The 70,158-nt window shown below is 37.4% G+C and overlaps 1 protein-coding gene and 1 long non-coding RNA gene across 2 annotated transcripts; one reads left to right on the plus strand and one right to left on the minus strand.

Moving 5' to 3' along the window:
• Positions 1-16,976: 16,976 nt before the first annotated feature.
• Positions 16,977-18,320, minus strand: LOC149793098 (protein CFDP2-like). The gene has a single exon (XM_089968949.1). The coding sequence runs from the start codon at positions 18,318-18,320 to the stop codon at positions 16,977-16,979; it is 1,344 nt and encodes a 447-aa protein (XP_089825075.1).
• Positions 18,321-24,763: 6,443 nt separating this feature from the next.
• LOC149793099 (uncharacterized) lies at positions 24,764-46,513 on the plus strand. Its single transcript, XR_016422535.1, has 3 exons — positions 24,764-24,897; positions 44,650-44,721; positions 46,031-46,513. It is a non-coding gene; the product is annotated as an uncharacterized LOC149793099 (long non-coding RNA).
• Positions 46,514-70,158: the final 23,645 nt, after the last annotated feature.

Genomic DNA, 70,158 nt, shown 5'->3' on the forward strand with positions numbered 1-70,158 from the left:
GAGAATACAAATATTTCGACCTAATTCCACGCTGTGAAGAAAGAGCGGACATCATGCGTGGCGAAAAATCATCACCATCTAAAAAAATGTACAAAAGAAATTATATCCTAGTAGAGTTATACATGAAAGTATTAAAAAAATATGAAAGAGGATGGTGTGATGGGAAAATAAGCAAGATTTATAATATAAATAATAATAATAATAATAATAATATTATTATTATTATTATTATTATTATTAATGTAAACAGTTATATTTATATGGACTTCTGATAAACCGATGATTGCACTGGTCAACAGTGAAATCATTACTGACTTGAAAAGGCCCTAATCTGTAGTATTTTGGTGTGCCGAACACGAATATAACCGTGAAAAATTTGTATTGGCTCTCGTTTTGAAGATATTCATATACCTCATTTTCTATGTTTCACTGTGTAAATTTCTCCAGTAGGACTGCAGCAACATCCGGAATAATGATGTAACATTGCATAATACCATCATGCTCACATCATCCACAGTTGATTGCATCATTTTCTGATGCAATGCAATACTAATGCCATGCGGCTGCTGAAGTAAGTTGACGTCAGCAGTGTACTATACATGTGTAGGCCTATTATACTAATGCCAGGCGGCTGCTGAAGCTGACGTAAGCAGTGTACTATATAAAGCCCAATCAGATAGGTTCAGCATTTAAAATATTTTAGACGTTGTGCGAGACAGTTCAAGCTACTGTTACATAAAACTTATTATTTTATCCATTTACGTACAATAAAGAACAGTAATGCCTCGAAAGTGTGTTAATACCGCGGACAATTTTTGCTATATTTGTGGGGAAGTGACGTTTGCCAACCAGAAGAAAAGTATCAATTCTCAAGTGAAGAAGGCATATCATCTTTACTTCGGATGCAAGGTTGGTGACCAAGACAAGCCTTGGGCTCCGCATATATGCTGTGCTACATGTACAACACAGCTTTCACAGTGGTTGAATTGCAAAAGGTCATCAATGCCGTTTGCAGTCCCAATGGTGTGGAGAGAGCCAAGCAACCACCTAAATGACTGTTACTTCTGCTTGGTTCCTCCTCTTTCCGGCGGAATAACGAAGCGAAAGAAGTCGAGAATAGTCTACCCAAACATTCCGTCTGCATTGAGACCAGTTCCACATGGTGAGGGACTTCCTATTCCAGAACCTCCAGCAGAATATTCTCTTGATTCATCTGACGAAGACAAAGGTGAGTCGACCTGTTCTTCTCCTGGTCCATCAGCATGCAGTGATCCAGATTTTCACTGTGGTGCATCATCAACCCCACACAGAATAACACAGGAAGAACTAAATGACCTGATTCGTGATTTGGACTTATCAAAGAACAAGGCAGAATTGCTAGGATCAAGACTCCAACAATGGAATCTTCTAGAAGAAGATGTCACAATTACTGCATATCGAAAGCGCCACCAGCAATTGGAGCCTTTCTTCAGAAAGGAAAGTAATCTGATATTCTGTTCCGATATTGAGGGCCTCATGAATGCTTTAAAAATCACTCATGACCCACAAGAATGGAGACTATTTGTGGACTCTTCGAAACTGAGTCTCAAGGCTGTGCTTTTGCACAATGGAAACATTCTTCCATCTATTCCAGTAGCGTATGCTGTCCACATGAAAGAGACATACGATAACTTAAGGCAGCTACTGAATTCCATTGAGTATAACAAGTACAGCTGGCACCTCTGTGGTGATTTGAAGGTAGTTGCCCTTTTAATGGGACTGCAGCAAGGATATACAAAATGCATGTGTTTCTTATGCGAGTGGGATAGCCGAGCAAGGGAAATGCACTACATGAGGAAGGAATGGACTCACAGGCAGAATGTAGCCATTGGAGAGAAGAATATCCAACACCCAGCTCTGGTTGAGGCTCAGAAAATCTTGCTACCACCCCTTCACATCAAACTAGGTTTGATGAAGAACTTCGTGAAAGCCATTGACCGGACTTTGCCAGCATTCCGATACCTGCATGAAAAATTTCCTCGACTCAGCGAAGCAAAGATTAAAGAGGGAGTTTTTGTGGGTCCTCAGATTCGAGAGCTTTTCAAAGATGACCGGTTCAACAACTTGCTGGAAGGTGACGCGAAACAAGCATGGAATGCTTTTCGCCTAGTTTCTACAAACTTCCTCGGAAATGTTAGGGCAGAAAACTATAAGGAACTAGTAGAAGACATGTTGATGAAGTATAAGAAACTTGGCTGCAATATGTCTCTAAAGATTCACTTCCTTCATTCCCATTTGGATTTCTTTCCTAGCAACTGTGGTATTGTTAGTGATGAACACGGCGAACGTTTTCATCAAGATATCGCAACAATAGAACAAAGATACCAGGGAAAATGGTCCACTACAATGCTGGCTGACTACTGCTGGACACTCCTCAGAGATGCTCCCGAACAGCTGTACAAGAGACAGGCGAAGAAATCTAAGATGTAGTCAATGACTTGATTTTTTATAGGTAGGCTATTACAGTTGACCTTTTACTATTGGAATGCATTTCGTTATGTAAACATTAATTTCTTGCAGATTACAAAAAAACTAGAGCCAATTTTGCAATTTGACTGTCATATTCGTGTTCAGCACATAAAAATTGATAAGAATTGACTAATTTTATTTCAGTAACATGACTTTTGTAAAAATTTGTTGTCCAGTGTTGGCAATAGTTTTGATAGACTGCATTTTGAAGATTATAGCTTTTCATTTAGGCCGAATTCCTCCTGTGATTTCATTTAGGCCAACTCCCCGTGAGATTTTATTTCGGCCAAACTCCCTATAAGATTTTATTTAGGCCACACACCCCATCAGATTTTCACTCTAGCAACCCGTATCGTTCCTTACTTATGGATTCTATATCAGTCCACACAAAGTTAGATCCAATCTGAAGCAACGTAGGGAATGAATGCCTAGTTTTTCATTGATTTTCTTGCAAATGTTTCCTTTGTGGTTATTCATTCGTTTTCTGAAATAAACGGTTTGTCCAACATATTAATATCAATAAGGCCACTATTAGAAGCGCCATTGGTATCGTTTCCTTGACTAAAATTGAATAACTTCAGTAATTTTTGTCCATGACCTGGATCTATGTCTTTCAGAAGAGCTTTTACATTTTCCTCAAATTTCTGTTTAAATATCGTATATTACTCTTGTAATGATCGCTGATCCACCGGTTGAGATAGAACCAAATGGTCACCACCAAATACCTCCATAGATGATTTAAACCGAGACAGAGATTATGACGAGGACAGAGCTTAACTCCAGTATAACCATGGAACCTTTTGAGATGACTGCTCTTGAGTCCTTTGAGGTGTCCGAAAAGAAAGAGAAAATCAGAACTTCATTTAAAGAAAGGATCTCTCCAAAGAAATATTATCACCGGCTGAGGCTAAATTTGTCACTTGGATCAAGACTTTGACTAACTTTTATCTCATACATTTTATGGAAAAATTGTGCGAAGTTTATGAAATTATCATCTATAACTCATTTATATCTATATCAAATTGACAGCAATGGATTGATAATGGTTTTGTTTAATCTTTAAATTGATTAATGTAATTTAAGCATTTAGTCAAATGGTATTATTGCTGCCATAAATGCAGCCAAGTGTTAATTGATCGATGTATGCTATGCCATCTGGACAAGGTCAGATTGTTTCATGTGCATTTCAAATGCTAGTACTCAGTCATCATCATTCATTATGGAGAGCCAGAAACACATATATCCTAAGTTTTTGCCACTTAAGGTACGATAAACACCATGTTGATTACAACCCAGTGTAATTCAGTAAGTTGTGACATAATTATCACCGCCCAAAATATTGTCTGCATTTGGTCCACATTTAATATTAATCTTCTTTATAATTAAATTGATTAGTCAATAAAACTTCAAAAGTTTTGGGATACGTAAGAAACTACTGTCTCATGCTTATCTTTTGAGAGGAGTGGGACATAGCTCAGATGTCTGAAGGATAAAATATATGATTCATACACAAAATTTAAAAGGGTTTAAAGTTATAAAGAAATAAGTAAAATCCACAATAAACTCAGTTTTGACTCAAAACACGTTGTCTGAATCATATATATATATATATATATATATATATATATATATATATATATATATATATATATATATATATATATATATATATATATATATATATATATATATATTAGTGTGCGTGTTTATGTGTGTGTGTGTGTTTGCGTTTAATGTAGTTTCTATGTTTGGAACCAAAGGATACAGACCATGGGCAAGGAAAGCTTCCGGTACTTGACATAGACGTCATAGTCAGAGTCTGTCGTTTTGTTGATCCTTGGGTCATTGATCGCATTTGTCAGATAGACATAGTTCCATGTAGATATGTTTATGAACAATAGCTCCTGGTATTGCATATGCAAAGGAATGGCCTTAAAATTCCATCTAGTTTTCGAACAATAGCTCGTGATATTGATTCAGTACTGGAATGGCCTTAAAGGCCCATGTAGATAAAATAATGAACAATATCTCATGTTATTGCATATGCAAGGAAATGGACTTAAATATACGTGTGGATATGTTTATGAACAATGGTATAACATTTGCCAGGAAATTGCCTTTAAGATCTATATAGACATGTTTATGAACAATAATTTCTGTTATTGTATATGCAAAGAAATTGTCTTAAAGCTCCATGTATATATACTTATGAACAATACCTACTGTTATTGAATATGTAAGGAAATGACCTTAAAAATATATGTAGATATGTTTATGAACAAATCTTCTGGTATTGCTTATGTACTGGAATGGCCTTGAAAATGCATGTATATATTTTTTTATTAACAATAGCTTCTGGTATTGTATATGCAAAGGAATGTCCTTAAAGATCTATGTAGACATTTTTATGAACAATAGCTTTTTAGTGATGCAAATGCAAAGGAAGTGCCCTTAAAATGCATGTGGATATGTTTATGAACAATAGCTCCTGGTATTGCATGTGCAAGGAAATAACCTTAAAGTTCCACGTAGATATGTTTATAAACAATTGCTTCTGGTATTGCATATGCAAAGGAATGGCCTTGAAAATTAAACGTCAATACAGCATAAAGAGAATGTACATACCTATGGCAAATTCCTTTTTATGTTGAGAAAATAATTACACTATAATGCTATTTATTATATTGTATATGCACCATAAGACTAAGAAAAGAAAGGAGAAAGAAAAGAAAAGTATACGGCAATATTCATTTTCTCATCATTGAATGACACTGTCGATATTTCTTCATACTTTTTCCTCCCTTTTCCTCCCATCCTTCTCCCTACTTCAACATCTGATGCTAAGGTAGTAAGTGTTTAGTTACACTCTTTACCTTTTACAGCACAATGTTCCAGATTAAAGTTAAAGTTTGGCTATTTCATTCTTCTTTGTCTTCTTTTGAATTAATTTTTCTAAATATGTAGACTATCCATTGGTACATCGTAAAGAAATGAAATCATCGAATATGATATAATCATATACCTGAAGGCAAACTGATAACCTACATTATAAGAATATGACCCTTTTCCAGCTAGAATCAGAACATCCTCTTGGCAAAAGAGGTCTTACCCATCTTTGATGCCGTGACCTTTTTCAGCAAGGATTTACCCTAATGATGTGAACAGATACAACATTTATTCGGCCTGCAATTGAAAGCAAGCATGACACATTGTTAATTTTACCTCATGACTCACAAAAGTAAGACCGCTCTGGTGGCCTAGTGGTTAGAGCGTTCATCTCGGATGAGAGAGGTCGTGGGTTCGATCCCCAGCCAAGTCATACCAAAGACTTATAAAATGGTACTAACACCTGCCTCGCTTGGTGCTCAGCATTAAGAGGTTAGTGTTAGGACTGGTCGGCCTTGTGTCAGGATAATGTGACTGGGTGAAACATCATGCTACATGTCTGCAGCATGATGCCACAGTGCTAGACATCACTATAAACTGCCACACTGCAGACATCGTAGCGATATGATTGAAAAATTGGTCATTTACGTGACTGAAAGATAGATACACTTATACTTTCTTGGTTCCGCAATGTTTTGGTAGACATTTCAGATAACCATTCTACTCATATAAAACCCTTCATATATGCACAGAATACCTTGAGTTTGGGAAACTGTCGTTCGGTGTTAACAGCAAACCAAACGCGATAACCATCCAGGAAAGGGAATTAGTTTTCAGCAATTTGAATAGTTACTTTTATTTATGTTAACTCTCGTACAGTTATGTCACGTATTGAATCATCACGTGCTTTGTTAAATCGAACTTAGTTTTCCATAAATCCAGTCCCTCTTTTAATTGCATTATTGTAGATAGACCTTGTAAATTTTCCAGATCTTCGAACTTGTACTCACATCAAATACATCAGGTATTACTTCTCTGTATGATATTATTTCAACTATTTACAGACTTATGTTTCTTATAACTATTTTCTAATTATTACATGCAAAAATGTAATGCTGGATTTTAAAACAAACAAGAACATGGTCCTTTTTTATGTCCTAATTATACAAATAACAGTTTTATACTTTTAAAGGTTATTAGGTAACACAACAATATTTTGAATACCATTAATTCAATTTAAACTTATAGACAAATACACCTTATGTCTTCGTGGAGAAATTGTTGCTTGCAAATTAAACTTATCTCTGAAAACTATTGAATTCAATACAATATAGCCTTGTACCATTATTTTTTTTACAAGTTTACTACCTCAGCAACTGTGAATAATTGATAAACCCAGGGGCTGGATTTAATGATTGCTAGTGCGATCATTGTGATTTTTATTTAGAAAAGATTTTAGTTATACAATTTTACAAGTATGCTGTATTTGGCTAGATTTGCCAACTGTTAGCGTCATAACATCGAATGTAACATCTACATATATCATATTCAAAGCAAGGCCTTAAGCATGTAGCCTATCGTGTTTTGTTTACATCGATTAGCTGCTGATTCCACTGTATCCATAAAACCCTAATCAAGTCGTTTACTTCGTTTAATTCCTGATCGCGCTGTATCCATAAAACCTAATCAAGTCGCTTACAAAGTTTAATTGCTGATCGTGCACATAAAGCCCGACCATGTGCAGCTGAACGTGTCAGATCTATCAATATTTATTTTGACTGACGTCCATTAAAAGCCTGATTAACTACTGCTGGATTTTCAGATTTATCGCTCTTTATTTGATAGATTTTGAAAACTTCTTCAAAGGGTTCAGGCAAATAAATCGCTTTTTTGTAATCTTTACAGCAAATTGTAATGGACGATGTGACAGTTTTCTTGATAGATGCATGTGTTGACTGTTGTGATCGAGAGAGAGAGAGAGAGAGAGAGAGAGAGAGAGAGACTGGTCTGAACTGATTGATAAATTTGGCTGTCAGTCAGGGGTTATCAATTCTCAGAGTGCACAATGTCTGCATAAATGTATTGAGATAAAAGTTTATGGCCCCAGGACTTCTCAACACAAATCAGATTCTAACATACTTATATATGATCTTATGGTTTGAACTCATACATCAAATCATGATTAAGTGTGAACTTTGATTTTATTTTTTATTTATACATATCGTTATCACGAAACCTCTTATATAAAGGAAAAGTTCAATCGTTATTTACTATTTTTGTAAACACTTATGCAAACCAATTTTAGTCCCCGCTCCATATTATTCAATGCCCAGTCAGTAGGACCACCGGAAAAGCGCACAGAAATAGTTAATTTTATCAACGACCAAAATGTTGACATATTTTTCCTGACAGAAACATAGCTAAAAACATCAGGCGATTTGCCCAAGTGTGCGGATCTAACACCCACTGGTTACTCCATCAAGTCGTTCCCCCGTAATTCACGCGGAGGTGGAATTGCTGTCATCACAAAGAACTCCATGATAAAACGTCTTAACTACACCACAACATTCAGTTTCGACCACACATCGTATGAACTATTCCAAACCACACTCACGCTGGAGCAAAGGTCAGTCCTTTTTTTCTGCCTATACCGCCCTTCTCCTAGTAGAAAAAACAAGCTGGCTGACTCTCTTTTTGAAGCAGTTTCCGAATCTCGATAGGTGGCAACCTGATTATTCTTGGAGATTTCAACTTTCACTTTGACTGTCCCGGAAACTCAAATACATCAAAACTCATAGATTCCATTAATGTTTTCAACCTCAAACAGTCAGTTAACCAAACCACCCAAAAACATGGTCACATTTTAGACTGGATTCTTCATAAACCTGATGATAACATTCTACGGTCCTCCCTGGTATCCCATGACCTTGCATCAGATCACATCTGCATTATATGCCATCTTGACGTATCAGTCCCTAACCCTCCACCTTTATCTGCTACTAAGAGAAACCTCTGTATGATAAATAGAACCAAACTAATGCACGACATCCAAGCTAACCTAACAACTTGCTTACCTCCTACCGCAGAACAAATCGATAACTGTCTGCGTTCATTGCTTGACAAACATGCCCCAGCTACCAAGTGCAGAGTATCAATTCAAACGTGTTCTCCATGGTATAGCAGTGTTAGGGACTAGCTTCGCACTGCTAAAAGAGACCGCCGTAAAGCTGAGAGGCTCTGGCTTTCCACCAGACTCACTATTCATAAGCAAATCTATGAAGTCGCTAAGAAGAATGTCACAAATATAGTCCATGCATCGAAATCAGCCCACTACACTACTAAGATCATGGAAAGTTCCAGTTGCAAAGAGCTCTTTGAGATTACTAACAAGCTAATGTCAAGGAACAAATCAACACCACTTCCAACTACCTTCTCTCCAGTCGACCTTCCGGACATGTTTGCAAATTTCTTCCGTGACAAAGTACAAACCATTAGAGATAAGCTTGACACCACAATTTCAATTGACTCATCGTCACCATACAGTTGGGATACAGAATTTGAGCGGCAACCATTAGCAGCATTTGAACCTCTCTCTCTATGGATTTCGTACGTACAATCCTGATGAAGAGTGCACCAAAGTCATGTGAACTTGATCCAATTCCAACATCACTGCTGCTTGAGTGCTTAGATCCAGTATTGCCTTCACTAACTGATGTTATTAATACCTCTCTCTCATCAGGGGAATTCCCATCATTTTTCAAAACTGCCATTGTAAAGCCTCTGCTGAAGAAACCAACACTAGACCATAACGATTTAAAGACCTACCGCCCAGTTTTTAATCTCCCATTCATATCAAAAATCTTAGAAAAGGTTGTTCTATCCCAGCTTGTATCTCATCTAAATTCAAACAGTCTTTTTAGCAATGTACAATCTGCATATCGCCCTTGCCACAGTACTGAAACTACTCTTCTAAAAGTAGTTAATGACATTCTCTCTGCGTTGGATAGCGGAAAGATTACAGTCCTCACCCTCCTTGATTTGTCTGCAGCATTTGACACAATAGATCATGATATATTACTTCACCGTCTCCAGCATGTATTTGGCATTCATGATACAGCCTTAATGTGGTTCAAGTCCTACTTGGTCAACAGGACACAAATTGTATCTGCAAATGGAATTCACTCCAACCCAGTTGATCTATGTTGTGGTGTTCAACAGGGGTCTGTTCTTGGACCTGTTCTCTTCATTCTGTATACTCAGTCGCTCTCAAGTGTCATAGATCATCATCCAGTGTCTCACCAATTGTATGCTGATGACACCCAAATATACAAATCTAGCCACCTAACTGAAGTTGATGCTACCATCCAAGGTGTAGAGAGGTGCATTTCTGATGTGAAATCATGGATGACATGTAACAAGCTGCAAATGAATGATGATAAAACTGAGGCCATTCTGATCACAACACAAAGACTTTCTCATTCACATCCTTTACCTCAAACAATAATATCGGCAACGCCAACATTAAATTCACACAATTAGTACTCTCACATTGCACCAACATGTCATGAACATATGCAAGGCTACATATCTTGAGCTGAGACGCATCATCTCAATTCGCAAATATCTTTCAGTTGATGCCACTAAAACACTTGTGTGTTCATTAATACTTTCAAGACTGGACTACTGTAACTCAATTCTGTCTGGTTCATCTCAATATCTACTCCAGAAACTTCAATAAGCTGCTCGGATCATACTTAGAGTACCACGATCAGAGCACACCTCCCCGCTGATCTGTACCCTACACTGGCTATCCATTCGATCCAGAATCAAACACAACATTTGTTCTCTGTGCTACTATTCACTGTCTGACTCTAGTCCAACATACCTATCCGATCTCACCCACGTGTACACACCAGCAAGATACTTACGTTCCTCTTCTGACAATCGTATACTCATTATTCCCACTATGAAAACAAAGTCATATGGACAGCGTTCTTTTGCATACCAGGGCCCAGCAACGTGGAATGAATTGCCCACTGAACTTAGACACAAAGACACAGTGATCACATTCAAGAGGGCTCTCAAAACTCACTTATTTCGACTGCAAAAACAAACTTAAAGACCAAATAATGTTTCCTACCTGAAATATTCTCAGCATGTTTTTATTTTTAAATGTTTTTCTAATTTCATGGTGTTTGTTTTTGTAATAATATTATTATATGTTTTTTATCTTATAGGTGTTGTCTAATGTTGTAAAGTGATTAGAGCTTCTAAAGATTAAGCGCTATACAAAGTTCTCATCATTATTATTATTATATTTTGGTTGATCGAAAGCGAATTCATCTCCCTATATCTTCTTTACACGGTGGCATTCTAGCGTATCACCCCTTTACTCAGTGCATTCTAGCGTATCACCCCTTTACTCAGTGCATTCCAGCGTATCACCCCTTTCCTCAGTGTATTCTAGAGTTTTCTGAATTATGGCAGAAATTTGTATACCGTACCTGGTGCGTTCGTTTGCAACTCTAGCATCATCAGTCACAGGTCAAATAATTTTATAATAAGCATTGTTTAGCATAGAGTTTTCATGTCAGTCTTAGAGCGTGATAACATAATGAATTCTCAATTTTAACTTCGAAACGTCAGTTTATCATAGATTTTTCTTGTTTCAGTTTGATTTTCTACATTAGAAACAGCGTCCACGTGAATTTTTTGGTAAGTTGGCATGATCAGTGATAAGTCTCTCTCATATTTACAAAAAACTTACTGAACTCTGACCAAAAAAAATCACAAAAGATCAGTCTCAAAAATTAAATTCTATTGTTCAAAAATCTTCATTATTTTTCCTACGAAAAGAAAAATATTAAGCTGGAATACGTATTAACTTTTATTAGAATGTTACTTAAAATCCGTATCATCAAGCAACAATGAAGAAATATACAAAAAGGACATGCACCTAAATGACTCCAGGTATCACAACGCAGTTCCTCCCACGTAGAGATATGAGTTTATTTACTCATAATTCTTCAGTTTTTCGGTGTTAAAACAAGCCTTCAGCTTTTTAAACTTCTGTTTTATGAGCATAGGTGTATGCGTTATATCATATACATAATTAGTTATCATTTTGTTTTGACATTAATCCATTAATCATTAGGTTTAGATTGAAACTTTACTGTAAACAAATTGGTTTTTATGTTATTTTTGTAAACCCATCTATATATTTCATGTTGTTATTCTGTGTGATAATTCGTTTGGTTTTATAGTGTTTGTGAGACATTTGCAGATATCATAGATGTCTGTATGCAAAATGTTCTTATGCCCAAAGTTGTTAAAAGCTCCAGATCCAGAAAGATATGTATAAATTTACCATTAATGTGAACATTGTGGTACAGGATATGCTTTAAATCGAAATCCTGAATATTTGTAAGTAATATATATAGACAGGGGCGTCGCTAGGTGGGTGCAGGGGGTGCGGACCACACCGGGTGACACCATCAGAGGGGATGACACCAAAATGACATTACTAAGGATTCTGTATGGTCTGTTACGGAAGGATGTCAGTCGGGGTGACACCATGAGTTACCGTACTGGCTGACACCAACCCTTGTGACGCCACTGAATTCAGGAGCTCTACTTGGCGGAAGTAGTCGGGGTGATAAATGTTTTTATATATAGTGTGGACAAAGTCATATAATAAGACTGAATTAATGCTCAAGTCACAGTCATAAGATGTTTTTGATACTCGACATGTATATTCTAAAGTGTGTAACTTGAGTTGCGTTCTACAATCATTATGTATTTCTGAGCTAGGGGCCGGCATTTTTTTAAGTTGACTGGGCAGAGTGCTTCTGTGCTACTTCATGTGCTGTGGTTAACATTCTCGGCCAACGTGAGCATGCGATAATGTTTGCCAGTGTCTTCTCGTGGGTTGATGGTTCTGGGTTTTCCCATTTCCTTCTCCCACCAGACATTCTGTGCGTGATGTACAGCTTATCCTGTGTTGAAAATGGCGTTAAATAAACAGTGAAGTATAAACAGTAAAATAAAACAGTTATCGGTTCTTTTTGCCAATTAATTTAAACGTCTTGGAAAAGAAATCGATAAGCAAGAGATAGCAGTCTTTTAAGAGGTACACATCTGAAGTAAGGCCAAGCTGTATACTCTATAACCCAAATTACTCCCATCAATCATACACCAAAATAAAGGGTATAATTTTTTTTTAACAATACCTAAGATATAGAATGTCTCGTTTAAACAACCATAATAACCAGTGAGAAAAACCTAGAAAATTAAAGAAAAATCAAACCCTGTGCAAAATACAAAACTATAGAGCGGAAGCTTAAAACAAATAAGACCATTTGTGCAATTGGGTTTTCTCCTTTTCATACCAGCATGTATGATCTCAATAAACGTGTACATTAACAATCATGATGTGCATGCAAATGATTCAGTTACACTTGTTTTTCTCTTGTTTATACACAGTGGCATCACTGAGCGGATGCGGGGGGTGCTGACCGCACCGAGTGACACCATCAGAGGGGGTGACACCAAAATGACTGTCTATCAAATGTTTGAATTTTTGTCCAGGAAGGAGGTTCATGAGGGTGACACCATGAGTTACCGCACATGACATTCTATGAAATTTCTGAATTTTCGTGAAGGAAGGAGGTTCAAGGGGGTGACACCATGAGTTACCGCACATGACTGTCTATACATTTTTTGAATTTTTGTGTAAGGAGGTCCATGGGAGTGACACCATGAGTTACCACACATCACTATCTATAACAGTTTTGAAATGTTGTGCAGGAAGGAGGTTCGTGGGGGTGACACAGTCAGTTAACACACTGGGTGACACCAACTCCAGTGACGCCACTGTTTATACATAATGCCTTGTGCTAGTAGTGTCTGTGAAATGAACTTAATTATGGGGAAATTAAAGTTTTAGAACACACTTATACACTCAAATTTAATACCGTTGGATTAAGTGAAGTAAAATATAGCAAAATGTGTTTTTGTATTTATTTGTAATCAAATTAAGGAAAAATGATGACAAAGCACATTCGCTTGCTTCAGTGTGCTATTGTTAGAAGAAATAACAAACAATTTACCCTTTGACCCGATTATTTCTTACCATGTACAAACTGTAAAATTTATCAGTGACATGCCATGAATAAGTGTGTCAAGATTCATGTCTTTTAGTGTAACACTGGTTTGAATGTTGAGAAAATGCAAATAACATTTTTTGAATAGCTCACTTTTCATTATGAGGGTGGGGGTTTACTGGACTTTTGCAGGACTCTTCTACTATTGAATACTGTTCTGTGGAAAACTACATCATAATTATTCTGAAGGACTATTTATCAAACAAAAGTTTAGAAATATATTGAAAAGAAGAGGTCTTATGGGCCGCTATGAGGCATCCATAAGAAAAACAGTAGGGTTGCTGGAGACGCTATGGGAAATTCTATGTTAAAATCGTCCATAGGTTTAACGTTGGAAGTACATTGTAGCGTTGCTAGAAGTGGCTGACCTATAATGGGGCTGTTGACCTCAGTATGAGTCACGATGGATTCGTACGGGAAATCTTAAGCTAAAATTGTCTGCAGGTTAACACGCAGGAGTTACTTGGGGTCACAATAGGAAATCCTTCCTGAAGTTGAATTTCCGTTGTGCGCTATGCATTTGTCAACTCTTGAGGTCAATGGGAAATTAACATTACGCCATGCGTTAGCATGCTGGAGGCTATTAGGGGTGGGAATGAGTGCACAATTTGAATGGTAATGTTAAAATGTTTAGATACAATCCAACATGCAGCATTTACTCTCCACCAGCCGTTTCTGGATTACAGTCCAAACAAATTATATATACTGTCCAGCAACTGCGTCTTGATTACAATCGGAAAACGAACTCTACTATCCAACACTAAGTTTTATTTAATAATCAGCACACCACATAAACTATTCAGCAACCGCTGTTTGATTACAATCATATCACACACTCCTACTATCTGACGAAAAGGGGAGGATTTTGTACTCTATCTCTCTTTCTCTCTCTCCTTACATATAAACAAACACTTTCACACAAGTGTAGAAAGTGCTGATAGACGCACTCTATACTAAAATTATAGTGAACTGTCACACAAAGGTACGAGAGTTTATCTACATGTTATGCTCTCATACTACTATAAATCAGCAGCTTTTTAATTACAACACAAACATACCATTCAACGAAAAGAGTAAAGTGTTTATACACATGCTATCCTTACGCACACACAATGTAATGTTAAAATTGATTGATACTATAACACACCAACGTTTTGATAAAGCATCGAAACAAACCTACGATCCAGAGCTCGCTTTTTTATTACTATCCATGCATATAACCTACCACACAGCAACATATTTATGTTATTACAATCCCACATATACCCTACCATACTAACCGCTTTTTAAATACAATACGATATACAGTATACTGTCCAGCACCAGAATTTTGGTTACTATCCCACATATGCAACATACTATCCAATGTGAAGGGTAGACGCTTCTACAGACGCACTGTACTTACATGCAATCCTTCTGTTCCACGAAAAGGGTAGACGTGTTTGTACACACGCTATACTTACATACCTACAAATAAGCGTCCACGGGAAATATACTATTAAATGTTGTAGACACTATCTAACACACTCCCTACTATCCATCACTGCGCTCTTATTAAAATCCAGCAATATCATCTACCATCCAACACCTAGATCTTGATTACAATATAAAACACACACCATACTATCCTGTACATTTTGATTACCAGCCAAACACTCACCCTATAAACCAGCACACCATTCTATCAAACGAAAAGTTTGGGTGATTAATAGAATTCATATACTAACATACATGCAAACATGTTATCAAACGACAACGAAGGGAGTGTTTATGTACATACTATACTTAAATACAAACATAATATAGCGGAAGGGTAGAGTGTTTTCTACTTAGATACATACGAACACACATACTATAGCACATAGTTGATAGATAGGATTAAAAGAATATGGATGAAATATACACATATACACTATCACACAAATAAGCAAAGCCAAAGGTAGAAGTGTTTATACAGACATGATGTTAATCCATTGGTGTCGATGAGGATCATTAAATGACTTTGATTCACTGGAAGTGGGTCCGGAGATGGCTGATCGGGCCGATCCAGGACCGGAAGAGTCTGTTGCAGTGGGGACATGGATGTGCAGGTTGATGACTGTGAGTTGTGGAACTGCTGTTACTGGATTTACGCAGATCACGTTTCTCAGCTGCATCCACCAGTCTTTTCTGCTCAAAGGCTGCGGCACCGGCATTGATTTGACTGCGCCAAGCAGATCGATTAGCAGCAACACTCTCCCAGCTGTCAGAATCAATGCCTAAGTTCTCCAGCGAGGCCTTGAGAGTGTCCTTGTACCTCTTTATTGACCACCGTGAGATCCCTTGCCTTGCTGTAGCTCTCCATAGAAGACCTTCTTAGGTAGGCGTTCTACCGGCATGCGGATAACACGGCCAGTCCATCGGAGTTGTACCTTGCACAGCATGGTGTGGATGCTTGTCATGCCGGCCTGAGGGAGCACCTCTAATTTCGGTACATTGTCCTGCCATCTGAATCTCAGTAGATTTTTCAGGGAGCTCATATGGAAGTGGTTGAGTTTTTTTTAACATGGTGGCTATACACAGTCCAGGTCTCGCAAGAATAGAGGAGGGTGGAGAGAACAACCACTGCGTAGACTTTGAGTTTGGTGGCAAGCTTGATGCCTCTCCTATCCCAAACATTGAGAGGAGTCTGTCAAATACTACGCTGCCTTTGGTAGTCCTGGTGTTGACCTCATCGTCTATGCGGACTGCTTGTGAGAGGGTGATGCAGAGGTATGTGAACCTGTTTACATTTTTGAGCTTTTGCCCATTGACAGTGACGGATGGTTCCAGGTAATCTTCTTCAGGAGCTGGCTGATGCAGAACCTCAGTCTTGCTGGCAGAGATTGTGAGTCCGAAGCTGCTAACGTTGTGGAAGGAAGGTCCATGCTCTGTTGCATGCCTGCCTTCGTGCTGCAGTTGAGGGCACATTCATCTGCAAACAGGAGGTCCCGAATGTTCTCAACTTTGACTTTGGTTTTGGCTTGAAGCCTCCTCAGGTTGAACAACTTCCCATTCAGATGGTATCGGAGACCTACTCCCACATTATTGTCCTTGAAAGCATCCATCAACATTGCGGAGAACATGAGGCTGAAGAGAGTAGGGCCTAAGACGCATCCTTGATTCACACCATTCGTAACTGCAAAAGGTTATCGCAGAATTGGCGATTGCCTTTGCGTTTGTAATGTGGATGATGGATGCAACTTTAAATTCATGGTGTATGCGTTTCTGCTTCCACATCCCACAGAACATCTCTGTTAGCCTTTCCACTAGCTTAGGACTACCAGACTTGTATATCGCAGCTGGAATAAAGTCTGCTCCAGGAGCTTTCCCACTAGACAGGAGCTCAATGGCCTTATGAGTTTCCAGCACTGTTAGAGGGTCAACTAATATCTCGTTGATCTACAGCTGTGGGAGACGGTTGATTGCTTTATCGTTGATGGAAGAGGGTCTGTTGAGGGCACAGTCAAAATATTCCGCTGAGCAATCCAGTATTTTCTCTTTCTCGGTTATGAGAATGCTGCCATCGGAGCTCAAGAGTGGGGCTGTGCCATATGTTACTGGGCCATAAACATTACGAAAAGCATTATATAAATTGTTCATGTCGTGTCTGTCGTCAAAGGACTGCATATCATCAACCTTGCGGCTCATCCATGTGTCCTGTCTCTCACGAAGATTCTTCTTCACAGCTTGGTGGACTCTGCTGAATGCACCTCTCTTTGAAGTGGACTTGGGGTCGATGTTGTACGCGCAATGAAGACGATGATTCTCCTCTAGCAGGGACTTTATTTCTTCACAGTTCTCCTCGAACCAGTCTGGGTGCTTTCGTGCAGTGACACCAAGGGTTTCAGATGCAGTATAGTGCACTAGATGTTTGAAGGCCGCCCCGCATTTCTCTACGTCGTTGGCATCAGAATCTGAGGTTTCTAGCTGGCTTGTCAGAGCTTCAGTCAGAGCTTGCTCAGTGTTGCATACATTCAGCTTGGAGACGTTGAGTTGATTTGGGACTTTAATTCCCTGTGGACGTCTGAGAGGTTGAATTCTAAGATACATCTTGGACATTAGTAGCCTGTGGTCTATACAGCAGTCAGCGCCACACATGGCCATGGTCACACGGACATTCTGTCTGACATTCATACGGACTAAGATGTAGTCGATCTGATGCCGTTGCTTAGATCGTGGGTGCATCCAAGTTGTTTTATTACGGTTAGGCAGACGGAAGACGGTGTTTGTAATCAGGAGATCATATGTTGTGCACATCCTCAAGTGCAGATGTCCATTGCTGTTGCAGTTGCAAATTCCATGTCTACAAATAACTCCCTCCCACCATATGTGGTCCGCGCCAGCTCTGGCGTTAAAATCACCAAGAATGACCAGCTTGTCTGACTTTGGTACTGAATCAATCAGAACTTCCAGATCCTGATGCAACTTGTCTTTGGCTTCCTCCGAGTTGGTCATGGTTGATGCATAAGCACTAATGAGTGTGGTTTGCTGTTTTCCATGTAAGGGTAGCTTCAGCATTCGAAACCAGTCATTAATTCTCTTTGGTAAGATGGAGAGCTTATTGACAAGACTCGACTTGACAGCAAATCCAAATCCAGACTTACGACGTTGATCGGTGCCATGTCCACTCCAGAAAAAGGTGTAGCCAGCTCCAACTTCAGTCAGCTGGCCCTCATCGGTCAAGCGAGTTTCACTCAGGGCTGCTATCTCTATCTTGTAGCGAGCAAGTTCTCTTGCAATCATGGCAGTTATTCTCTCCGGTCTGTCAGCCTCTGCACGATCCAATAGAATGCGTATGTTCCACGCACCAAGGGTGAGTGGGACCTTTCGAGTTTTCTTTGTGTTTCGACCGTAAGGATGGGATTCCCTCCAGCCGCGGTAAGCTGGTCGGGGTAGATGAAGCAAGCTTTTCTTTTTAGGGCACCTTTTCTAGCTCTTTCCTCAGGCTACGTAGGTAATCAGCGCTATCCTTAGGTCTGTTTAGTGGCTCATACGGCTGCCGAAATCCATTTCTGCTTCAGGTCAATGGAAGACGACCATATGGCCTGAGCCTCCTCCGTGCAGGTCCGCCACTATGGCTGCCAGTGCACCCACACCTTCCGCGTCGCAGCTCTCCCATTTACGCAGGACTTGAGCACGGGTGATGACATAAATAAGTTGCGAGTGAGTTGGATTAAAGTGAGGAAAAGTTGCGCTGCGTCAGCCTCACTCTCTCGTCCAGGCTACACTTTGTCCAGTTGCAAGATACAGTCAAGACGGCTGGAATGGAGACTAGATGCCGTTCTCTTAGCGCTCCACATCGTTTTGCTTGGTCTGCCTTGCTGTCTGTTGACCAGCTGATGGTTCCTCCTAGCAGTCCGCCGAGTCCAGCCTTCAAGTGCAAAGGTGACAATCCCTGTCTCACCGAGGGTTTGAGACCCGTCGGTTACCATTAACCTGGTTTAGCCGGCCAGTCGTAGCCGTGGCTCGTGGTGTGGCCGCTGAGCATGCTACACCTTCTTGGAGCCACAGGTGAGAGCTGAGCGCGAAGTGCAGACCAAAGGGGGACTAGATACTCCTAAAGGAGTACGACTGCTACCCCCACCAGATGTACTACCCCTCCATGAGCACCCCTTACACCACATACACCATATCCAGGCATACACGCAAACATTATTGCACACCTTACCAAAGCAAAGGATAGTAGTGTTTGTATACACACTATACCCACAAATACAACAAGGGTAACGGTTTTAGTGAATATAAAGACATCTTCACGACCCAGGGTTTCTATTCATTCCCATTATCACATCGACATTTACTACTAAGACGCCGCAGCAGCAGCATTTACTGCTAGCACTACCAAAGTAGTTACATCAGCAGTAGGATTAATTTGGCCGTGGACTATTTTTAGTATAGTTAAAGCTGCTGACGTCAAATTCATAATTTTTGTTTTTATTAAAAAAGCTGTCAACGGTCACCTATATCTCGATATACAAATCAATGATTGGCAAATCAAATAAAACTGAAATCCCTGCGTAAGTGTTTTTGTGTATCTTATCCATATTAAAAAAGTGAAGACAAAGTGAAAATTTCGTTTTCTTTGGTATATCCTTTTGAAATCAGAATCACGATGAAATTTCGTGACACACCATAAAAGCCATTTTTCTTTTTTTCTGTTACTATCTGTCCCTTCTATCTAAACTTTCTTTATTGGCAGTTTTTGGTTTTCGTAACCAGTTTCTTCTATTTGTCTTGTCTTCTGAATTTCTACACTGGAAAGGGTTCTTTTCTGTTTCTGAAAAATATTCCTACTCCGCCTCTTTCTCCTTGTTTTGCTTTTCTTTGGGACACTCTGATGCTCTGACGACAAATGCCATTTTTCCTTGGGACACTGACGACCAATACCTTTATTTCGTTGGGACACTCTGACGATCATTGCCCTTTTTACCTTGTGATACTCAGAAGACCGATTCCATTTTTTCCTTGGGACACTGACGAACAATGTCCCTTTTCCTTGGGACGCTGTGACGACCAATGCTCTTTTTTTCCTTCGGACACTTTGACAACCATGCCTTTTATCCTATGTTGATAACAAATATCTTTACTTGTATCTCTTTTCCCCTGTTTCAAAAGTCTCTCTTCTTTGATTGTTGTGGACATTCTGGAATCCATTTTTCTTTTTCTTGACCGGCATAGCAGTTGTCTTTGCTTTTTTCTCGAGAGGAGTAGGCAGAAGTCTTGATGGAAGTACATTTTCGAATGACTCTCAGTGAATATCTGATGAAAACAGTTAGCTGTATTGACTCTTCACTCTTCACAAATTGAAAACTGAATGAGTGCACTGGTTTAGGATGAGGGAATGTCTATATCAGGAATATCAAACTGAATTTGAATAAACCACTGTTCTGAAAAGAAAAATTCTGAAACGAAACGACGACGATGTTCTGATTTAGCGCCATAGGATTTGTGGCTGAATCCCGTTATCATAAATTCGCTGAGGGACACACGATGCAATAAAATTACATTTTTTTATTGTAGGAGCAACATTGAAGAAAATGAATATAAACTGTATTTAATAATTGTTAATAACTGGATAATGTGACCAAGAAAGAGTCAAATGGGGAGCAACTGAGGGCTTACATTACCATATTGTTCACACGGACACACATACACTGTATATATATAACCATACGCTAAGGAACCGGCAAATCGTTTCAAATGTCAAATTCTTTAATCACAAAATTGCTGAAAATGTGCATTCGTAGCTACTGTTTTCATTTCTGATTATCCCTTATTTGAGGACAATAGAGTATAGTCTATTAATGGCACCGTCGCAAAACAAAAGGTGATGACATTCGCGAGTATATAAGGAAATTTAACCAAAAAGTTTTATATTTTTTTATGAAATACATTGTTCTTGGCTATCGACAATATTTAACGCAGGTTGTACCATTTACAAGTATGAAAATTACAAATTTCTATAGAATCCTTACGACGTTATTTTAAATTGTGTTGATTATGTCAATTGGAGCATGATCTGATTTTGATTGATTGTAACGACATGCGATTGAGAATCTTGTATAAATTGTATGAACACTTTCAATTGTCGTACATTTCTTATTCATAGAATCATTTCCGTCTCCCCGCAGCTCCTATATAACGCCATATCAAACAATTAGTGGTTTAAAGGTCGCTGCGTACAGCTATTTCGCTTTGATGTGAACCTTCCGCCAGAAAGGACAATTGTCCATATGTCAACGTCATGCAGTTACGTAATGAAGATTTAAAACTTCAATTACACCTATAAATACTACGATTGCACGAATAATCAATTTGAAACGTACTCATGTGACTTGAGGATTCTTGATATACATTCAACCCAGCATTCTACCAATCGCTACACCAACTGACATTTAGAGCAGAACAGTCTGTTTAGTGACATCCGTTGACATTTGATTGGTTAGTCGTTCGTTGTGCACAGCAGGAAAGACATCCCTTGTATTATGTTTAGTATCTAATGAAAACAAACTGAGCCTTCTTTAAGTAGAGACACAAGTCCATTTTTCTCTGCTATATATCTGTCACTAAAGTTAGCAAGTTGAAACATCAAAGTAATTTTTTAACATTATCTGATTTTAAAAAAAACTTAAAAGAACTAGACCTTTGCTGAATATGAAATATTATTTCTTTATATTTCTAATATCTAAATTGTGATTGTATGTTTCGCGTTGTCAACGCTGCCAAATTTGTGCTGAATGACTTCCCCACCCATATTAGTATGTAAAAAAACAACCTTCCAGTCTATTGCTCCACCACTTCCTGTTCAAAGGGAAGCTTATTCCGTTCAAATTCATTTCGTATTCTGAGAATAGGATATAAGGAGTGCTTGATTTATTAACTTCTTACGGTTCAGTCTACGTAACGCAAACACGCATTAACTCATTAATTTTGATATATTTTGCATGGGTTCCATCAGGGCATACTGAATGTTGAATTTCCTTGCGAGACGTTCCTAACTGCGCTATTGAACTGCATAAAGTAATCCCAAATATAACAGATTTATATTACAGTTGCAATTTTAAACTTCTGCTAGTTTTTGTTGCTGAGCGAACAAATCACACTGGTCCGAATTTATGACGACCCCAAAGCACAATCCAAAACGTGGTCCTCTGTTTACCGTATAGCTCACAATAAATGTTACGATCTTAAGATAAAAATATGATTTTCTCAATAAAATGTTGAGGCACACATTAAATCGAATAAAATGATATCAGAAGAAGCCATGATGATTATTACATGACAAAGCCAAAATGAGGGCCAATTTGATTAAAACCAGACATGATGTATATGGTGAAAAAATTATCGCAGAAAAGACAATATTACAAACGACACAACTATGAGGAAGGTTTTGTAGCAGCGACAATGTTTAAAAAACTTAACCTGCATTAAAGAATAGCCTGTTGTCCGAGGATCAGATAGATTTTAAAACCATCATATTTTCTCATTAAAACAGAACATACAATCTATACTACCAATTATCATAATGAAATTATATTTAAAAAATACGAAATATTTGCCGTATATCAAGTGAACTTAAATTTCCAAATCTTAAAAATTAAATATCTGTATCAGAAATTATTTTTTAAAGCATCAAAGATCTTGCCATGTAGATTTTCTCTCAACGTCTGCCGTTCAGTTAACAAAAAACAGTAGCCTAACTCTGAAATGTTTCAGATTAGTGACGTGGATTTATTTAATTTGGTATTTTGTACGTATTTTTCAAAATAATGACGGGATGAAGCTTTATTGAAAAAACATAATAACGAATTAATCTTTCTAGAACGAAGATTAACCATTTTAAGTGAATTCCGACAGTAGAAATATAGTTATCGCCTCTGTGTGTTTTTTTTCTCTCTCAATGTCTGTTCTTTGAATTGTGACTAACAAACATACACGTAGTTTTCTTAAATCTGCATTGAGACCAGACGTTCTTGACTCTGCTTGATTTAATTGTAAATCGCTATTCATCCTTGTTATTATTTTCAGTTTATTATTCGTACATGTGGTTTTCCTGCTTATATCACGTGACTTCTCAAGTAGTTTTGTATATCATATATGTAATTGTTCTGCTTTAACTCGAGAGCTGCGTTTAATGTGCATATGTCACTTGCTGAATGACAGGCACTGAATACTTAATTAGCCATTTCAATACAATTTCTATATGGTAAAGACATTCCTGGTCTTATCCCAAGCCATTTGGAGTTTGTCATTCCTGGCCTTATCCCAAACCATCTGGAGTTTATGTCATTCCTGGTCTTATCCCAACCATCTGGAGTTTATGTCATTCCTGGTCTTATCCCAAGCCATCTGGAGTTTATGTCATTCCTGGTGTTATCCCAAGCCATTTGGAGTTTATGTCATTCCTGGCCTTATCCCACGCCATCTGGAGTTTGTCATTCCTGGTCTTATCCGAAGCCATCTGGAGTTTGCCATTCCTGGTCTTATCCCAAGCCATCTGGAGCTTATGTCATTAGTGTTGATATAAATTAATAACAACATTCTAGACCCTTTAATATCAAGCGGGAAATGACAGTGCCTGCGTCGGATCATCTTGCGAAGAAAAAGAAAAAAGAAAAGGAAAGAAATTAAAAAGGCACGCCTTCTAAAAAGTATATATTGTATGTGGGAGCATAATCTTCCTTCGAAACCCCCTCCCCCTCTTAAATCTGTTACGGACTTGATTTCTCTTGCAAATGTAGCATACACAATAAGTGACGTAGAACGGATATACAGTTAAAAGTGCTTTAATTCATTAACTCGATTAAAGAGATAATACCTATTTGCTGACAAATTTAGATGGGATAAAAAGCGTTTTCAAAGCTTGTTGTACTACAAAATAACATTCAAGAGAACAAAAATGGCAGTTTCATGATCTCAAATATAAACAGATATACTCAAATGGTTAAGTAAAGATGCATATTTACATTGAAAACTTACTGACGACAAGATAGAAAAAAACACATCAATACTGAAAGCACTATGGTCAAAACAGTGAGGTATGAAAAAGGAATAAATCACGTATACAAGTAATTACATAAATTTGAATATTTGACTTAATTTGCAATACATTTCGAAGATCTGATACACTTTACAAGGTTAATCTCAAAGTTTTAATGAACAGCAGAGTTGGAGATTTTGGAGAAAATCGTTCTATTGAAAACAACTCGTTTTGACCCATTATTTGAAGTAGCTGTTTTAGAATCAACTATAGGAACTGCAAAATTAGACAAATATTTGAAATCAGCTAAAGAAATTAGTAAAATTAGACAAAATATAAAATCAAATACTCTTGAGAAAATTGAAAATTACTGCAAAGTAGTCGTTTTAGGCGTTCGTCCTGTTTGCTTGTTGATAACACTTAAGTCAATTTATCAAGCATAAAATATTCTCTGGATGTTGTATACCGTTTTAAATAACAGACGTCAGTGACAGTGTTGCCTCACCAAGACAAAGAACAATATTTACGTCTTTCATTTTTGCATACATCTATCAACAAATTAAACGTGACCAAAAGAAAACACGCTTAACTGAACGAATTGCTAACATGCACATTACGTAAGCAAACACGTGTCTATATAAGTCACGCTGATGATGCATGACAGAAAAGAAAGCCTCAGTTAACATGCAAACAAATGAGGAAAACCAACACGCAGGATGCCAACATATCTTAATACTCTTTGGCTGAGAGTGACAACAACAAAGGGAGATAAAACACGCAATGATTTTAAGAAATCAACATGGAGTGGAAGGTTGATGAGGGAAAAGAGTTTAACAACAGGTAAGTTAATTATTTTCGCTGGAAAGAAAAGACTAAATTCAACTTGCTAAAGTAAACAATCGTCGGTAGTTTTCACAGAAACCTAAAAGCCAGAAAATAGATTGACGTATTATCAAACTAAGAGAATGGTCTAATAAAACTCGCCACAGATCGATAGACAAGACATTAATTGAAGAAAAGAAGAACCACAGATATAAAGCATGATTGCTTACCTGGCAACTGACACATTTGCGACGCCAAAATTTAAAATCGGTGGAACAGTATCTCAAAATTCAAAACAAGTTTTGGAAAGGACTCAATGTCTAACTTTACATAGAAAATATTGAAAGTCAGAAAAATAAATTAAGTGATTTTGTCCTTTTGAAACAGGGCAACATGAATACGAGGACACGTTGAAGGCATGTTAAGTGATTTGTCCCTAAGACAAATAGGATGACGCGTATAAAATCGAAGAATTTAAAAACCAGCAGATTAAAAACTAACATGAATGTACTTGTGACAAGGAAATGTTTTCATGAATATTTTAACAATTGGGCAACGGCTGAAACTATTCCCGCTGTTAAACATGTAACAAAATCAATCACCAGTACCAACATGGTAGACAAGATACACAAAGACATACAATCAACATTATATGTAAATAATTAATAATAAAACAACCCGATGAACAAACAGACTAAGGCGAACTGGTTCTTAAACCATAGAAACAGTGCAACAAAATGAAGGCATTGCAAAATTAAATCAAAGTGTAACGTCTAATGCAATCTGTATCTAAAGCATATATCTAGTACACAGTATATCACCACTCTTCCACAGTTAAAAAAAGTTGTTTGAAAAATTAATGTTAGGTGAACAAAGCTACGACAGAGATGAAAACATCAGTCAGAAAGATTACATCAGCTTTGAAATTTATATCGGACAATAGTGTTGTCGCTGATTGAATATTTTTGCTACCATGAGAAATGATCATGAAAATTGGTGGTAGATACAACAATAAGATAAAGTAATATCATGTCTTGTGCAAATTTTAATGCAATCCCGCTATTAATGCAAGCGTAGTGTGGAGGTATTTCAAAGGCTGATAAAAATTCCTTGACTGCACGACAAAGCATTGTAGAATACAATAAGAAGATAAAGATAGTGAAAATGTTCTAGAGAAAAAGCACTATGACGATGACAATCCGTCAGATCTAACAAAGCGAGACAATGTTTCAATGTTTTATGTCACATGGCGATATAGAAACTTAATAAAAACAATATTCGCTATTAAAGAAACAAATTGTCATTTATATTCCTGCTAATAAATGCAGGATCTCCTATATTTTAGTTTCGATAGCCTAGGAGCAGTTGATGATCATCATAAGCCTTTAACTCATCTAAGATGATGAGCTTCTCCATTGTTTTCGATGCAGTATTTACACGTTTAAACAAAAAGCGAAAAACAACAACTAACTAATGCCAAATAAAACAAAATCGTATGTTCAGCAAGGAAACAGATATTACATATCCTGAACTCATCATCAATCAATTTATGACACTGCCAATAGTTCAAGGCAATTCGCATCTGTTTTTTGTTCTGCGTACCGAAACAAATAATTACCATTTTGTATTAGGACTTTTTAATGTTGCAAACTGAGGAAGCTTATTTGCCTGCTGATGAAACAATAATGCTGATTTCTCCTTACACCAATTTAAATGGCTCTATAAATATTTATAACAAAGTTTTCTTCATACGTTTTGTTTTCTTCTTGATTATTAATAGATTTTGCCGCATGTATTGTCTGGAAGCTATCTATCTTAGAAATCCAACTAATTGCGCATTATAACTGTCAGTGTTTTGGAACTTTTAGCAGATGTCTGTTTTCAACTCCTTAATACAGTTCAACATAAGAGTTTACAGATTCTACATTACAATAATCAAATTCTATAGAATTTTTATAACGTCCAAAGCAAGATTCTTTCTGAGTAATGAAACACTGTTTCATTGCATGTGGAAGTTCTCTGTTCTGAATTTCTCCAACGCATTCGTCAATAACTGACACATCTTCTCTTATTGGCCGTCATATATCTAGCATCTTCTCTTATTGGCTGTCATATATCTAGCATCTTCTCTTATTGGCTGTCATATATCTAGCATCTTCTCTTATTGGCTGTCATATATCTAGCATCTTCTCTTATTGGCCGTCATATATCTAGCATCTTCTCTTATTGGCCGTCATATATCTAGCATCTTCTCTTATTGGCTGTCATATATCTAGCATCTTCTCTTATTGGCTGTCATATATCTAGCATCTTCTCTTATTGGCCGTCATATATCTAGCATCTTCTCTTATTGGCTGTCATATATCTAGCATCTTCTCTTATTGGCCGTCATATATCTAGCATCTTCTCTTATTGGCCGTCATATATCTAGCATCTTCTCTTATTGGCTGTCATATATCTAGCATCTTCTCTTATTGGCCGTCATATATCTAGCATCTTCTCTTATTGGCTGTCACATATCTAGCATCTTCTCTTATTGGCTGTCATATATCTAGCATCTTCTCTTATTGGCCGTCATATATCTAGCATCTTCTCTTATTGGCTGTCATATATCTAGCATCTGGATCTGAGTATCATCCTAGACTTATATTGGTGGCCTTGCACTTTAATATCATCCAAGACTTGTGTTGGTGGTTTTTACATCTGAGTATCATCCGAGACTTTTATTGGTGGTTTTTACATCTGAGTATCATCCGAGACTTGTATTGTTGGTTTTTACATCTGAGTATCATCCAAGACATGTATTGGTGGTTTTTACATCTGAGTATCATCCGATACTTTTATTGGTGGTTTTTACATCTGAGTATCATAAGAGACTTGTATTGTTGGTTTTTACATCTGAGTATCATCCGAGACTTTTATTGGTGATTTTTACATCTGAGTATCATCCGAGACTTGTGTTGGTGGTTTTATCAGAAGAGACTTGCATTGGTGGCTTTTACATCTGTGTATCATAAGAGACTTGTATTGGTGCTTTTTACATCTGAGTATCATCCGAGACTTGTATTGGTGGTTTTTACATCTGAGTATCATAAGAGACTTGTATTGGTGGTTTTTATATATGAGTATCATACGAGACTTATATTGGTGGTTTTTACATCTGAGTATCATCCGAGACTTTTATTGGTGGCTTTTACATCCGAGTATCATCCGAGACTTTTGTTGGTGGTTTTTACATGAGTATCAGAAGAGACTTGTATTGGTGGTTTTTACATCTGAGTATCATAAGAGACTTGTATTGGTGCTTTTTACATCTGAGTATCATCCGAGACTTGTATTGGTGGTGTTTACATCTGAGTATCATCTGAGACTTATATTCGTGGTTTTTACATCTGAGTATCATCCCAGACTTGTACTGGTGGTTTTTACATCTGAGTATCATCCGAGACTTGTATTGGTAGTTTTTACATTTGAGTATCATCCTAGACTTTTAATGGTGGCTTTTACATCTGAGTATCATCCGAGACTTGTATTGGTGGTTTTTACATCTGAGTTTCATAAGAGACCTGTATTGGTGCTTTTTACATCTGAGTATTATCCGAGACTTTTATTGGTGGCAGTTGCACCCGAATATCATCTGAGACTTTTATTGGTGGTCTTTACATTTGAGTATCATCCGAGACTTGTATTGGCGGTTTTTACATCTGAGTATCATCCGAGACTTGTGTTGGTGACTGTTGCACCCGAATATCATCCGAGACTTTTATTGGTGGTCTTTACATTTGAGTATCATCCGAGACTTATATTCGTGGTTTTAACATCTGAGTATCATCCGAGACTTGTATTGGTGGCTTTTACATCTGAGTATCATTCGAGACTTTTATTGGTGGCTTTTACATCTGAGTATCATCCGAGACTTTTCTTGGTGGTCTTTACATCTGAGTATCATAAGAGATTTGTTTTGGTGGATTTTAAATCTGAGTATCATAAGAGACTTGTATTGGTGGTTTTTACATTTGAGTATCATCCCAGACTTTTATTGGCGCTTTTTACATCTGAGTAATATCCCAGAATTTTATTGCTGGTTTTTACATCTGAGTATCATCCGAGACTAATATTCGTGGTTTTTATATCTGAGTATCATCGGAGACTTATATTGGTGGTTTTTACTTCTGAGTATCATCCGAGACTTTTATTGGTGGTTTTTACATTTGAGTATCATCCCAGAATTTTATTGGTGGAGTTTATATTTGAGTATCATCCCAGAATTTTATTGGTGATTTTTACATCTGAGTATCATCCTATACTTTTATTGGTGGCTTTTACATTTGAGTATCATCCGAGACTTTTATTGGTGGTTTTTGCATCTGAGTATCATCCGAGACTTTTATTGGTGGTTTTTACATTTGATTATCATCGGAGACTTGTATTGGTGGTTTTTACATCTGAGTATCATCGGAGATTTGTATTGGTGGTTTTTACATCTGAGTATCAGAAGAGACTTTTATTGGTGGTTTTTACATCTGAGTATCATCCCAGACTTTTATTGGTGGTTTTTACATCTGAGTATCATCCGAGACTTGTGTTGGTGGTTTTTACATCTGAGTATCACAAGAGACTTGTATTGGTGGTTTTTACATCTGAATATCATCCGAGACTTGGATTGGTTGTTTTTACATCTGAGTATCATCCGAGACCTGTATTGATGGTTTTGCATCTGAGTATCATAAGAGACTTGTTTTGGTGGTTTTTACATCTGAGTATCATAAGAGTATTGTATTGGTGCTTTTTACATCTGAGTATCATCTAAGACTTGTGTTGGTGGTTTTTACATCTAAGTATCATCCGAGACTTGTATTGGTGGTTTTTACATCTGAGTATCATCCCAGACTTTTATTGGTGGCCTTTGAACCCGAATATCATCCGATACTTGTATTGGTGGTTTTTACATTTGAGTATCATCCGAGACTTGTGTTGGTGGTTTTTACATCTGAGTATCATAAGAGACTTTTATTGGTGCTTTTTACATCTGAGTATCATCCCAGACTTTTATTGGTGGATTTTAAATCTGAGTATCATAAGAGACTTTTATTGGTGGTTTTTACATCTGAGTATCATCTCAGACTTATATTAGTGCTTTTTACAACTGAGTATTATCCCAGACTCATATTGGTGGTTTTTACATCTAAGTATCATCTCAGACTTATATTGGTGGTTTTTACATCTGAGTATTATCCCAGACTCATATTGTTGGTTTTTACATCTGAGTATCATCCCAGACTTATATTAGTGCTTTTTACATCTGATTATCATCCCAGACTTATATTAGTGCTTTTTACATCTGAGTATCATCTCAGACTTATATTGGTGGTTTTTACATCTGAGTATCATCCCAGACTTATATTAGTGCTTTTTACATCTGAGTATCATCCCAGACTTATATTAGTGCTTTTTACATCTGAGTATCATCCCAGACTTATATTAGTGCTTTTTACATCTGAGTATCAACTCAGACTTTTATTGGTGGTTTTTACATCTGAGTATCATCCCAGACTTATATTAGTGCTTTTTACATCTGAGTATCATCTCAGACTTATATTGGTGGTTTTTACATCTGAGTATTATCCCAGACTCATATTGGTGGTTTTTACATCTGAGTATCATCCCAGACTTATATTAGTACATTTTACATCTGAGTATCATCCCAGACTCATATTGGTGGTTTTTACATCTGAGTATTATCCCAGACTTTTATTGGTGGTTTTTACATCTGAGTATTATCCCAGACTTTTATTGGTGGTTTTTACATCTGAGTATTATCCCAGACTTTTATTGGTGGTTTTTACATCTGAGTATTATCCCAGACTTTTATTGGTGGTTTTTACATCTGAGCATCATGAGAGACTTGTATTGGTGGCCTTTGCATCTGAGTATCATCCGAGATTTGTATTGGTGGTGTTTACATCTGAGTATCATCCGAGACTTTTATTGGTGTTTTTTTTATATCTGAGTATCATCCGTGACTTGTATTGGCGACCTTAGCAGCTGACTATCATCTGAGGCGTGTATTTGTGACCTTTGCATCTGATTATTATCAGGGAATTGTCTTGGCGACATTTGCATCTGAGTATCATGCGATACTTGTATTGTGACCTTTGCAAACAAGTGAGTTTAAGCGGAATTTTAAGCTGTGTCTCTGCTGGTGACCTCCCTTCTGTTCAACATATAGTGCAATTCAACTGTTATCGTAGAAGTAGATTCTACATTTTTATTTTCTAACTCCCTTGCTTTTAACTACTTAATAACACTGGTTTTATCCCCTTGTTTCACTACTGAAATAGGTGGCAAAAGCTTGGTAACATCGTTTATGTAGATCATCACTTCAATTGCTCTACGAAATTTAGGCACATTTCTTCATTGCTATCCATATAAACGTCCCGGATTTGTCAGCCCTTGCGGCAGGAATTCCTGGCTAGTACAATCTTTCGTGTTATAGCCGCTTCCAATCCTGGGGAGATAAGGCCGGTTTGAGACTGCTAACGGAAGATTGTCCTTGCCAGTGAATATTACCACAAGGGCGGACAACCAGGGAGGTCCTAAGAACGACGGGACACGGGAGCCCTAGTCACAAGTACCCCATAATTCACTACACAGTGGAGAAGCCATAGGAAGGCGCACCTACACAATGCAGTAAAGGAGCCATTAGAGGGCGTACCTATGCAGTAAAGAAGCCATTGTAAGGTGTATATTCATTGAATAATTGTTCAGTGCGGAAGTATCAGTGAACATAAAGTGCTCTTAAGAACTTTAAGAAAAGACAATTTTTAAGAACGTTTTAACTGCAGTTATTTTTTTTTATTATTCATCATAATCATCTAATTAAATCGTCTTAAGTTTTTGTCCGTGTTATCTATATGTTCTCCATAAGTAGCATACCAACCATCCATTCGTCTGTTCTGTGACAACGTACTACTGACAAGATGACTCGACAACCGGAATCATTATTTGCTTTCGGACTCAAATGCACACTGTTTAGAAAGAAACATTTTGTTTCTTGGGAAAATATTAAAAGACTACTGATTAATATAATTGATTTACATATAAACCAAAGTTCAGGATAAAAAATGTGTTACTTTCAAAATACAACACAAAAGCAAATCTTGTCTTATTTTTGGCTGGAGAAATAACAGAATCGCGTAAGCAAGAGCAATGGTTAAAGGAGAAATAGCTAACGGCGAAGGATTTGCAGGAAACAAGCGGATTTTCAGTAGTGTGGAACGAGATGAATAAAAACTAAGTAGGCATGCTACGACATAGAAGTACTATAGAGGAGACATGCAGGTTTAAATGAGAACAGAGCTAAAACGCCTTTACTGCTTTGACAAAAGGATTGAAATAACGCTGTTAGGAGACTGTTCTTAAACAAACTGTTTCATGCTTTTCTCTATTCCCTTCCACCCACATTCCAGTAACCTAGCAAATAATGTAAAACTTGAAGAAGAAAAAAACGGAACTGCGTTCCGACCTTGATCAAGCATGACATCCAAAACTGAATTAATTCTATTTGCATTCTGATGATTTGTTAAAATACGAATACATATATTTTGAATTAACTATGGGTCTTTCAAAACAAATCTTCCTCAACTGTTTGATGGTTAGATTGTTGCATGACACTGTACTGGTAGCCGTCGCTTGAATATGTTTGAATAAAATAATCCAGTGATAAATGAAACTATTCCTTCGGTTTCATTTTCAAAGATATATATATATATATATATATATATATATATATATATATATATATATATATATATATATATATATATATATATATATATATATTCTCTTACGTGAATATGTTTTTCTTTAAAAATATAGATTTTACGTCTAGAAAATGTAGATTTCACGTCTATGAAATGTTCCGTGTCTTTAACATTTTTTCATAACTTGCCTGAAATCTCATGAATATAATTCTGCCTATAAAAATGATTATTCTTCTGACAGCATGTCCTGTCTATCAAAGACACATTCCTTGCTCAGTAAGGTACATTTCATGCCTTCATATATGATTCGTTCCTCTTTATATGAATCATTTTTATTCAGGTGTGTATTTATTAATTGATGGCTGTCAGGACCGGACAAATTATCAAAGAACAATGGTATGCAAGTTGCATATTTAAAAGCTCAAGTTACATTCAATAAAAACTGTACTTCTGTACTCGTCTGTAAAGTTACTGTTGCTACGAACTTTATGAATCCATTTTTTGTTGTTGCTTACCTTTGCATTTCACCGTCTCTGACTTTGTTTTATTTCTTTCTTACAGATATGACGTATCTGTTGAATAAAAGTGGCATTTATCTTTCTCTGTGAATGGCATAGTCTTGTCAGTCTTATGTTTTTATTACAAGCAAACAAAATTGTCATTTTTGGCTAAAATATATTAAAATGCTTAAATACGATATTTTTCTCTGTAAAGGGTTGGTTTGTATCTAGTGTAGATGGACTTGGACGGAAAACAAATCACTGATGGAAATCATTGGCCGTTTTTATTGTCCACTGTATGTAAGATAGTACGGCAAACTCTCAGTCCGTTATTCAGCTACACAGTTGCTATAGCATGACTACTGAGAACGATTTCTTAAAAATATTCTTTGTCTGTATTTGTGCTATGCACGGATTTGATCCTCCGTACCCGTGGCACTACAATACTTACATAATCACAATAAAAATCATATAGAAGTTTTAGAAGACGCTGATAGTTTTAAAAAAATATTATAACAGAACCTTTTATAGCAAATTTTCAGCACTGAATTAGTCTTCTTTGTTCTGGTAAATTGTTTAGAGCATTTCGAAATATAATTAAAACGCCAGTATGTACTTCTCTGTCTTAGTTATCCGAATGTTTTATATATTTTCTCTCTGTTCCCTCTTACACAGCTTTGTTGTCTCCCCTTTATAAGATTTTATACAGATGTACACATGTCAAGATTATGATCATATTACTTTATATTAGCTATCTTCAACTTGAAGATTTTTAAAATTTAGTTGTTATTTTTTTCCTAGCGTATTTTGGTACTAGTTCATCAAGCATATAAGTTATCATATTGATTTATTTAAATAAGAAAAAAAATTAAATACATTTATAAATGTCTCTTAACATAATCATATCTATTATCAAGGTGTTAAGTTTTATTTTTTTTAGTATTATTATTACATCAAAAATATGTTTAACTATTTTACACGCATGTTGGATGAACGGAGTATAAAAAAAATACATCAATAATGTTTTATTGAAGGATATCAAGACAAAAAGATCCATGCTTATGCATATGATGTATACATGGTTGCCGCGACAAAATCAGAAGAGACTTTACATTGGTCCTCAAATACACAAAATCAGAAGTAGATATTTGACAGATTAAACCTTGATTGCTATATTAATCCAATAATTCCCTTAATTGCTCCAGACTAGCGTGACTAGCCATACCGTTCAACCAGAAATCTTCATAACTTTTAATTGCTTCTTTAATTCGCTTCTGTTTACGAAACATTCAACACTCGGGATAGAGTACAATAACTTCCTGCAATCGGACAATGAGCGCTGAACTTCATTACAAATACGCATATGACTTTCATGGCCAATTTAATTTTTAACGTCTGTATACCATCATTTACCACTGACAGCGCTCAGATTCTCATTTTGTTCGAGAAATATACATGCCAGACAAATTAGTTTGAATTTAAGCTCTTAATGCTGTTTTTTAGTTAGCTGTATGTTATCAATATAGTCACGTGCTGTCTGTATTTGATTCATATATATCTCCATGCGTTGGACTCTTTCAAAGCAAAAGCTTATCTGGAACTTTTCACATTCCCCATAAACTGTACAACTGTTCCGTACAGTGGTCGAAAGTCAATTGATCCTTAGCTTTAAAATTTTTGGAGTTGTTTTCGTTTAACTCGCACATTATTCCTCCACCTCCACCCCCACCCCACCCCCACACACAAAAAAATTAACTTCACATGCTGATGTGTGTTGTTATGTATGCGATATAGCACAACAGCAAAAATGACCTTTAACCTTATGTCATATGTGTTCGCTGTCCAGAAATTAAAGTTTATTTATTTTGTTATGAAAGAAATATACTTTCAACATTCTTACGTATACCGCTGCATGAAGTTGCTTGTACTGTTCATGAATTATTGATTGTCCTTAGGTATCAAACACTTTCATCTTTCTCAGCCATGATGATATAGCAATACAGGTCTATAATCAATCTATATTTATAATATCGGTTTGAATTCTGTAAACATCTAAACTATAAAACTAAATTCCTCCACAACCTGTATCTATATTAGGTCTACTATCCAACAGGAAGTGTCTGTGGAATGTAATACGTTACTACACCCTTTCATAACTGTGTGCATCCCGGTAGCGCGTAACATTTAATGATTTCTGTGGTGTTATATAAAAGGAGACCACCATACTTTATCTAAACTATCTGAAAAAGTGAACACGTTTAGTTTTATTGTTGAAGTTTTGAGACATATCATTAAAGGAATTTTAAACAAATACCATGGGAGTGTATATCACTGTCTTTTCATTACTCACACAATAATGAGCTTCCGTTCAAAGAAACTGATGCTATTTCACATTTCGTAAAAATATATATCGCGTTTGTAGTTTAACTCTATTGTCATAACATGATACAATATAACTAGTTGAGGGAACAAAGCAAAACCCCGGGAAGAATCACTTACCCACGGGAAGATACTGGCAAGCTTCCTTGCATACTGGCGGCGATTCGAATAGAAACTCGAACCCACACGGACAAAGATGAAATCTGAGTGATCTGTAAAGGCGAGAGAGAGAGAGAGAGAGAGAGAGAGACAGACAGAGAGAGAGACAGAGAGAGAGAGAGAGAGCACTTGGTGTGGTCCCATGGTATGGCTCATATTTTATAATTTACTGATTATATTTACCGAGATGACTACATGAAAGGAATATAAGTATATTTACAAATGAATCGTGTAAATTCAAACACGCATTACCCGTTTTGAACTGTACTAACTATGTGCATACTCTAAATTCAATTTTGAAATAACTGTAAACAAAGCTAAAACATCCGGTATAAGATATTTCCTTGCTATGTAGTTTGTTGAGCCCTTACAGTAACATAAAAATATTGGTAACTGATTATGTAAATATTATTTAACTGTGAATGCGAACCAGGGGAAACAACTAGCACTTACATGCTTGGTAATGAATTTGTTTCGTCCCTTAGAACATTCTCTAGTGCTGGCAGGCATGAAACGTTTACTGCAGGATATAATGTACGATAGAAAGAAAACACATCGGTGTTTGTGCAAATTTTCCCTGTGTTTAACAGACGGACATAGAAAAAATTAATTGTACTATATGTTCTCTACATTTGTTTCTCAGTACTGACCTTTCCACTGTGTGACAATCAATACAAATTATATGCTAATCTAAAATGCCTTCGAAAATGACTTCGAAGTGAAGTTCTTGTGAAAGGCTGACCTGCATTTTTTTTGGAGAGGCTGGACTGTCAACAGAGCAGCATGTAAACAGAACACAGATTTCACTTCCGGATCATCACCAAGGCCTTATTACTCACTGTGCACTGTCGCCGAAATACACACGGAACACTACACCCTGAGCTCATATTCTCAAGAATAAAATATTACCTGTAAATCCCTACCAACAATGCATAAATATAACTCTTCTATCACCACTGAAATGAGAGAGGAAGAAATGTTCTAAAAATAGACTAGAACTACATTCGGGTACTGAACTGGAAGTACTAATTGTGACCTGATTCCAGACAGTATTGATAATTCTGCTTAACGTAATCTGTTTCGGAAGGTTTAACATGCAGCAAGCGAACCTGAGATAGATTACTAAATACAACGATTCTTAGTGTTTGTCAAAGAAAACGAGTGTGATCCAAAATTTATATATACGTAAAGAATACAAATCATATGGCGAATAACAATCCTTTCAAGTGCACTGGATCCAGGAAGGGATCACGTGTGTCAGGGATTGATTAAGATAAATGCAATAAACAAATATTTTCCAGTATCAGCAACAAGCTGAAATAAACCAGTTGAAACATAATAAAGCTAAAAGGTTTAATTCCTGTAGAAACAGCCATGTAAAGTTTTGCAAACATAACCGTTTTTTGTTGTATATGTTTGTCTTGTCTGTGTTTTGTATTTGCCTTTGAAAAAGACTCATTAGAGTCGAAAGCGCTCAGGCTAGTTAGATACTAGTTTCGCACTGTTCGTTGTCAGTTTATTTCATATATATATATATATATATATATATATATATATATATATATATATATATATATATATATATATATATATATATATATATATATATGTATATATATGTATATATATATATGTATGTATATATATATGTATGTATATATATATGTATGTATATATATATGTATGTATATATATATATATATATATATATATATATATATATATATATATATATATATATATATATATATATATATATATATATATATATATATATATATATATATGAAATACCTTTTCAAAGAAAGAAAAGAGAGGCCGGAGCGTTATTAGAAACAGTGATTGATATGTGACTAATAAAACATATAATTTATTACTTTATTACTTAGTAAACAAGATTTTGGTAGAGAAGTTAACGACTGGTTCGGAAGACACACGAAAGTCAGCGCTATTAATTTACATGCTTGTTACACCCTAGACTGATCAATAAGGCGTCGATTTTAACTCTTCCTAGATTAATCAATGAAGCGTAAATTGTAATTTGTAACTGTCCCTTGGTTGACCAATAAAGTGTCTAGTGTAACTGATCATCACTACCATACTGATTGAATAGAACTGTCTAATAATGGGACTTTGTGTATCCATCCGCCCATCCCTGACTGATTTTTCTTTAACAAAAAACTAAAAGAAATAAAATTTTCATTGTTCTGTTAGTTACGAAAGATGTAAGGAAATTTTCATAAAAGCTACCGCCATCCTAGTCAAATAACATTTACGGCAGCATATAGCCAATCAATATACTGTTTGGTGCTAGAAAATACATCATTTCTGTGATGCATTGACACAATTTGCAGGTTAGGTTTTCGAAAATAATAATATTTATTGAAATGAACAACATGAAAATCTGTTAAAATTACTGGCCGATTAAGATCCTTAGATGTTTTAGTAAATTGTTTACCGTCATACTGAACTCGAGGATCGAACTTTTTTCTCAACCATTACAACATATTAGCAGAAAATCAAGCTGAATTCGTGCTGGGTACTCAGCAATAAACCATACATTTTCTTTCTCTGTATTATCAAACATCTTGAAACACAGAGAGAAAGAAAAGCTTTTTGCTCCTTTATTCATTTCAGCTAAGGTTTGATTGGTTTGACGAGCGGGTCTTTGCAGAAAAGGATTGAAAACCAATATAAATGGCAAGATTTTGTAAAGAATTATTCCCAGTTAATATCAAAATATCAAATCCTGTGTGAAGTTAGCTGGAGCTGGACAATAGTCTGTTGTTCTTTCTTGTGGTGTTAGGCAGGGTGAAAATCTCTCGACGATATTACTTTCACTGTTTCTGAACGATCTGGAGTGACAAATAATTGTACGGGAATTACACTAGAAAATGAAACTGGATTTTGCTCTTAGTTCTTTATGGAAATGCACCGCTCCAGCACATTCTACCTGGACACAATTGTAAATAAGCCTAATTAAGCCCTCTCTAAAAACTATAAAGTCTCTCGATGTCAATTTGGTTCATATTGACCGATCATGTCATACTGAGTTCGGCAGCCTCCTTCATTGACGATACGACAATTACATCAAAGTCAGTTGCATGAGGTAGATGAATGCTGGAAGATCTTGGAGAACTGACGAACTAGGTCAGGAGGCAGTTCAAGTCTTTAGGTGTTATTTGTAGCAATTTGTACCGCATTAAATGCCGAAATAGTCTATCATTGCCTACCAGTGAATGAAATCGACAAAAGGAGACTTGAACAAAAGGATGTTGAAGTCCTTAACCTAATATTTGTTCCCTGGCAGGCAAAATCGAGAATGGCATCCACCCCTATCAATACTGGTTCGCAACGAGAATCCTAAAAGACATTGATGCCACCTTTTTCTAAAAGTATGCCATCAAAAGTAATTTACAAGCTCTGGGTTGGCTGACTATAAATTCGTAATGTAATCTACATATAGATGTTAATTAATTAAGATTGTTTTATAGATTTTTGATGCTACTCACGTACATATATTATTGATGCCACATGTACTTGTATTACTGTAAATTAGTCACGCTTGATTTGAAAGTTTAGTGCAAAGGTACCTGGCTGCATCTTCATTAAAGTTTGATTATCACATATACGAATGATAAAGTACTATGAGATAATTAAAATCTGACGTGTATTTATAGCGTTAAATAAGGACGTGGGTACACATTACTTTTAAGTAAAGGATTTCCATGTGGTTCATTAAATTAAGCCGAAATAAGTTTAAGTAATTAAAGACATGTGAGAAATATTTCGAATATCAGCGATAAAGACATGTGAGAAATGTTTTGAATGTCATCGATAAAGACATGTGAGAAATGTTTAGAGTGTCAACAATAAATCCTAGCACGCTGCTAATAAATATTTGTTACGAGGGTTTTGCTCTGACTCAAAACAAATAGAAAACCCGATGTTATCGAAAGGAAGGAAGTATCTTGTGAGAAAAAAATGTTAGAGAGTCTACATGAAGGCAATATAATGTATACAGTCAACACTCTGATTACAAAGATAAGAATGGGGACTAAAAACTGGTTAAAATTTAAGCCGTCTAAAGAAAGAAGCATGCAAAGTACAAGTTATAAACCGTATATCCAAACCGAGGCAGATAAAGAAAGAAGCATGCAAAGTACAAGTTATAAACCGAATATCCAAACCGAGGCAGATAAAGAAAGAAGCATGCAAAGTACAAGTTATAAACCGAATATCCAAACCGAGGCAGATAAAGAAAGAAGCATGCAAAGTACAAGTTATAAACCGAATATCCAAACCGAGGCAGATAAAAGCCTGATATAATCAAGTAGTGATATTAATAAGTAACGAATTCTAGTTTTCTCGTGTCGAATGACATCTGGAATGAATTTAAGACGAGATGTGTCCTTGACCTAATTCGGGGACAGGACGTGCCGTATCAGTGCACATTCAAAGCTATATTCATTTATTCTGTAACTGCGCAATAGTAAAAAAATGTTCGGATACAATTATGTATGTGGCTGAGAGATTAATACGTTTACATTTTAATTTTACAGCCGGTATGTAAAAAAACAAAAACAATTCTAATGAAATGATAAAATTCATTTTACATTTAGGAAAGAACTAAATATTTCATCTATATATCAGGCAGGTTCAAACTGGGATATATATATATATATATATATATATATATATATATATATATATATATATATATATATATATATATATATATATATATATATCCGATATGTACATATTGGGGTCATTGTATCAGATAGGTACAATTTGACATGTATATGTCCGTTAGGTACAAATTCGGATCCATATAAGATACAGGTCCGTTAGGTACAAATTGGGATCCATATAAGATACAGCTAAAATAGATCAGATTGGTAATGTTGGGGTCTATATATCTGATGGTTACAAATTAGGATCTATATATCCGATGGTTACAAATTAGGATCTATATATCCGATGGGTACAAATTGGGATCAATATATCAGATAGGTACAAACTGGGTTCAATAGGTCAGATAGGTACAATTGGGATCTATATATCAAATAGGTACAAACTGGGATATATGTAGTTACAATTAGGTATATGTATGGAAAGCCCTGACTTAGGTATAAGAAATATTCACTCCATATACTACATTTTATTTATCACTTCGGTTAAATTTGAGCACAACTGACCTATCATTTTAGAAAGAAAACCTTTAATTAATGAACAGTTGCAACACTTGGTGTTTCCTGATAGCGCTGTCAGAACGCCCCATCGCTCTGTTTGGTATGTATGTATGTATGTATGACAGGGCTCGTGAAATGCAGTTCCTCTTCTTACTCACACTAGCTTACAAAACAAATAATAACAACACAGTTTAACATTAACAGTATCTGTATAATTGTATGTATAAAGGAACTTATCAATTTCAAATATTTTCTTAATCAGTCATACTCATGTGCAGAATTTCGATTCAGAAAAGATGACATCGAATGAATATTTGTATAACTTCTGTGACGATTCTATTGTTTTATAAGAAGTAATAGAAAAGACTGAGATGCAACAAGCTTTGTAAAGTTCAACAAATAATGTATTTCCCTTGAATTCAAAAGGGAAAATATGAAGAAGAACAACCTTACGCTATTGCGAATTAAATCCCAAATAATCATAGAATTACAGATACAAGTCCTAATGATTAAAGTTTATAATAAACTTCTGTGGAAATCCAAATTAAATCAAAGGCTGGAAATGGTGATGTGCCAGTGTTGCCTGTTACGTAGTGGTGATCTGCCAAAAGTCTTTTGTTGAATCACACTAATACAATCCAATAACACATCCTTATTTGACATCTAACTATAAATTCGAGTCTCAATTTCAAAGAAAGTTATTTTTGAAAATTGCTTTGTATTTACAGTAAATAAATAATATGAATGAATAAAACTACAGCCCAAATTAAATACTGGACACAACAAAAATACAATTGATTATGCAACGATCTTAAAGTAGAAATGCATAATTTCTAGGTGAAAAAACAAACAAGATTATATTATCCTCTACTTGACCTCTTGTCACATTTCACATTTTCTAAACAAAAATATTACCTAATGGAAAATAACCTTTAAGATTGTAAATAATGTTTTAAATACAATTATTTATAATTAGACGGTCTGTTACTAAAATTATGATATAAAACGTGTGATACATCACTAGGCCAGGTATATTTTCGATAACATGGACATACATCACTAGGCCAGGTATATTTTCGATAACATGGACATACATCACTAGGCCAGGTATATTTTCGATAACATGGACATACATCACTAGGCCAGGTATATTTTCGATAACATGGACATACATCACTAGGCCAGGTATATTTTCGATAACATGGACATAAACCCCAATAAATATGTTTACCTCTATTGATAAATGATCCTAATATCAAACCCATACTTGTAGAGAAAATCTTAGCTATATATTAGTTGTTTCCAGATTATGTTTTTAAAAAAAATCAATGATTCAGGTCGAATAAAAAAAACTGAACTTCATTTTCGACAAGATCAAGTCCAAAATACATTATCCATTGCATAAAATGAAATAAAAAAATAAAAAAATAACTAACCAACAATGCAAATTAATTATTCATAAAACACTTGCATGTGACGAAAAATGAATATATTTAAATACCAGAATTCTGCTGCAATCATATTTGTTTCATTTAATATCCATTTTAATAAATAAAGTGTGTAATATGTAGTAAGTAGAAAAATACAGAAGCAATCCAAGGAATGTACACCCATGTAAAAACGTGCAAATCCCGAAACTTACCACAAGCGAGATGTGTAACTTGAAGAGGAAGGGAGTTAATTCAGCTTGTCACCTGAACAGAGCCAACATGCAGCGGATTTGTGATATTGAACCTGGGCCTGTCTCTCTGTCCCTGTCTATCTGTCTTTCTGTTTCTCTGTGTCTCTCTATGTGACTCTGTCTCTCTGTCTCCCTCTGTCTCTGCATGTCTGTCTGTGTCTGTCTGTCTGTCTGTATCTATCTATCTATGCATGCATGCATGCATACACACACACACACACATACATACATGCATATATATATATATATATATATATATATATATATATATATATATATATATATATATATATATATATATATATATATATATATATACATACACACACACCGTCATATGTAACGTTTACCAAGTACTTAAACATACAACAATATTTTGTATCGTATACGATAGACGCTGTAATTGTTTTTGTTTTCATTGTTATTTTCAGAGCTTCAATAATGCACGAATACCTATTTGAATAGTGATAGGAGAATAATGATGAGTAAATAGAATATGCAACTTGAATGTTCATTTCTAGCTCTTTTGTAACGTATTATATAATTTATTTTCACCGTACTAATATGGTTCTGTTAGAAAAGACAAGAAAATATAGACAATGTTATAAACATAAATCAATCGTTCTCTCCCATTACAGTCAGTAGATTAATTGCCATATCTGAGAAGCCGTAGTGGTTCAGTGGTAAGCTTGCCAGACTCGAGGTTCCGCTTCAGATCCTATCCAGATCATACAAGGCCGCTGTGGAATATCCCTGGATGAGGCTCTTTACTTCTTTTGACCACTGTAATTACTTCTTATATACTGATATGCTCCTAAAAACCAGCCAATAGATCAATCAGCTAATGATGGCGTGTTTATAAACTCGTTGTACTTTGCTCAAATAAAATAAATTTTCCTTACTTCTGAGAAAACAACAACTTTACTTTGCTTTGACGCATTATAGACATCTATTTTGTTGCTTAGAAACAAAAGTCTTCGCACTCTCCCAAGAATTTCATAGCGTTAGGAGAGTCTACACAGTATTGATCCGCACACGTGTGGCGTGAGCTTTTCTTAATATATCGGGTTAACAGGTTTATAAAACCGATAGGTTGAATTAAGCCTTGAAGAAATATAATATTAGTTTATAGATTTTTGACGCCCCTCACATACAACAGTACCGCTCCGGTGGCATAGTGGTTAAAGCGTCCGCCTTGGATGCGGGAGGTCGTGGGTTCGATCTCCGTCCGAGTCATACCAAAAACTTACAAAAATGGTACTAACAGCTTCCTCGCTTGGCGTTCAGCATTAAGAGGTTAGTATTATGACTGGTAGGCCTGGTGTCAGGATAATGTGACTGGGTGGGACATCATGATACATGTCTGCGGCATGATGCCCCAGTGCTAGACATCACAATAAACTGCCACATTGCACACATCGTAGCGATATCACTGAATAATTGCTAAAGCTATGTAAAAAATCGAAATCACAACAGCAACACGTACAACAGGTATAAAGCTAATGGGGAAATTTATTACGCGTTTTTGTGACGTTTAGCACTAAGGTTTTTGGTGAAAAACGCAGAGATGTCATTGTCCTGCTTCAGATACGAATATATACAAAATAAATTATGGATTATCTAGACAATCAAGGTATGATAAAAAAAACAACAACCAACCAAACAAACAAAACAAAACAAAACAAAACAATACAAAACAACAATAAAAAAATTAAATTTAAAAAAAAAATACAAAAACAAAACAAAAACAAACAAAGCCACACAAAAGAAAGCCCCGCCTCAAACAGCCGCAGGCTCAACGACGCGAAGCAGGCTTAGTACTCTCTCACCCTGCTCCATGGCCGCCAAATAAGAGACTGCTATATGGCGAGTTACTATCCAGTTTTGATAATAATCTAAACGTCGACCAGTTCTGAGGTCACGTCTGTCTCTTAAGAGCAGCAAATTAGTTCCAAACACGTTAATTTGCATGAATTACTGAAACCAATCTAATATATATCTTGTCAGTAATTTAAAACTGAGGACACAATCTTTCAAACAAATTGTATTAATACGTGTTTTTGAAAGTATAAAATTGCTGATGTTTCTTTCAGGGCTACCGTTGTATTATCTTCGTTTTCGGAGGTGCGTAATTTTGCACGTTGTAAAGCTCTTCATTTTCGGAGGTAAGTACATCTTGCTTGTAGTCCGTAATCCAGAAATGCCTAAATAGAAGTGATCAGTTAAAAAAAAAATATTTTAAAAAAATACATCGGAATAAGTGAAGTCTGGCACTCTCTTTAATTTTGTAAGAGCTGGCTGAGGGAGGTAACCTTGTATGCCCTGGGACGATTCAAATGATTTTAGTCCAGTTGAGAAGATCATTTTAAATAAGTGTTGTTTATATTTGCAAACTGAATTATTCTATTGTATGCCTTTTTAAAATATGATCAATATTTACTCAGTACTATATCGCCAGTCTTACGAGCCCCTAAAACCTACACATTCATATTCCTGTAAAGAAGAAGGCAAAATCTAAAAGTAATGGAACATTAAATTCCCTTCGATTACTCGAGTTGGTTGACAGACGAAATTGACATTCTCCATCAATTGATGATAATTGTTTTTAATGATAATTTAGTATTTAGTGATAATTGTTATTAATGGTACTGTAGTATATAATGACAATTGTTTATAATGGAAATGTAGTATTTATTAATAATTATTTGTAATGGTACTGTTGCATTTAATGATTGTTTAAAAGTTAATCTGGTATTAAACGATACTATTTTAATGGTACTGTAGTATTTAATGATAACTGTTTAATTATAATGTAATATTTAATGACAATAGTTTTTAATAGTATTATAGTATTTAATGATATTTTAATGGCATTATATTATATAATGATAATTGTTTTTAATGATGACATATTATTTATTGATAATTGTATTTAATTGTACTGTAGTATTTAATGATGATTGTTTTTAATGGGACTGTAGTATTTCATGATAATTTTTTTAAAATGGTAATGTATTATTTATTGATAATTGCTTTTAATGGTATTGTGGTAGTTAATGATTACTGTTCTAATGGTATTGTGGTATTTAATGATAATTGTTTTTAATGGTACTTTAGTATTTAATGATAATTGTTTTTAATGAAAACGTAGCATTTAATGATAATTGTTTTTAATGATAATGAAGTATTTATCGATAATTGGTTTTAATGGTACTGTAGTATTTAATGGTAATTGTTTTAATTATAATGTAGTATTTATTGATAACTATATTGATGATAGTTAAGAATTTAATTATAATTGTTTTTAATGAAAATGTAGTATTTAATGATAATGCTATTAACGATACTGTAGTAATTCACGATACTTTGTTTTAATGATCCTGTGGTATTTAACGGTAATTGTTTTTAATGATACTGTATTTAATGATAATTTTATATTTGATCATTACATGAGTAGGGATTAATTAATTGCAGTACCTGCGCCCTTAAGAACCGTCCAGGTGAAAAAGAATGTCGTCCTTGAAAATAGCGTAAGCAGTGACCTCAAGCAAAACTGACTCAAGAGTTATTTTATTTGTTCGGCAGTAAGACTCCAATTCGTATGACAATATAAACACATTGTAAAATCACTTAAAGCATAATTTCTAAATTACAATTTAGTGTATGTATGTTATATGTAATATATTGTCAGTAACATTAGGAGCAAAGAACAACCTATATCAACCAGAGGACAGAATGATATTTAGGTACACATTTATATATTAAATTGCAAGCTGATACACCATATCATTGATGCTTTCGAAACCAGATGGTTACTTTATCAGAAAATTTAACTTTTCTGATTTTGTTTTACAGAAATTGTTTCTTTGTTTAATTTATGATAATCTTGGTTGAACTTTAAGTCCAAACATTTCTCCAGTCGGTTGAGTCGAAACGACTAAGAGAGTCATAATATTTGTTGTCGTTGCCTTCCTTTCCAAGGCTATCTTTGTCACATTTGATATCTAGCTGTCTAAAATAAACTGGTTTCATACACGTAAAAACAACCATGCTATTAATAGTAATCAGTGTAGATGAATAGATTTTGAAGTAAAGAAGACCTGACGGAGTCTATTTTATGATTTGTTCATTCGACTTCAAACTTCGTTTCCTGGGTTTTCAGAACAAAGGATCATATATATTCAACCGCTTCTAGTGCTTAATAACACGTCTGAAGTCTAACGTTAGAAGTCCAATGTATTACGTTTGAAGTCTGAAGTTTGAAGCCCAAAATAGTCTGAAGCCATCTCCTTCCGCACCAGATTGCTACATGTATGAATCTAGCGTCTGAAGCTCGAAGTATTACATTTGAAGTTTGACGTTTGAAGCCCAAAGTATTACGTATTAGGTCTGAAGCCCTTTCCTCTCACACCACATTGCTACATGTCTGAAGTCTGACGTTTGAAGCAAAACGTATTACGTCTCAAGTCTGAAGCCCTCTCATTCCACACCACATTTCTAGATGTCCGAAGTCTGACGTTTGAAGACCTAAATATAACGCTTAGACCTAGACCTAGTTTTCTCTGTCTCGAACTTTGTGCTTTCTTTCTTTTAGTTTGGATGTTAACGTCTATTATCAAAGAGCACAATACACATAACGCTAGACCGTCTATTACAAAACAGCGCAATACACATAAAGTTAGAAAAATGTCCGTATTTTGTTAATACTTAAGTGCTACTTTCTCAATAAAACATAAATAAAATCTTCACTTATTGACAAAATCCAAACCCCAACATTTTTTCTGCTTTAATTAGTAGAATTATCTATTACAAAAAATTAAATTAAAAGATTATTTCTGTATTCCATAGGTTTCGCATCATGTGTTTATCAAAGACTATCTATCAATATATGTGTTTCTTTGTGCGTGCTATAGATTTTCCTATTTATGTCGGGTTATCAAGGTCAACAAATCAATAAAACCAGCGAACTGAGCCAAATCTTAGAGAAAGTTGAAGATATCTATTAGATTCTTGATGATATCGGTTCATACAGGTTACTGAGAAAATTGATTTCACATTATGGTGCAGTTAGGTCTTAGCGTACGGTAGTTTTCATAGTTGGATCGAAGGTGATAAAAAAATCTAAGGCTGTCCTTAACCTTATTCCATCACAAGTGTTTACCAAATAAACGGAAGCCATATGTCTAAACTAACAAAACACAACACGTCATAGCATATTATCGACTAGTCCATACTTCCGCAGAACAGTTTTATTTATTATTGTCTCTATAAATAAGGTTAATTTTCATCCAACTGCACGTTCAACATTCATCTAGCACCTGCGATTTTTTAATCACTGTTCAGTCTTCCTCCGTCTGTAATTTCAATGACATACCTTATGATGCGACAAGATATATTGGGTGGGGTAGGGGTGGGGTGCGTGTATGTGTGTGTGTGAGAGAGAGAGTCTTTATCAATTTCATACACAACAAAATAGCATCTATAATATACAATATACAAAGAAACATAGTAAGTAACGAAATGGCATATGGACTCGTATCAATGCATATGGACTCGTATAAATTCATACGGACTCGTCTCAATGCAAATGACCTAACAAGGTTAGTTTGCAAAGAGATTCCTATAGTATTACAGGTAATATTATGAATAATAAATCAGAAATTATGTAATTCATATTCCAGTAGTGATTAGTCAAAATATTTACAAGATATCTAAATATACGACGGAATTTCTACAATTAAAAACGTTATAAATGTAAGCGGCCAAAATATTAAACATTCTGGTATTCTGGGTATTTAGATGTTCTATAAATTTAAATATATTTGGTCTTTTCCTGAAATATTTCTCTGTATATTTGGCTCTTAGATCTTTATACAAGACACATTCAAGGACAAAGTAATATTCTTCTTCAAGGAACTTACAGATAGAACAGTCTGTTATGAATTGATTTAAACGGTCTCACCCATCGACTGCATTCCACGTCGAATCTGAGACGATACTCTAAATTTAGCCGCATTTCTATATTTGATTGCATTGATGCTATGAAGATCAAGTTTTAGTAACAAATTTGTAATATCTACATACAGTAATGTTCGACTACTGTTCATAAGACGATCCATCCCATTTTGGTCAAGTTTATCTCATAGACTTAATTTAAATAACTATTAATATAGGTCAATGTGACTGACCTCTTAATTAACCCCAAACTTCCAAGAATCTTAGTCTTATCAACAAATCTTTAATTCTCTGTCTCTGTCTGCCCCCTCCCCCTCTCTCTCTCTCTCTCTCTCTTGGCTAGCAAAGATGTCGTCTTTGGTGGTGAGAGCTTTTTGGGTTTACCTACTATTTAGGAAGCGAAATGCTGATACCTGGATAGCCTTGACACCCGTGTTTACTTCCATGCAGTTATGCTTCTATTCCAGACAGCTTGGTCTATTCCAGACAGCTATGCTTCTATTCCAGACAGTTTGGTCTATTCCAGACAGATATGCTTCTATTCCAGACAGCTTGGTCTATTACAGACAGATTGGTCTATTCCGGCGTGAATATATCTCCAGATCACTATTTCATCAATTAACCAGGTCGTTTCTAGAGTTTCCACAGACACTTTGAAACTCGCTCCTCACACTAAAGGTTATCTTTAGAGGTTTCCTTACTGCTCATTCGGTTCATCATAATCAATAGACTGCTTTACACTCCGTATAAAGCTTTACACTCCGTATAAAGCTTTACACTCCGTATAAAGCTTTACACTCCATGTAAGACTTTTTACTCCTTATAAAGCTTTACACTCCATATAAGGCTTTATACTCCATATAAAGTTTTACACTCCATATAAGGCGTTATACTCCATATAAAGTTTTACATTCCATATAAGGCGTTATACTCCATATAAAGTTTTACACTCCATATAAGGCGTTATACTCCATAAAAAGTTTTACACTCCATATGAGGCGTTATACTCCATATAACGTTTTACACTCCATATAAGGCGTTATACTCCATATAAAGTTTTACACTCCATACAAGGATTTACACATCATTAGGTTTTGATTAAAATAAAAGCAGTCGTAAATAAAGCTTTATATGAATTCTAAAGACATGTATCAGAAGTGACACAGAATATGAAGTAACTCCCGGTATGAGAGAGATATAGTGTCTACAGAGATGCCAAAAAACGGCAACGGTATAATATGTCTATAGAGATGCCGACAACGGCGTGGGCATAATGTGTCTATAGAGATGCCGACAACGGCGTGGGTATAATGTGTCTATAGAGATGCCGACAACGGCGTGGGTATAATGTGTCTATAGAGCTGCAGAAAACGGCTTTGGTATAAGGTGTTTATAGAGATGCCGAAAACGGCATGGGTATAATGAGTCTATAGAGATGCCAAAAACGGCATGGGTATAATGTGTCTATAGAAATGCCGAAAACGGCATGGTTATAATGTGTCTACACAGCTGCAGAAAACGGCTTTGATATAAGGTGTTTATAGAAATGCCGAAAACGGCATAGGTATAATGTGTCTATAGAGATGCTGAAAACGGCATGGGTATAATATGTATATGGAAATGCCGAAAACGGCATAGGTATAATGTGTCTATAGAGATGCTGAAAACGGCATGGGTATAATATGTATATGGAAATGCCGAAGACGGCATAGGTATAATGCGTCTATAGAAATGCCGAAGACGGCATGGGTATAATGTGTCTATAGAGCTGCCGAAAACAGCATGGGTATAATATGTTAATAGAACTACCAAAAACGGCATGGGTATAATGTGTCTTTAGAGATGCCGAAGACGACGTGGTTATAATGTGTTTATAGAGATGCCGAAAACGGCATAGGTATAATATGTCTATAGAAATGCCGAAGACGGCATGGTTATAATGTGTCTATAGAGCTGCAGAAAACGGCATGTTTATAATGTGTCTATAGAGATGCAGAAAATGGCATGTTTATAATGTGTCTATAGAGATGCCGAAGACGGCATGGGTATAATGTGTCTATAGAGATGCCGAAGACGGCATGGGTATAATGTGTCTATAGAGATGCCGAAGACGGCATGGGTATAATGTGTCTATAGAGATGCCGAAGACGGCATGAGTATAATGTGTCTATGGAGATGCCGAAAACGGCACGGGTATAATGTGTCTATGGAGATTCCGAAGACGGCATGGTTATAATGTGTCTATAGAAATGCCGAAGACGGCATGGGTATAATGTGTCTATAGAGATGCCGAAGACGGCATGGGTATAATGTGTCCATAGAAATGCTGAAAACAGCAAGGCTATAATGTGTCTATAGAGATGCCGAAAATAGAATGTGTCTACCATATCTAACAATGTGGCATCACATCGCATTGATCATTCTGTTTTGAAAAATGATTTTGCCGTGATAAAATGTTCTGTTTATTCAGATGGAAGCTTTTTCTTTGATATATAGTTTATAAGTAGTATATAGGATACCGGGTTTAAACACAGTGACAGTTACAGAAGTCAGAATGGGAAACAAAAGGTACCATGGATGATAAAAAAAAAAATAAAAAAAAAAAGAAATAAAACGAGGAGGATACCAGGGCGGGTTTAGAATTGACAATGGAGAGTTGCATGGGGAGGCGGCGATGCACTTCCAGAGAGTGTTTTTAAAAATTATTTGACAATGACTGATGATCCGCGAGCAAGTACGCGATGTATGTAGCGGAGTCTGATACGACTGCGTGCGAGATCATCGCGGGTTTGGAAGATTATTATTGGTGTTTTAGGACTGAGTTTGGGATATCTGCGGCGAAATGCTGCGATGGCTGATTCGGGATCATGTTCGTTGATTTCGAGCATAATATAAAATACGTGTATACAAAATAAAAAAAGAATTATACCGGGATGACAATCGGCGCGGGCGGGTGCAATTTGAGAAATTCTTGGATGGTGAGCGGAGTGCGGTTAACACGAAGGGAATATCTGCAATGAGAACGGTATCGACGACTGCCGCATCGGGTGCAGATTGGTAATTTGCCACGAACGCCGATGCCGCAGTGAATACAAGGATGAGGACCAGGATGGGTTTTTGAAATGCTGTTATGATAAGCGCAGAATACATGAACGCAATTTTTGTTACAACGACGTGTTTTGCCTGTGAATAACCATGAGCATTTGTTGACTGCGTGCGCACGAGACGACATAGTATATAATTGAGTTAAAATCTAATTAGACTAAAAAATTATGTATATGTTTGAAGATTATGACAGCGATGACGGCGACGCATTTCTGGAAACGGAGGGGGAAAAAGTAGTGGTGTGCGTTGATAATGGCAATCGGATATCGTCGAGGACAATGAAGGATTATGACGATTTGTGTTGGTGGTATTCGAACACGGACGTGGTGATCACGACGCGGACTAAGGATGGAGCAGTAGAATTACTGATTCGTGATGGTGAAATACAACAAGGGGTGATTATACAAAATGGAGGAAAATTTCTTGTGTACACGTCAGATCCGGATTTGAAACAGTTCGAGGGGATGTCGTTGGTCAATGAAATAATACCGCGTGCGCGACTGAGATATCCTACAATCGACATTGACTCGAAAATGCCGACCGTGGATGATTTACTGGATTATTTTCTCGGGTACGTGGACGAACTTGAAGACCTGTTTGTCTTTGAGACCAAGAACGGGTATCATATTATGCTGAGATCACACGTAGTTAGTTTTGACAATCATGTGAAGTTGATTAACAAGGTTGCACAGGAACAGCCAGACTGGAATGTTGACAAACTGGCGGGACTTCATAATATTAAGGTCGTCGGGACAAAGTCGTGGAAGCCTCGTAGTATTTGTAAGAGATTAATACACCCGTGTGTTGATGTCAATGACACGTTGAGTTGTCCTATCGAAATTCAGACTCAGGTTAGACTGGAGAAAAAGAACATCGAAGTAACATTTGATGATATTTCACGAGATGATCTTGAAAAGATTTCGATGATGCTGAGCAACGACAAGAGCTGTTTTACAGGGACCAGTAATGGAAGTGGGAACATGACTGCATATTCACGAAAACCAGGATCGTATTGTAGTATTTGTGATCGGCGTCACGGCGTGGATATGTTCGGACGCATTGAGGGAAAATGTGTAGACGCGTATGTGAACACGTACAGTGATTGTTATGCCGTAGGATGTTTCAGGACACGCGGGAAGAAAATCATAATACCACGTGAGAATAAACCAGCGGCGACGACACAAGAAGAGTATCAAAGATACTTGAAGAGCTATAATTATCGCAGATGTGACTACGGTGGGAAATTTCCAACGCGGACTCCGGATTGTAATTATAGTGAATTACCAGTACATGAACGCGATCACGCTGGCGTGAGTGGGCGTGGATGTCGTGTAGTACCTGACGAAGACTACATGGATGGTTCTCCGTGTGGATCTGGTAAGTCCATCGCGGCCTGGAAAAGTATCCAAGAAACCCAGTCAGTGTTGTGTTTGTCATATCGAAATTCATTCACGGATAAGACGTGTGCGGATTATTCATTGGAATGTTACAGAGATATCTGCGGTGAAATCGAATTCGAATCGGGTGATCAGCGAAAGGTTATTACACAAATCGAATCTGTGGTACGGGTTGTTGGACTTCCTGATGTTGTTATCGTTGATGAGTTGCATGGAATCCTACGACAGATGATGAACTCGAACAATAACAAATCGATATGGGAAAAGTTTATCAGATTGATAATGGGAGCGAAACGTGTTATTGTCATGGACGCACTTGCAAATGATGATGATGTTGCGTTGTTTCGGCGATATCGCCCTGGTATGAAGTTCATCATGAACATGTACCGGGTCGATCATGACAAAAAATTCTGCATTGAGAAATCACACCAGGACAATCTCGATACACTAATACACGCACTTGAGAACCGTGAACACGTGGTGATATTTACACATAATAAACAGCACGGGAAGTATTCCGTGGAAGAACTAGCGAAGTTGTTAATGTCGTTGGGATACCGTGTGAAATACTATCACGCGGACACGCCGCGGACACAAAAACAAAATGATTTCAGAAATGTTAATGAGGCATTCGCGGACATTGATGTTGTAATTTACAATCATACTATCGAGGCTGGAGTTTCTATCGAGGATCCGAAATTCACAAAGATGTTTTGTTTCTCTGAGGAACTTGGATCAGTTGAGGCTACCAAACAAGCGTTGCACAGGTTCAGATGTGTAAAGGAAATTCATTATTCGTTTGTGAAACATAATCATCGAGGACTGCCACTGACTCGTGATGATATCAATGAGATTATTCTGCAACGTGAACGATCTTGTAATGAAACTGAACTTGGATTCCGAGCACCGAACTTCAGTGATCTCGGAGACGGATTCGGTTACGCGTTTGTATCTAATGTCATCGATGAAAATAATTCACGGTGTTATTTCACGGGACGATTGGCCGCGATGATGGCCGTGTCTGGATTCGAAGTTGTATGGGAATTACCTGATGAATACGAAGCGTGGTTGTCGCGGAATAATAAAAAAAAAATAACCGATGGAGAAACGCAGAGAGTTTCCATCGGAGATTCTCATGCACAGCATTTCTCTGAAGAATTTCCTGATGAGCACATCGATGATTTCTTGGCAAGTACTATCGGGGAAAGAATAGCACAGGCACGAGATGAGAATTGTAATGATAATAATGACAAAAAATATTACAAATATGACGACACTGATAATTATTCGGATCCGTATGTGAAAAAATTAAAATACCTGAATAATATCTATCAAGCCGATATTAGTAAATGTCCTACTGATGTCATTGAGAACATTAACAAGAATACTCCGAGGCTGTTGAGATATTTTCGAGTGGTCGTTGATAAATTCAATAACGGTAACACAACAATGCAACAACAATTCAGGTCCGATAAGATTAGTCCGCGGGAACAGATGGAGATTATCAGAGATGTGTTAACGATGTTGGAATTACCTGATGTGATTCCACCGCGATTAGATCAGGACCACGAGGTAGTGCCACGAGCACGATTACATGAAAATATCACAATGATGTTGTCGACGTCGACCCGACTTGAGAAATATCAGAAATTTCTAGAACATTTCCTGGAGATATTCCCACAGACACGATCACGACGCGGTAAACTGACCGCCAAGGACATTATCGAGAAAATTAAAATAATTTATAAGGAATTTGGCAGTGCGTTGCAATCACGAGATAAAAAGCATGCCTGTCGTGACGATTATACGTTATCGTATCCGTGCTGGCCCAGATCAGACTTCATAGACGACCAGGAATGGCTCAGCATGAATAGAATCGATTCGGGTGTGGCTGGGAATGATGTCCCAGCGACAGATGAACACACGAGGTTGTTAAAATTCTTAGTGTGGAAATTCAACGGGTGGTTTTACTCGCTGTGAAATGCTTCGCCGTATGACAAAAATAACAAAAAAGAAAAAATGTTTCCAAATTTCAGTGCGCGCGAGGAAAGTGGTAGTATTACTATAATAATTTTACCACTTTCCTCACTTTTATTGTTATTTTGCCAATCTGAGCCTTCCCAGAGATGCTTCCGTGGAAGGGTCAGAATGGAAAAATAAGACAAAAAGTGGCGAAAGTGGCAGTAATAATTTTTATCCTATATAATTATATAACTATAATTATTTCTGCCACTTTCGACATAAACCGAAACCGAAACTAAACTTGAATGGATGACATGGGGACTTTGAGAATCTTTGATTGTGAAGTCTAAAGATTCTCTGTGGCGATGCTAACATCGCTCATGCAAAGCATTTCCGAGAATCTTCGATGAGAAGTCCAAGGGACTTTTAGTTTCGGTTTCGGTTTATGTCGAAAGTGGCAGAAATAATTATAATTATATAGAATAAAAATTATTTCTGCCACTTTCGACATAAACCGAAACCGAAACTAAACTTGAATGGATGACACGAGTATAAAAAATTCACAGTGGTTGTGATATACAAGGAAAAAAACACTCATGGTGATCGTCGTGTGGCACGTGGCAGTAATATTATTTTATATAGGATAATAATTATTTCTGCCACGCGCCACACTTTTTCTGTTATTGTGACACTTCTCGGCGGTGTTAACACCACTCCGGAAATGCTCCCTGGGAATCTTCGCCTGAGCGTGGTCGGGGAGTTTCTCATGTAAACATCGCCAAAAGTCCCTTGGACGAGAAATGCTTTGCATGAGCGATGTTAGCATCGCCACAGAGAATCTTTGATTGAGAAGTTTAAAAACTTTTTAGTTTCGATGGTGGAATCACAGTAGTAATATTATCGCGTGGCTAAATTCTGTGATATTTTTTTCATCGCGGAAATCTTCACATGAGAACCCCAAGGAGTTCCGCGTCGTGAAATACTTCCTGGAATGCCGCGATGACCCATAATTATTCGCATTAGTCATCGCTGCCACATAAATGAAAATTTAATTGAAAACTATGTCATATAGTATAAAATGGTTTTCATGCCAGCCCCGCATAATTGCAAATGGGTCCCACTTGGAAGTGCCACAACATGTGGACGAAGTTGTTTCGGTGATTATTGTGCGCGTCATAATATTTCATCGAGTCCACCACTGCGTTGTGTCGGATGTCAGGTCGGAGTTCGTGGTACTCTTGCGATTTGTCGCGCATGTGGAGGTGCTCAATATCGTGCATTACTCGCATACTATAAACGGCGCCAGAACAAATTCTTCACGAAGAAGACCGCGCCGACCATAATTGAGTTTATTAATTCACGCAAAGGACTCAATTAAAATAAATTTTTAACTCAATTAGATGATATGATATACTTATAATAATGGTGAATCCGACTAAGATTCCAAGACATGTTCGTGTGCGAGAACTTTTGAGAGAATATCGCGAGTTGACTTCAACGTCGGCGCGATATCCGCGATCGAATGCAGAATTGGCCGAATTAACGGCGCGCATCGAAACATTACGGCGTCGCAGATTGGTTCTCGCAGAAATACGACAGCCTGGATATACCACCGAAGAATCATTTTCCGGTGCTGATCGTTATGTCCGTTTTACTCCGCGAAGAATCTCAAATCGATTTGTAGTCAGGGACTTAATTGATATTGTCCCGCGTGTGTTGCAGCGAAGTTTACAACGACATCCAACGTTGAAAGTCAATGCCCAGTACAACATCGATATGTACCTCGCGAGTGATCCATCAACGACAACAACCACGAATATCAGTTCAAGGTCGGTTATTGTCACTCGCGGAACTGATCTCGTTGATATCGCCAAGGATTTCTTTGCGAGAATTGCGCGAAATGTCGAACAATTCACGTCAACAGGATCAGGTTGGGTCATCAAACAAGTAAATTACATACAATTATCAGTCCATGAATTCACGCCCGCGACGGGATCATGTTATCGTCGTTTACCAGACTCGATTGTGGCCACGCGGTCCTGTATCAATGTGAAAAACAACGATAACAAATGCGCGTTGTGGTCATTATTGGCTGCGTTACATCCCGTTGCGACAAATCCAGATCGGGTTAGTAATTATCGGCGTCACGAAAATGAGATCAACATGACCGGGATAACATACCCGGTGGAAATATCACAAATAACGCGCATAGAACAACAAAATCCTGAATTATTTCCAGGTGGTATTAATGTGTTCGCGCTTGATGAAAAATCTGCAGTGTATCCTTGGTTGATATCACCGCGCGCAAATAATTCCTCACCGGTTAATTTACTGGCATTCGATGGACATTACGCGTACATCAAAGATCTTTCCAGGTTGTTATCGTCGAAGATGTCGGGATACAAGTGTAAAATGTTCTACTGTTATAATTGTCTCAATGGATTTACGACCGAGACGCGGCTGCACGAGCATATCAAATACTGCTTCGAGGCCACCGCGATAACAATGCCTGCTCGTGGAAGTAACATTCTTAAATTTCACAATCATGAGCGGACCAAGAAACTTCCGTTCATGTTCGTGGGTGATCTTGAATCATTTCTGGTCCCAGGCGTGCAAGCGTGCCACACGGGAAAGTCAGTTGCACAGCACATTCCTGCGAGTTATCGTTGTGCCACAGTGTGTACCAATAAAAAGTATTCCAGTTTATCACCGATCTACAGTGGAACATCGCCGATTGTTCACATGCTCAAGTATTTATTTGAGTGCGTCGACGGCATCGAATCATTGTTGACGCGCCGTCAAGAGGAATTTACCGAACTGGATTCGTACAAGTACGCGATGACATGTCAGCGCTGCGATAATCCCTTCACGGAGAATAATCCCAAAGTGGCATTTTATAATATCATCACGGAAAAATATGTCGGAGCAGTTCATCAACGATGTCGCGTATTTCAGAAGTATTACCCGGTGGTATTTCATAACCTGCGTGGGTATGATGGACATTTCATTGTATCCGCGCTAGGTGATCCAGAAATCGCACAATGGTGCCGCGATAACAATATCACCTTGAGTTGTATTCCCAATAATACCGAGCGGTTAATGTCGATCACGATTGGTAAACTGCGATTCATCGACAGTTATCAGTTCATGGCGGCATCGCTGGACAAACTCGCGCAGTCATGTCCGCGTTGGTCAATCATGACCAAGTATTTCTCCGACGACGAACTGAAATATGTCACCGCGAAGGGGATATTCCCTTATCAGTGGTTCGATGGACCTGCGCGATTTGCCGAGAAATCGTTGCCCGCACGAGAGTATTTCCATGACTGTCTCACTGACTCGAATATCACCGAGGATCAATACACGCGTGCATGTACTGTATGGGACAAATTCTCATGTCGGACATTTCAGGACTATCATGACTTGTATCTCACCGTGGATGTGTTGTTGCTCGCGGACATCTTTGAAGGATTCAGAAATACATCCATGGAATACTATGGATTAGATCCCGCGCAGTATTATTCCACGCCAGGTCTTGCTTGGGATGCCGCACTGAAACTAACCCGGGTCAAGTTGGAATTATTTACTGACCCGGACATGTATTTGTTTACCGAGCGAGCAATCAGGGGCGGAATTTCAGTAATAACTAAAAAATACTCGCGCGCGAATAACAAATACCTGCACGATTATGACAAAACCGCGCCAGTCAAGTATATCATCTATCTCGACGCGAATAATCTCTACGGGGCCGCAATGTGTCGACCGATGCCCGTCGGCGGATTCACATGGATTCCCGTCGAGGAATTTCTTACTGCGACATCAGATTACCAACCTGGTGTTGATATCGCCAATGTCAAATTCGCTCCCGATGATGGCTCGATCAGTTATTTCGTTGAGGTCGACGTGGATTATCCCGCAGAAATTCATGATGCTCACAATGACTATCCGTTTTTGGCATCGTCGATTATTATCACCGATGACATGTTATCGCAGGAACAACTCGCGCTGAGAACAACGAAATACACCGCGCTGAGTAAATTAACACCAACATTACTTCCGCGTCGTAATTACACCTGTCACTATGCCGCGTTGATACAGGCGATCAATCACGGACTGATATTACGGCGAGTTCATCGCGTGTTGAGATTCAATCAGCGCTGCTGGTTACAGCCATACATTTCAGGTAATACTACACGCAGAGCTGCCGCGACGACCAACTTCGAGAAGGATTTCTTTAAACTTATGAATAATGCCGTGTTTGGAAAGACCATGGAGAATATCCGTCATCGGGTCAGTGTTAAGCTCGTCAGTGAAGTCCATCGGCGCAATAAAATCATCAGAAATTGCAAATTTGTGTCGAGTAAAAAAATTACGGATAATCTCTCGTTGATAACATCGCGGCAGTCGCAGCTGTTTCTGAACAAACCTATCTATGTTGGCGCGGCCGTGCTGGATATATCAAAGACCATCATGTATGATTTCCATTACGGATTTGTGCGGTCAAAATGGCCATCGGCGCGATTGTTATTCACGGATACGGACTCGCTCGTTTATGAAATACCAGGCCGGGATTGCAATGATGATTTGTACAGCGACATTTATGAACATCGCGCGTTGTTTGATCTATCTGATGTTCGGGGTGAATTCCACGACGACACAAACAAGAAGGTCATGGGAAAATTCAAAGATGAATTTTCATTTACTCCCGTGCGTGAGTTTGTCGGGCTGCGGTCAAAAATGTATGCGCTGCTGACCGACGATGACCACGCGACGAAACGCGCCAAAGGAATAAATTCCAATTATGTCAAGAATAAAATGAAATTCAACGATTACAAACGTGCACTTGTACGCGGACACAATGATGAAGTGCCTAAAATAACCACATGTGGATTTCGATCTCGTCATCATCGCGTTTTCACGGACCTGATTACCAAATCAGGGTTGTCAAATTTCGACGATAAACGAATTTGTGTTAATGGCATCGACACATACGCGATTGGTAACCATCGGTATCAAAAAAAATAATTCGCGTTTATAAAAGTAAAGAAAAATAATTATGATAAAAAACTTTGTCGAGAATCATATGTGGAATCCCATCGAGGAACTATCCCAGCGCGATCAGATAATCATGGTCGTAATTACTATACCCGCGCGTAGTCGAGTTTCGGCGAAATAACACCTGCGATTATTCCCACTGGCGATTATTCTCAAGTTGATATTATTATGGTCAATTCCAGCTATTTTTCGATATCATGATTACTTGTCACGATTACTATTTCGAGATCTCGCAAGCAGAAAACTATACTAGTCTGGTCATGGTAGTATCATGTGTTACCATGTAACGACACTACAAACATGAAAATGTTTCCCGATCATCGTTACCGGAAATTATTTTTCTCATCATTATTAGGTATTTTTTCTCGATGTGATTTTTTTATCCTAATTTTATAATCATGCCAAATCGGGCAAAATATTTAACTCCGAATGATGTTGCAAATATCGTTAAGGCACGAGGAAAGGAACCACCAAAAGAAATTGCTGCCCGATACGAAATTGGGTTGACACGGTTGTATAAAATTTGGACTGATGCGTCAGCGGACAAACGATTTCCGGGTGGACTCGCCGGGACAGTTGCAGGTCATAATCTAACCGCGCAAATGACGATGATACAGACCGAGATTGACGTCAACAGAGAAAAGTATGAACAACAACGTGAATTACTAAAGAAGTATCACGAGGATATCAAACGCGCCAATGAAAGAATCGCACGACGACAAAAACAAGTTGCTGTTCAAACTGCAACACTGATGAAACTCACCGCGAAGGAAAAAGAAGTAATAGAATTCCTCGAAACATGGAAGCAGAAAAATGCCGCATACATAGCCGCGCATGAAGCTGTAAAAATCAATGAAGAAAAAATAAAACAGCAGGAAGAGACCATGGCGCGATTACAATCCACCATCGCGGAAAATGAAATTAAAATTCAGGAACTCGAACAGGAACTCGAGTCCGTCAAGGCGACATTGGAAGATACATACTCGAATAATGAAACTGATAAACAACTCGAAGATGTGTACAAGAATTTGTCTGGAAGAATCGGAGATTCTCACTCTAGAGTTTCCATGGACGCATTTAATGTCGGTCTCAGTGATTTGTCGCGACCCCGACTACGTTATAACAGCGACGCCAGCGATGACTAAAAAAAATACACCGCGAACAATCACGGGTTTCATCATTAAGAACATAAATTCTCATAGGCCTTCGCGGCGTCACGGACATTAATCAAGTCCTGTGTGACAATAATGTATGCTCGTAATGGATTTAATATGATCAGCATGGGATATTTTTCTTTGATCGCGTGTGGGGCATTCTCGTAAACCGTATACTTGTCCGCGATCACATCCACGGATGGAAATCCATTATCGAGTATTCCAGTGATAAAATTCTCAATGGGGTTTCCATGAATCATATGCGCGATTAATTTTCTGTTGTAATATCTCTCCTGAGTGTACTGACGTGCTTCTAATGATCGATTTTTGATCACACTGATGACTATTTTTGAACCAGCGGTGGATTGTGTTAACAGGTATTTATCACCGCGCATTTTCATGCGAACTGTTCCATCAGGAGTGAATTGTGAGATGCTTTTAACGGCATCACTAATAGATAAACATGCCGTGGATATGTACAACATTATACACGAACATGCGATCAATTCAAGTATAAAGAAGTCCCTGGACGAGAAATGCAATGCCGCCAATGATAACATGTAAAATTGAAAAGTAAAATTGATGATGATAACGACAGAAATTTTCCTGATAAAACCCTTAATTGCAATAATAAACTCAGGAATGAAATTCTTGGGATTAAAATCCCTGGGAATGAAATCCTCAGTGAAATCCTCAGTGAAAATTATTAACGAGCCATCACAGATTGGTAATCAAGAAGTGTTTTATGATGCATATGGAATAATCGAAGATTATCAATACTGCCAAAATTGTTATGGAGGTGCAATGGAAGTCGGAGACTTCTTAACAATCGAAGATTGTCGAGACTGCCAAGGAAATGCCCAGCATTTCTCATGTAAACATGAGAAGTCCCTTGGACGAGAAATGCTTTGCATTGGCGATGTTTACATGAGAAACTCCCCGACCACGCTCAGGCGAAGATTCCCAGGGAGCATTTCCGGAGTGGTGTTAACACCGCCGAGAAGTGTCACAATAACAGAAAAAGTGTGGCGCGTGGCAGAAATAATTATTATCCTATATAAAATAATATTACTGCCACGTGCCACACGACGATCACCATGAGTGTTTTTTTCCTTGTATATCACAACCACTGTGAATTTTTTATACTCGTGTCATCCATTCAAGTTTAGTTTCGGTTTCGGTTTATGTCGAAAGTGGCAGAAATAATTTTTATTCTATATAATTATAATTATTTCTGCCACTTTCGACATAAACCGAAACCGAAACTAAAAGTCCCTTGGACTTCTCATCGAAGATTCTCGGAAATGCTTTGCATGAGCGATGTTAGCATCGCCACAGAGAATCTTTAGACTTCACAATCAAAGATTCTCAAAGTCCCCATGTCATCCATTCAAGTTTAGTTTCGGTTTCGGTTTATGTCGAAAGTGGCAGAAATAATTATAGTTATATAATTATATAGGATAAAAATTATTACTGCCACTTTCGCCACTTTTTGTCTTATTTTTCCATTCTGACCCTTCCACGGAAGCATCTCTGGGAAGGCTCAGATTGGCAAAATAACAATAAAAGTGAGGAAAGTGGTAAAATTATTATAGTAATACTACCACTTTCCTCGCGCGCACTGAAATTTGGAAACATTTTTTCTTTTTTGTTATTTTTGTCATACGGCGAAGCATTTCACAGCGAGTAAAACCACCCGTTGAATTTCCACACTAAGAATTTTAACAACCTCGTGTGTTCATCTGTCGCTGGGACATCATTCCCAGCCACACCCGAATCGATTCTATTCATGCTGAGCCATTCCTGGTCGTCTATGAAGTCTGATCTGGGCCAGCACGGATACGATAACGTATAATCGTCACGACAGGCATGCTTTTTATCTCGTGATTGCAACGCACTGCCAAATTCCTTATAAATTATTTTAATTTTCTCGATAATGTCCTTGGCGGTCAGTTTACCGCGTCGTGATCGTGTCTGTGGGAATATCTCCAGGAAATGTTCTAGAAATTTCTGATATTTCTCAAGTCGGGTCGACGTCGACAACATCATTGTGATATTTTCATGTAATCGTGCTCGTGGCACTACCTCGTGGTCCTGATCTAATCGCGGTGGAATCACATCAGGTAATTCCAACATCGTTAACACATCTCTGATAATCTCCATCTGTTCCCGCGGACTAATCTTATCGGACCTGAATTGTTGTTGCATTGTTGTGTTACCGTTATTGAATTTATCAACGACCACTCGAAAATATCTCAACAGCCTCGGAGTATTCTTGTTAATGTTCTCAATGACATCAGTAGGACATTTACTAATATCGGCTTGATAGATATTATTCAGGTATTTTAATTTTTTCACATACGGATCCGAATAATTATCAGTGTCGTCATATTTGTAATATTTTTTGTCATTATTATCATTACAATTCTCATCTCGTGCCTGTGCTATTCTTTCCCCGATAGTACTTGCCAAGAAATCATCGATGTGCTCATCAGGAAATTCTTCAGAGAAATGCTGTGCATGAGAATCTCCGATGGAAACTCTCTGCGTTTCTCCATCGGTTATTTTTTTTTTATTATTCCGCGACAACCACGCTTCGTATTCATCAGGTAATTCCCATACAACTTCGAATCCAGACACGGCCATCATCGCGGCCAATCGTCCCGTGAAATAACACCGTGAATTATTTTCATCGATGACATTAGATACAAACGCGTAACCGAATCCGTCTCCGAGATCACTGAAGTTCGGTGCTCGGAATCCAAGTTCAGTTTCATTACAAGATCGTTCACGTTGCAGAATAATCTCATTGATATCATCACGAGTCAGTGGCAGTCCTCGATGATTATGTTTCACAAACGAATAATGAATTTCCTTTACACATCTGAACCTGTGCAACGCTTGTTTGGTAGCCTCAACTGATCCAAGTTCCTCAGAGAAACAAAACATCTTTGTGAATTTCGGATCCTCGATAGAAACTCCAGCCTCGATAGTATGATTGTAAATTACAACATCAATGTCCGCGAATGCCTCATTAACATTTCTGAAATCATTTTGTTTTTGTGTCCGCGGCGTGTCCGCGTGATAGTATTTCACACGGTATCCCAACGACATTAACAACTTCGCTAGTTCTTCCACGGAATACTTCCCGTGCTGTTTATTATGTGTAAATATCACCACGTGTTCACGGTTCTCAAGTGCGTGTATTAGTGTATCGAGATTGTCCTGGTGTGATTTCTCAATGCAGAATTTTTTGTCATGATCGACCCGGTACATGTTCATGATGAACTTCATACCAGGGCGATATCGCCGAAACAACGCAACATCATCATCATTTGCAAGTGCGTCCATGACAATAACACGTTTCGCTCCCATTATCAATCTGATAAACTTTTCCCATATCGATTTGTTATTGTTCGAGTTCATCATCTGTCGTAGGATTCCATGCAACTCATCAACGATAACAACATCAGGAAGTCCAACAACCCGTACCACAGATTCGATTTGTGTAATAACCTTTCGCTGATCACCCGATTCGAATTCGATTTCACCGCAGATATCTCTGTAACATTCCAATGAATAATCCGCACACGTCTTATCCGTGAATGAATTTCGATATGACAAACACAACACTGACTGGGTTTCTTGGATACTTTTCCAGGCCGCGATGGACTTACCAGATCCACACGGAGAACCATCCATGTAGTCTTCGTCAGGTACTACACGACATCCACGCCCACTCACGCCAGCGTGATCGCGTTCATGTACTGGTAATTCACTATAATTACAATCCGGAGTCCGCGTTGGAAATTTCCCACCGTAGTCACATCTGCGATAATTATAGCTCTTCAAGTATCTTTGATACTCTTCTTGTGTCGTCGCCGCTGGTTTATTCTCACGTGGTATTATGATTTTCTTCCCGCGTGTCCTGAAACATCCTACGGCATAACAATCACTGTACGTGTTCACATACGCGTCTACACATTTTCCCTCAATGCGTCCGAACATATCCACGCCGTGACGCCGATCACAAATACTACAATACGATCCTGGTTTTCGTGAATATGCAGTCATGTTCCCACTTCCATTACTGGTCCCTGTAAAACAGCTCTTGTCGTTGCTCAGCATCATCGAAATCTTTTCAAGATCATCTCGTGAAATATCATCAAATGTTACTTCGATGTTCTTTTTCTCCAGTCTAACCTGAGTCTGAATTTCGATAGGACAACTCAACGTGTCATTGACATCAACACACGGGTGTATTAATCTCTTACAAATACTACGAGGCTTCCACGACTTTGTCCCGACGACCTTAATATTATGAAGTCCCGCCAGTTTGTCAACATTCCAGTCTGGCTGTTCCTGTGCAACCTTGTTAATCAACTTCACATGATTGTCAAAACTAACTACGTGTGATCTCAGCATAATATGATACCCGTTCTTGGTCTCAAAGACAAACAGGTCTTCAAGTTCGTCCACGTACCCGAGAAAATAATCCAGTAAATCATCCACGGTCGGCATTTTCGAGTCAATGTCGATTGTAGGATATCTCAGTCGCGCACGCGGTATTATTTCATTGACCAACGACATCCCCTCGAACTGTTTCAAATCCGGATCTGACGTGTACACAAGAAATTTTCCTCCATTTTGTATAATCACCCCTTGTTGTATTTCACCATCACGAATCAGTAATTCTACTGCTCCATCCTTAGTCCGCGTCGTGATCACCACGTCCGTGTTCGAATACCACCAACACAAATCGTCATAATCCTTCATTGTCCTCGACGATATCCGATTGCCATTATCAACGCACACCACTACTTTTTCCCCCTCCGTTTCCAGAAATGCGTCGCCGTCATCGCTGTCATAATCTTCAAACATATACATAATTTTTTAGTCTAATTAGATTTTAACTCAATTATATACTATGTCGTCTCGTGCGCACGCAGTCAACAAATGCTCATGGTTATTCACAGGCAAAACACGTCGTTGTAACAAAAATTGCGTTCATGTATTCTGCGCTTATCATAACAGCATTTCAAAAACCCATCCTGGTCCTCATCCTTGTATTCACTGCGGCATCGGCGTTCGTGGCAAATTACCAATCTGCACCCGATGCGGCAGTCGTCGATACCGTTCTCATTGCAGATATTCCCTTCGTGTTAACCGCACTCCGCTCACCATCCAAGAATTTCTCAAATTGCACCCGCCCGCGCCGATTGTCATCCCGGTATAATTCTTTTTTTATTTTGTATACACGTATTTTATATTATGCTCGAAATCAACGAACATGATCCCGAATCAGCCATCGCAGCATTTCGCCGCAGATATCCCAAACTCAGTCCTAAAACACCAATAATAATCTTCCAAACCCGCGATGATCTCGCACGCAGTCGTATCAGACTCCGCTACATACATCGCGTACTTGCTCGCGGATCATCAGTCATTGTCAAATAATTTTTAAAAACACTCTCTGGAAGTGCATCGCCGCCTCCCCATGCAACTCTCCATTGTCAATTCTAAACCCGCCCTGGTATCCTCCTCGTTTTATTTCTTTTTTTTTTTATTTTTTTTTTTATCATCCATGGAACCTTTTGTTTCCCATTCTGACTTCTGTAACTGTCACTGTGTTTAAACCCGGTATCCTATATACTACTTTATAAAAAAGTACAATCTACTTTTACTAAGTTCAGCTTTGTGTGGGACTATATTTTATGCACAACAAATGAAAGGTGCACAGTATGTCAGAATGAACGAAACTATTCGTTCGTCTTTCTACCTATCTAAATACTTTAAAAACTATGTGATAAAAAGAGCCAAGGCTCGCAAAAGTTGGACATTATTCAACTCGTTTCGTAAATTCAGTATTATATCATTACCCATTGGAGATGAAGGAATGGTGTATATGTGTCAGGGCCTATGTGTGTTTATCCGTAGCATACAAAAATCAAGACAATGAGCCACTTACGTTTCTTTGGTAGACTTGCAAAAATGGCACTAACAGCTGCCTCGCTTAGCGCTCAGCATTAAGAGGTTAGTGTTCGGACTGGTCGGCCTGGTGTCAGGATGATGTGACTGGGTGGGACATCATGCTACATGTCTGCAGCATGATGCCCCAGTGCTAGACATCACTGTAAACTGCCACACTGCAGACATCGTAGCGATATGACTGAAAAATTGTTAAAGCTACGTTAAAAATCCAAATCACACACACACACACACACACACACACACACACACACACACACACACACGTTTCTTTGGTATTTTCTTTTTTGAAAATCAAAATATAATTTCACAACACATCATTAAAGTCCATTTTGTTCTTTAAAATTACCTGAGAAACTGCTGAAGATTACGTTGAAATCAGTGTGACTAAAGTTGCAATATAATTCCGAAAATTGAATTGACTTGAATGGAAACAAATAAGTATCAGAAATCTGTTTTGTTGTCTTCAGAAATGGCCAAGCCAAACGTAGATCTAAATTCTGAAATTGCACCTGACTTTAGCGACAGAACATAATCTGAAAAAATGTATAAGAAATTGTCAAGACTAAAGGTAGTACTGAAATTCTGAAACTCATACCGACTCTAGCGGAAACTGAAAAATTGTCAGTAAAAAAAAAACGATCTGGAGACAAAAAGTTTAACTACATTTCTGTTTCAGGACACAACAAATACAATTCAGCACCCCTTCTAATGACTATCTAAGCACATCAAATATACAATCCAACACCAATATTTCAAACACAATTCAGCACCTAATTGTGATTACAATTCAAAACATCATAAATACTATCCAGCACACAAACCAATGCTAACCAACACCCCATATACTCAATCAAAAATGTCTTGTGTGGTGCCTAAAATCCCACATCCACTATCCGAAGATAGGGGTATTGTGTAAAAGGAGGAGAGCAAATCGCACAAATATACTAGCCAGCACAAATATACCATCCAACACTCAAAACACACAATACAAAAACGCATTGTGCAGTACCTATAATCGCACAGCAGCTATCGGAAGAAAGAGATATTTTGTAAAAGAAGGAGAGGAAATTTCACAAACACATTATCCAAACATACATTTACCGCTCAATACCCCATGTACACTATCTAAAAAGCGTTGTGTTAGCGTAGAGTTTAAAAGAAGGAGATGAAATAGAACACATACTATCCATCACATCCATCACCTCTAATATCCAACACCCCATACACAGACAAAGGCACATACACACACAGAGAGACACAAGCACGTAAAAGCAAACACAAACATACATTCCAAAACACAAACTTCTGATGACTATTCAAGCACACCACATATACAATCCAGTACCCTTTTTTTGAAATCCAAAATATATACTGCAAAATTAACAGGGAATAGCTATCCACAATCTAATAACCCATACACACAATCCGGTAGGCCTTAGTATCAACACAACAACCATCAGAAGAAAAGTTTATGTTTAAAATGAAGGAGACGAAATCACACAAATATACTCATATACCGCTTATATCCTTCAATACCCTATACACACTATCCAAAACGGCTTGTGAAGTCTCCACATACCAACTATCAAACCAAACGAGGAAGGGTCGAAGCTAAGGAGACGAAACTCAACAAACATAATACCATTACACCATCAATACCATCCAACACACACACACACACACACACACACACACATAAATACACTTTTTGTCTCCACATACCAAATATCAGACTAAATTGGAAAGGTTCAAACAAACGGCATGTAATCTAACAAGCATACTACCCACCACATCATCTAAACCATCCAACAATCCATACACACTTTCAAAAACACCTTGTATAGTGTCCCCACAACAACTGTCGGAAGAAAATGTAATGAATTAATATGGAGATGAAATCTCACAAACACACTATCCTGCACACCATCTATACCATTCAACACCCTAAACATAATCCAAATCCATTGTGTTAGCATGTAGTTTAAAAACAAAGATGAAATCTCACAAACATACCGTCACACACCACCTACACCATCCTACACCACATACGAAATATCCAAAACGTATTCTGTTAGCGTAGAGTTTAAAAAATGAGATGAAATCTCACAAACATGCTATCCAACACGCTTTGTGTAGTGTCTATAATATACACTTACTATCAAAAGAAATGAGTAGAATGAATGAAACGGAGATGAAATCCAACAAATATACTATCCATCAACTCACATACACCATTAAACATTACACACACAGACACAGACACTCTTAAAAGGGAGTCCTAAATGCCCAAGAATCCACCCAGGAACATATCCACCCCTACCCCCAAAGAAGTTCAAAGAAGAGAAACGTCGGTGCCACAACCAGCTCACAGCCAAAGAGAAAGAAAAGCCCTAAGGAAAAGAAAAGTTCCAAGAAGGAGGAAGCAACTTCAACCAGAACGAGAGGCATTACTGCCTGAGCATCCACCCCCCACCGCAATCCACGACCTTTCGTGACCGTGTCTTCACCTTCTTCGACTTCGTCCTTGCTCCAGATGCCGGTCAAACTCAATTTAACACAGGTCTTTACCAATATGATGTAAAAATGGAAGCATGTTTCTAGAGGATCCTCTTCAGTGGCGAGGTCCTCTTCTTCTTCTTATTCCTATACTTTAGATGCCACTAAAAAGGTACACCCCACACACGCCGGGTCACAAAAGTCCAAGAATAAACGAGAATGTTACAAAGTTTACTGCATCTATCTAAATAATAAAGGTCACGGTTTAGATCGTTGCAAACACCTCAACATCGAGTGATGCCCATCATAAAGATGATAAACCTACATACAATCAGTGGAGACGATATCCAGTATAATAAAGGCTATGTGCCAGGCGATTCGCTTCAGTGTTATTTCGCTTCTGACAGAAAAGATGTCTCCCTCCAGAAATGCACACCAACATTCTCCTGCCAAGAAAGGAAAAAGAAAGGGATTACCTACTCGTTTG

This window comes from Sinohyriopsis cumingii, chromosome 8 (assembly GCF_028554795.1).
Source record: "Sinohyriopsis cumingii isolate HCF-2022 chromosome 8, ASM2855479v2, whole genome shotgun sequence".
Classification (NCBI taxonomy): Eukaryota; Metazoa; Mollusca; class Bivalvia; order Unionida; family Unionidae; genus Sinohyriopsis; species Sinohyriopsis cumingii.

Bases quoted from the DNA above. Each gene is read 5' to 3' on its own strand.
- LOC149793098 (XM_089968949.1), bottom strand. From the start codon at position 18,320: ATGATTGCAAGAGAACTTGCTCGCTACAAGATAGAGATAGCAGCCCTG.